The following is a 72,089-nucleotide window of genomic DNA, read 5'->3' as shown; positions in this document are numbered from 1 at the left end:
ATCCGAAAAAAATCATATCATAAAAATGAAAAGTTTAAGCCATGTTCAAAAAAGATCTTCAAAAATTTAAACCTTTTTATTTAATAATAATGTATTACCACGAAAAGTAACTGATATATTATTAATTAAAGATGCCAATTCAAAGTGAATATACATACATAAAGTATATGCAACTTTCGGCCGATTTTCGAATCGCCTCCGCCATCCGCTGTTTTCCTCACCTCACCGTCCCGCGCACAGACCAAATGCCGCTCGACCGTCGTGCGGCATTTGGACCGCGCGCGGGGCGGTGAGATTTTAACTTATTAAGATAAATGACCGTGATGCTTAAAGTAAAAGTCAAGTGTCTTTAATAAAGAAATAAAAAGAAAAACGCTTTTTTTTAAATTAATAAAATATACAATAAAAATGAAAAACTTGTCACGACATAACGATAACCCGCAAATTCTTTGACACCTCCTAAATACAATAAAAAATTTATCGTTGAATACAGATCAGAAAATACAAATTTTACAATTAAAAATAGTACTTTTATCCTTATGTTGATTTATCTCAATTATGTAAATTAATATTAACGTTATATATATAATTCTTAATACACTATTTAATTACGATTCTATTCGTTTTGCTAATTTTCAATTTTTAGGTCAAGGTATCAATCATTTCCTCAAATGATTATATTAATCGTTCCTTTAATTCGCAAAAGTATATTTCAATTTTTTGAATATAACATTCAGTTTTCTTCCATAGCGAAATAGCTAAATGCTTTCTTATTATAATTTACATATTCATTTACATTTAGTTATAAAAAGAAATAACATACTTTTATTCTTTTAGCCTATTAATTTAGCGACTGTTAAATTAAATATAATGTGTAAATGTATATTAAAAAATTCTAATTTCTATTAAAGTTTTATGTAATGTATATTCTTAATTACATTATATTTAAAATAATATTTAATCATATATTTTAATCATATATATAATTGTATCTTTCAACAGAAATAATTTATACATCTAACATGCATATACAATACATATCCAGAGGAATTTGTCATGGAATCATACACCGTTAATTTCAACTCTAATTAAATAACTGTTTTATATTTTTTTTTTAAATTTCGAGCGACACTCTTTTTTCATTGTTATTTTATTTATTATATATTGACATTGTACTTAATTTTAGCGTTACCGAACATTAATTTTTATTGTTTTAACGTTATCTTACATTGATAATGATCCGATAGGAATCGAAACGTTTGTTGTTTGTTTGCTAGAATTTAATATATTATAATGTTTATTTACTAACGTTTTTGAATTATCTATTAACCTTTGGCTCGTTGTCCTTTCCCCGTTTGATATTTTTTATTCTTTTGATAGTATTTATGGTAGCTATTATTATCATGTGATATAATCAAAGTATACTAATCACAATTATGTAATCAATTATGTGAAACGGCAAATTTAAATATAACGTATAAAAACGAAAGATCCTTGTTTATCAATTTGATAAACTGTTTGTAGGTGCCAGCTTGCCTTGAAATACTTCATGTGCAAGCAACTGGAGAAAACACCATAATAGTCGTTCATTGTCAATCGAACAAAGATCGACCGAAAACAATTAATACATCTCTCCCGCAGCTTGCATATATCAGAAAATGTTGTCCTCGTGACACAGTATTCGACAGTCGTAGGAAGGCTTGCGTGCCGCAGTTAAGCGAGTTAGACAATCTCGTAACATTTTTACTAAATAGATCGTCTAACGCAGAACTTGTGGTGGTAACTACCGATAGTCCACCTACGTGCAAAGGTCCTATCATCGATTATGAGATTGACATAAACGATGTCTTTGTGCGGAACAGTACATATTCGGTAAGTAAAGCAAAATTTAACTTTTTATAAGATATAAAAGATTCTATTTTGAATATATATACAGGGTGTCTCACAATTACCGCATTTTTTTTCTTAAGGACGTATTTTGAGATAATTTTATGACGAGAATCTTAATACAAAAATGTCGAGGTTGTAATAGTTTTTACATTAATCACAATTAAATTTCGCTAATCACATATATACTTTGTAATTCCGATATTAATTATGCACATGTGTGTATAATTAAAATAATTAAAAATGTACAAATGTTTTTCAAACAACTTTCTAAAAAATATTGCATTGTTTATGGAGCCCTCGTGATATATTCACCACTTGTCATACTGAGCGCGTGAAATGTCAACTCTGTTAGCGAAAATTTAATTCTACCGAAATTTAATTGCGATTAATTTAAAAATTATTATAGCCTTGACATTTTTGTATTAAAATTCTCGTTATAAAATAAACACAAAATATATTCTTGAGAAAAAATGCGGTAGTTGTGATATACCCTATATATAATATTGCAAATTTTTACTTCTTTATTTTAAATCCTTTTTGTCTTATCAATTATGGATTACGTTATATAAGCAAGGGTAAGATTAATTTCCGAATTTTGAAAGTTAACTATAAATACAATGTCTATTAAAGTATAATTTACTTAATTAATTAATTAATTGTTCTCTTCATACATTAGGTGTTGAACTTAATTCCTGCAGTTTTTTCGTCTCTAAAATTGATTTGTTTCGAAGGGAAGATGAACGAATACCTTAATCAAAGTAATTTTCTTCATTTTCTATTACTTTTTCCCATCTCTCCGGCAACAGGGCAATCCCACGACGGTAGAACGCGGTGTCTTTCGAGGCGATCCATTCATCCATCCATTTTTGGACTTCTTTGTAATAATCCGGGAGATGATGATACTAAAATGGTCATGATTTGTTACCGCTTGAAATCGTCATAATTCGTCATTTAATAGGTAAACATGAAGGATTTTTCATCAATGATTTTTCTATACGATGTTTTTCTGTTGGTTACTTCTGAAGAAGACTCAATCCACGAGTCGAAACATGTAAAGTTTTCTAGATTTTATTATTAAGCTTATTTTTATTTTTGTATTGATTTTGTTCTTGTTTTTCATATTTATGTACACACGTTTATATCTTCAATTTTAGTCATGTTTTTATGTGAATTTATATTACTTCTTTTTATCTTTTTACTACGTTATTAAAGAAAAATTTTTTAAAATTTTTAATTTTTTGACTCTTAATTTGTCTTTTTAGTTTCTTTTTATGTTTCCCATTCAAGTTGTAAAAGTGTTTGCTTCGCGCTTTTCGCAACATGCGGTCGAGCGTTATCATGCAACAAAATGACTTTGCGTCGATTGTTGGCTACGGATGATCTTTTTATTTGCATCAATTCGTCACTCAATTGGCATAATTGCTGTTGGTAGCGATCAGCTGTATTGGTTTCATTTGGACACAAGAGTTCGTAATACAGCACATCCTCTTGGTCCCACCAGATGCAGAGCAAGGTTCTTATGCCCGTGAATATTCCTCTTCGGCGTTGAAGCGGATGGTTGGCCGGGATCCACCCATGATTTTTTCAGCTTGGGATTATCAAAATAAATCCATTTTCCATCACCAATCACGATGCGCCACAAAAAAAACTCTTTTTTCTTTGTCTGGCAAGCAAAGAAGTTGCAATAGACAAATGATTCAAAATGGCATTTTCTGACAACTCATGTGGTAGCCATATCCCTTCCTTATGAATCTTTTCAATGGCATGCAAGCGTTTTGAGACGGCCTTTGGAGTAACATTTAACGCTTTCGACAACTCTAAAAGCGTTTGAGCTGAATTCTCATCAAGCAATTCTTGCAGCTCGACATCTTCAAATTTTTTCGACTGTCCTGGACGTTCTTTGTCTCTGACATCAAAATCACCGTTTCGGAAGCGTTCAAACCAAACTCTACATGTTCTTTCCGATGGTGTTTCATCACCATACACTTCGGATAATAAGCGATGCGCTTCAGCTGCGGTTTTCTTGAAGTCGAAGTAGTGAAGAAGCACATGTCGGAAAAACAGCTTATTGCGATTCATTTTCAATCGATTGGAAATTTGGCGTCGAAAAATCTAATCTGTGAGGATTGAATCACCTTCTGCGACGTCTAAACTACAAAAGACATACGACTTCATTGTCGAAACTCGCCAGCGTTGGAGTCAGTATTCTCTAGCAGCGAGAAATTAAGTTCAACACCTAATACTTGAAAGTAATCAGTTGAGATGAAGTATTAACAACATTTTAAAATATATCTATCGATTTGTGTATGCTCTCAAGAACACTTAATAATTTTTCAACAAATGTTACAAATCTTACATACGCAGATACAATGTAATCTTTTTTAGAATGAAAATTTTTTAAACGTCTCGTGTATCTTGTATATACAATATTTTATATCAACATTATCATAATTTGACAGGTGATGGTTCCAACGGTCACGGATATTGTCAAAGAGGAACTTTTGGTTACTGAGAGTAATGCCTGCCTCGAGATAACGTCGAATTCTGATCGAATATTGATAGTACGCGTTTGCAGAAATCCGGAATTCTGCCATAGGAATGTTTGCATTAGAAAGTGCTGCGCCGAAAATGAGTTCTTTTACGCCCAAGGATGCAATAAACTCGCTGTATCCGACGAACCGATCGAGTTTCACGAGGCCCTCGCAAACGCCGTAAATCAAACGAGATCGTCGTCTTTCGACACGACTAAAGGTTTTTCCAATAATATTTAAACATTCTTATTGCTTTCTAAAAAAAAAAATTTAACTGTTTATTTAGAAACAAATAAACAAACATAAATTAAAGGCTATAATTGTTTATTTAGAGTTTATATATGATAATCAATAATAATTGTGCAACAAGTTGTCGAAGAGAATCCTATGAATGGAGAAACGGAGTTAATAGATTTCTCTTTTTCTTTCTCTTTGATTGTTTAGACTACGGAATTTTGATTGGGAAGCCATGTAAATACGGTATGTATCCCATAGATCCAAGGGAAGAAGAATGGTTGCTGACATCAGAAGGACATGTTTCTGTCGAAAATTATGCCGTGTACGACCAAGACAATTATTGCATGGACGTCTTTTACAATAAATCGGAGTTTGATCACCACTTTCATTTGTTTATATGTTTTGAAAATCCGGCGACAAATGAGATTTCAACAAGGTATATATTATTTTTATTTTCTTCAATTATAAAAAGAGTATTCGACTAACTATATATAATAACTATATAATAACCACATTCGTGTATCTTATTATCGTTTAATCAGCGCTTTACTTTTAGCTACGTTATCTTGGTAGATATAGACCGAACAGAGAGATTGCATTGAATGTGAATATTGCTGAAATGCTTTGTAGTATTGGGAAAGTTATTTTAGAAAAGTATGAGTTTGTATCGAGTTTCTATAGAAATTAAAGTAACAAATGCATTGCGTTAGACTTCTGTTGACGATGGCGATGCGTTTATATGCATTCAGGCATTTCAAGCTTCGGTCTCTCCTACCGCAAATTCTGTCAATTTGGTGAAACTCGACAGGCTTGATTTGTTTAAACTTCACAAAGTCAAACAAACGTAGCATACCAGCGTTCTGCACAATAGATGATGCCCTATATATTCGAGAGCTATAAATGTTTTAGTTGTATACATGGCACAAAGAGAAACGTTAGTCAATATCTACGAAATTGATGACAATATAACGTAAAACGGGTTAATCTTATACTCTTCAAATAAATGCATGTATCCTGCCATAGTGAAATGCGAAATGTATTTTTTACTGACAGATACCGAATGAACACTGTCCTGGAAATTATCAGCTGCGCCTTTCTACTAATGACTTTGCTAGTGTATGTCTGTCTGCCGAGTCTGCAGAATCTTCATGGTAAAACGCTGATGTGCCACGTGAGCAGCCTTCTCTTAGCCTTCACCTGCTTGCCCATCATCACTTGGAACATGCCCGGTGACGTGATTGAACGACAATTTATGATAACATGCAAAGCTTTAGGTTTGTATACCGATGCACTAAGAAATATATACAAACGACATTGATGAAACGAAAAAACAATGTTTTTTTCAGCTTATACCATGCTTTTTGCCTTTCTATCGGCGTTTTCCTGGCTTAACGTCATGTGTTTTGACATATGGTGGACCTTCGGGTAAGTCATACGATGCCATCATGCGACTGGGTCGAGTAGAACAATCGAAGATAAAATTGGGTAAATGAGACGGAGTCATAATTTCTCGATAAAAAATCAATAACCATTTCTTTTTGATGACTAAATGAATGAATTAGTCGGTCTCTTTTAATAATTTTATGAAGTTTATCTCATCGCGCTAAATTTGCTCGTTTATCCGATGATTTCTTCGCTATTATCTCAATTGACCTTTCATAGAATGTCTTGCTGTTTTTATTATTAATTCTCACTGTGAGCGCCGCTATATGTGTCTCTTCACAATAAAATTTCATTGTGTTCTACGTACGTCAGGGTGGTTAAAAAAATATACACTACCAAACATTAAACACTGAAATGATTCAACGCGTTTAATATAGCGTCGACATTATATGCATAATATGTAGAAAAAGTTCACGGAGAGTTTAAATTAGAGAATTTGTAACTATCAGAAAAAGAAATAACTTTTTTAAATATATTTTTAATTTATGTTCGTTTAGAAGATTAATTATAATCGAGAATCCGACGTGATGTCTCGAGAAAAATAATTTCGTTGAAAATCAAATTTAGCAAATTTTGATGGGAAAGAGAAATAATTTCTAGACATTCTGTGTCTTATTTAAGAGCGACAATTGCTCAGAACTGGACATATCTTGTCTGTCGTTTTTAGATGGTTACGAACGTTTGTGTGTTTAAGACGCTATTCTAGCTGGAACATTTGTAAATATACAGAGAAAATAGATTCCCACACGTCACGGCGACGATGTTGGTTACAGCTTAATGTTAGCTGGCTGGCGCAACGCTCTCACGATCGGAAATTCCATGAGTCCGGTTCTTATTTTCTCACGACATTCATTTTCGAAAAGTAAATCATGTGATATTCATGCGGCATTCGCGGAATGTTACGACTGATTGTGAGTTCCAAATCGACTTCCTCGAATTAAGACTGACTTTGTCGTAACGAAGCAGATTGTACGCTTCAATCTTTTTTACGTGACATTTAAGAATTATCAGTATTTAATAAACTTCATCGGTTCTAGTTTTCCTCATCGTTTGATTAATATTAAAGCGTCATTAGAAACACTTGAAATAAATATTAGAGAGTTTTATAGATTAACATGTTCTACTTAGAATTACATCACTTTCAACAGGATCATGCGTTGCCTTTTAATTTTTTATTTTAACATAATGATAGTTTATCTTCTCCGTAGAGTTTTGCGCGGAAATACCATTACAAAGGCACGCGAGCATAGGAAAAGATTTCTATTATACTGTATCTATGCATGGGGCCTTTCCTTGCTGGTGTCAATCCTCGTTATCGTTGCTGACAGCACGGAAATCCTGCCAAACTATCTGCAACCCGGTATTGGTAATAGAGGCTGTTGGTTTACACGTGAGTCATTTACAACCGATAACTGTTGTAATATAACGTAAATTTGTCAATATTAATTATGGACTTCTTGGAAAGATAACTTTTCGTAAGAAAAGCCGACTTCGCACAACATTGGTTATTTCTCCACGTCTTCTTGCTATTATAATTTATATATTGGAAATAGATAAAGTTGGGAATTTTTGTATAAGATGAATTACAGTTAGAAGATTCATTTGGTATTCAAAGTTGAACCGTATTGAGAGGAAGGCAAACGTAAAGTTTTCTGTCTATCGTCGTTCCGCAATTATCCGATAATTAAAAACTTTCTCGAGCAATTAATAGCGCTATGTAGCAAATTCAGGCATCATTGGTCCTCTATATAAAATGTAATTAAATTAACTGCTCGCGTAATAAATATCATTTATATCGGCAAAGCAATTGCACAGTTGGAAAAAATATGTTAAATTTAACATAAATCGCGTGTCCATAAATGGTCCACTCAAATTTTTGTGTTAATTTCACATAATATGAGTATGTTGAATGGTAACACGGATACTATGTTTATATTTCAACAAAAATGGAATGTAATCTTGAATAAAACTTGAAGAGAATTGTGTGTACAATCAACATAATTATTATGACAAAATTAACATACCTATATAACAAATATTCTCTAAAAAGACGATTCGCCTAAAACAACACTGCCCATTCCTGTTATAGAGTAAAATCAACACTCTTAATCTGTAAATTTTAACATATTTACTAAATACGTGCAAATTGTGTTACTTTAACATATTTTTTTAATCATTTCAATTTACACTTCATATTCATTATATTCGTTTAACATAAGAGAAATATGTTAAATTTACATCTAAAAGTGTACCTTACTTAACACAAAAACTTTAACAGCAGATTTTTTTTCACAAAAATACACAAATTTTCCAACTGTATGCATTCAATCAAGTAAAGAAAATTCTCAATAGTTTTAACGACTTAAAGCAAAGGTAAAGTTACCGTAACAAACCGTTACTGAATTATATTTTTTAATCACGTCTCTTATTTGTATGATGGAGTAAAACTAATTTCTTCATCAGTAAAATATATTTAAATTGAAACAAAATGATTAAATAATACAAATTAGAGGAGAAACAGTATTTTCATATTTACGTTATAATAAACTATCTTTATATACTGTAAAAAAATTTTAATATTTTTATCTAATGATTTTTTAATACTTTAATTTAATGATACAGAAAACCGAGATTCGTACGGCGAATTAACTTTCTTTATCGGACCGGTGATGATTCTGCTGATATCTAACGTAATATTTTTCATTCTCACATCAACACATTGCAATAAAGTACAAGCAGAGATAAAAAGGGTAACAGACCACGCGGATCCCAGAAGCAAACAATTTCGTTCCGATAAGAAGAGGTAAGTGTTCGCCAGCTCAGTAGAATTTTCTTTTCGTTTTCCGAAGCAATGTAAACAAAAAAAGATAATTTGGCGATAAATTAGCGATTGGTACACGTAAATTTTGAGCGCGCGCGTCATTTTGGAACTTTAGAGTCGGTTTTATTATTTTGATTGAAGTGTCCTTTGAAATTGTTGTAGCGCAGCATATACACAAAAATGTGAGAATTGCTGTCTATTTAAAACTGTAAAACTAGAAACACGAAAATAAAATCGTATACTTCTGTACTCAAAAGAACATTTTATACACCATTAACTTCGATTATGAGTAATATTTGTTAGTTTTAGTTGGCTTTGGACTATACTTTTTTTTAAAACAATTATTAGAATTCACTCTGGTGCTATATTTATATAACAGTGTCTGTAGGCAGCCATGCCGAGAAAAATACGTCGGGCGCTCCACCGGTGCCTCCACTGGCTCCACTTGAACCGAGGCCTCGAGTCGCGTCCATATTACGAAGCAACTGTCTCGCGGAGCCACACAGTCCGACCTGATAGGAACTAGTTTTATATCATTTTATATCCTACAACACGACCATCCTGGGGTGCGTTCAGAATCGTCGTCCGGATGTACTCAAATGTTGTTTTATCCTTATTGTTCACGAATGATAAACAAGGATAACAACACGACACCTGGGTGCACTCAGATGATGATTCTGAACGCAGCTCTGGCATATCATTGGTCCCCGAATGATCTTGTTACGTGTGAACCAGTCTATTCCAAATCCTGCTGGGTCCACTGTCCGCCCTCGAATAAACCTCAATTTCTGAGGGAAAATTTCTTTTTGAAAAGTCAGGTTTCTTGACTGAGGGAAGTTGGTTGTATCCTACTTCTGAAGCTGTAAGAGCTGGGCCGAGAAAAAATGTCGGACGCTTGAACGCGATGGCGTTCGGGACTTGAACCGAGGCTTCGTAGTAATTTGTGTTAGCCACCGTCTTGCTGCGGAGCCACACAGCTCGACGGGGAGATCTTAGTTTATTTCTTACATTAATCTTTATAATTTTACCTATTATTTATTTTAGTAAAATTTGATTTTTATAAAAAAGTTATATGTATATTTTATTTTCCGATAGATTTATCATAAACATCAAACTGTTTGTCGTCATGGGAATGTCCTGGATCTGCGAGGTGGTGTCATTCCTTCTAGAAAAATATTTAAATTACGAGCATTGGCATCACGTACTTTTCTACACCAGCGACGTCTTCAATTGCCTTCAAGGTCTATTGATTTTTATTCTCTTTGTCTTGAAGAGTCGCGTGTATCAAGCTCTTCATAGACGATTGGGATTTGATACCAAGAAAAGAAAAACGCTTACAAACGATGCAACCGTGACTTTACACAACCCTTATAGAGTCAGGAAAAGCATAAGTGACAGCACATTAACGACATTCGCGGTTAGTTCAACACCATAAGGAAATAATTGAGACTGTCTAATATAATAATTTACATAATGCCTCCTTTTTTACTACATGATATATTCTTATGTCCTTCAGTCATGCTCTCTCTCTCTCTCTGTCCAATTTGTGATTATTTTAAAAATATATACTCTTATCAGCTAAAATAAGTAAAAATCTTCTTTCTATATCAATATTTTATTAAGTAGGATATATTTAATAGCGTATTTAAGTAATATATATGTAATTGTACATAATAATGACAACCTTTTATTCATCACTTTATAAATGAATTATATTTGAAATAAGATTAATTTACTCTAATCTGTAATTTTATTATTTTCTTGATAGCAGGAGGGTTAGTAACTGACAGAGAAATAATTACATATGATTCAACGAGATCTGGCGTCACGCAAATATTTACATAGTACAGATCTTCAAAGGATATTCTAATCTAAAGACTACAGAATGTTCTATGTCTCAAGACGGCCCTCGGATAAAGTGTGCTGTGTAGGTAGTGGCATGAATAGAGCTTAATGTACGATACGATTGTATAAAGTTTCCTTTTGTATTAGCCCGTATTTTGATAATGGATTTATTCGTAATGCTATTCTTGACTCAGAAATGTCTGCTATGAAGTTCTGAAAATGGTACAAGATTCTATATACATATATTACAAGTATTACTTTTTTAGTATTAGATTTACAATTCAGTGACGAATTATATAAGAAGTGCATGAGGCGCCTCAGGATCTGGTCGCTGCGAGCGACTCGGCCCTGCAGCTCGTGTACTCGTTGTCAGTCGTAATGTAGAATTCACACAAATACTCGACTGTCGAACCCCGAGCGGTAGTGGATAGAGAGTATAATAAGAGCTTAGAATATATATTACTGAAAGCGGAATTGTCTATGTCACCCATATACCAAACGTGAAGCCAACATCTGTGCGAAAGAGAAAGGTATAGAGATTCTCAAATGTTCGCAATGCGCATGTGCCATTCAACCTCCCTTTATCTCCGTCAAAGATACGTAACCTAAAGATACGTAACCAAGACGCAATGCGAGGGAATAGCGATAACAATAACATAATTTCAACTTATCATAAACTGTGGATTCCGGTGTAACTGTGGAATCCGATTTCTGATAAGTTGAAACTGTATTATTCATGTCGCTATCATTATTTCCTCGCATTATTGTGTCTTTAACTTAAAATCCGTGAAACTAACAATAACACTGCGTATATGAGAACTGTACAATTTACACAGTACTGTCGCATGCGTGTTACGAATATTTGTGAATCTATACTTTTCTCTCTCGCACAGATGTTGGCTTTACGTTCAGCGCCTTATTCCGCTTCCAGTAGTATATGTTCTAAGAATAAGAGAGTCACTAACTTATCACGTGATTCGATTGATCCGAATCATACTGATTGATTTGGGGCGCATGGCGCTCAGAAAAGCTTAGAATGACAGTGACACAAGCTGCTAAATCTTCTTGTTATCGCTCTAACCTTTTCGAGCCCACGCGCCCCGAGCCAATCAGAGCATTGCTTTTCGATGCGCGCTACTGTCTTAATGCCAGTAGAGTACCTATAATAAGAGTATAGACATAAGGGTCTGCGCACAATAGGAGAAATATTAGGAACAGATATTAAATATAAACCTATAATTATAGGTACTCTAAATGCCAGATCCGTACTCTCATATGCCACTACAAAACTTAAACCGGCTTTTCATTTTTTTCCTGAAAAAACTTCTTATATAAAAAAAACTATGATATCACGTGATATACTTTGACTTGCTTTGTAGTTGGCGATTCTAATACCAGATTCGCACTCCCGTGCAAGTCATATATCTTTCTGATATAAACGTACGTTTCAAATCATAAAATCTGTTATAATACCAACACCTATATAAATCAATCACTCATAGAGCTCTCAAAGTCATTTAGGATTATTAATATTAACGGCAAACTAATCACGTCTTACATAGGTATTTATTACAAAATATCTTCACGTGTTACACGGTAACCCATCATTCAACAAATGGTACTTCTTCAGCAAGAATTGACATAAATTATTAGTAAAAATTAATGAGTTGATTAACAAGTGAATCAGCAAAATTGTTATGTGTGTTATTGATAAAACTCGCTCTCTCTCTAGCTGATAAATATATCTCCTCAGTAGCACAGTCTCGTTTTTTTTTTGTTTAAAAGTATTATATTATCAATATCAGTATAAATGAATTCATTAAAACAACATAAGTGTAATGAAAGACTTCTCGCTAAAAAATTCTTGTGCTTAAAATATGGTGATCGAGGAAAGAAATATGTTGATATTATTATATTATAATTATGATCATAATAATGTACAGGATGTATAATTATAATTAAAAAATAAATATAATTATAAATTCGCCTACAAATTGCAAGCGAGCCCACATAGTATAATTAAATTCCAAGATCACGACATGAAACTCCATAATATTATTTACGGATTTTCAAATCCTATAAGATCATAAATTGTTTAAATAAATGCAACCTTTCAATTTAGTGTTACAAATATACAAAATATAATCAATTATTGATCGTCCTTTTATTTCACGCGAATAATTTTTGCATGGACTAGGATTATTGCTTAAATTCGATCGCTTCGTCACTTAAACTATAACGATATTGATCTAATGTCAGATTGAAAAAATCTTCTCTTCGCGTATAACTCAGGATAACAGTTTCAGATATGATATCACTGTGATATAATGAGTACTTTTTTCGACCATGAGTACCTAGATATAAATCGGCTGACATTAAACCACGATTAATATCTCATCGGTGATCATAGATATAAACTTTTAGTCATTAAGTCGTGTGTCAGATAATAATTAAAATAAAGTCACGTTCAGGCACTTTCAGAATACCAGAAAATAAGGACAAACTCCTATTAACTTGGCTTTGAATGCAAATTAAATACGTTTGTCAGGGCTTTCTCTCGTTCGCGGTCTCCTCTAGATCCGGATCCTCATTGATGATTGAAATGTCACGAATCGATGGTCTGCGCGTTTTCCAAGCTTCCAGCGGGCTAACCGGCGTAGTGGTCTTCGTCAGCAGCTTTGGTCCTAAGAGTGTTATCATAATGGCTCCTGCTGGTGCGGTTAGAAGTACCGAGAGTACGCACATCATCAGCACTATCTCGGCGTATCCGACTTGCTGTTGATCATCCTTGTTGACTTCATCGAGGGTAACGGGTCCCAGAGCGGCCTGCACGGTTGCCTTAGACATCAAAGCCAAAGCAATGAACACTTTCTCTTTGAGATTCAGCTTAGAACCGATCCCAAACAATATCGTTGCTCCGATACGTATGACAATACCGCAAACTAAACAACCTAGTCCGAGGTAGACGGTTTTTCCTTCGAGCTCATTAATCTTGATTTGTGTGCCGGTAATGCCAAATAAAATTGGTTCAAATATCATCCAGAAGATCTCGAAAGACGTAGCTACCGGATTCTGTAAAAAGAAAAGAAAAAGTACAGGGTCATGATTACATAAATTTAAATTTATGCACTGAGAAAAATGTTTCGGAAAAAACTATTATAATACAATATTATAGACTTAATTTTGTCAGTTAAGTAACTTTAAATTATAACATAATAGAAAATAGAAAATACACAGATCAGCTACAATTTTGTAGCAAATTTATTCTGTCACATGCAAACACAAAAATTGTGACTCGGTGAAACAAACGCACAAATAAATTTTTGTTAATAAAAAATAAAACATTTTTCTACAACGTTTTAAATAATTATAATACAAGTAACTTGTTAAACACTGATTATGAAATTACAGGGGAGAATGTCCTAAATCAGACCGTGTTCCAAATCGGACCTTTTTAATTTAAATAAATACGGTTAAGCAGATTTGCGTGCCATTTATAATGTAAAGTCCTTATAAGACACCGAATATGTGACAACAGTTTGGCAGTACTCTGTTATAACGTTCAGAATAGACGCAAATATGTATTTTCGGCTATCATGCAAAAATTTTTTTTAAATAGAAAATCCTTGTAAATCATTATTTAAAACATGTTAAAAACTTGAACGATAATTAATTTAAGATAATTAAAGAGTATAGAATTCAAAAATATCAAGAGTTTTGTGATTACTTTTGCGGTTTATTGGAAAATTTGTTCCAATTATTCGAAAGAACCCGTGTCCAAATCGGACCTATACAAAAACACTAAAGAGACGAGTATAAGCCAGCTAATTCATCGAAGAAAAAAGATTCGCCACAACCTGGTTGTAATACTGATGATCGACCGACCATATCTGATCCAAGGAATACTAAATCAATAAAATATCATATGTCATCAGACTCAGATTGATGGAATTTTTTATTGATTTTAATTCTAATAATATACTATATTTTTATCTTTGAGTCTTAAATTGCTCGTTTCTACTCAATACTAACAAAAATTAATTAAAATATTTTTAAATTCTATCTAAAAGTCCATAAAAATAGGAGAGGTCCGATTTTTGGAATTCATGGTACCAAATCGGACCGGAAAATGCATTTTTACATTTTCCATTATATTTCGACAGATAAGAGATACATCAAAATGGTCTCAAGCAATAATGAAGGAAATTAAATGATCTTTCGAACGGTACCATTGGTTTTATGATCGGACTTTATTTACGCATCATAGAGAACAAAAACTGCAAATATAATAAGTTCGATTTAGACCATTCTCCTCTACTAAAATAAAATTTAGTTAAAATTTATTGTGTAATTGTAGTGCTCTATAAATTAATATTCTTAATATTAAAAACAACTACTAGGTCAATCAGAAAGTTCCGTCCGTTTTTTTTTTTTGCAAAAAGTATGATTTTATTTAAGAAACAAATTAATAACATTATAATTTGTAATAATGTTTTGCTTCTTTTATTATATAGTTTACAGTCACTATAGATACAATTTGTTCACTTTACTTTAAAATAAAAAATAAACTGCTTTACAATAGATATGTTTTCTACAATTTGTCATAAAATATTCTGGCAAAATTATTTAAAACTCCTACACCTTTTAGATTTTGTTAATACTGCAATATTTTACAGCTTTAAGTAGTTTGTCAATTGATTTGAAACAAGTTTCTTAGAACACAATCTTTTAGACTAATTTATTACAAATTATCTCTGTCCCTATTTGTACTATATTATTTGTAGAAGAGCACTCTCCAATTGTATTATCTGGCGATATATTGTTTTCTGAGCGTGAACATATATTTTTTATTTAAATTTTATATTGGTTTTCTAAATTTCATTTGTTAAAATTTTCTATGAATAATGCAATTATTTTATTTATTTCTGTTTTCCTTAAATCTTGAAAAGTGATATTCAACGAATAGAAACAAAGAGCAATGATAGCAACAATTTAATTCTATTTGCTGAGATATGCGCATCGATAGATGTTTAAACGCCGCGAATACAATGACCCTTTCCACAAATTTCCCTCTAAAGAAGAGTCGATTCGGTATTCAATGATGATATCTCGTATCGCACATTGTGTCCATGCGCTCGATATCGGGGTGTGGAGATCTTTCGACGTTGCATGGAAATGCGGAATATCCAGAGTTCACGCGATGTGCAAGCTCGTATTTACCGCTATTGTTTACATGCGCTTGTGGTGAGTAGGAAATCTCATCGATATTGATTTATTTAATTTAATTCCATGCAATTTCCAGATAATGTATGTAACATGCTTTGCAGATACAAGAACATTATATGTAACACACATGCTTTTTCACAGATTTTCTTCTATTAATATTAAAACTAATAATGGATCATATTAATTTATTATTTCCAAAATAATAATAAGCCATAATTGAATTTCACAAATACCGTATTTAACTGTACAAGGTAGCAAAAAGTTCTTAAAGTTTGTGTGTTTAACAAATTATTGCTCAGATCGTCATTTTAACGTTAAAATAATAACAAATAAAATTAGCTTTCTATAATCTGAGAGTAATGTACCTATATTTTAGTTTATAATTAATATTATAATATTATAATATTAATAATGTACCTATTTAAAAAATAAAAACAAACTTTGAAAAGTTAGTTACATCTTATTAAGGGGTTACATCACTTTGAAATTGAAAAAAAATAAAAAAAATTTTTTTTGCTTAAATGATAATTTATATATTTTTTCGTTTATGATAATTTATGTGAAAATATAATCCTACTAGTTAGAATAAAAATTTTGACGTATTTACAATGATACAGCTGATTTTTTTTTAAGTGCGTTTCCATATTATCGGCGCACATCGTAAAACTTTAAACGCGTTTTTCTCAAAACGACATTTTTCAAATCGGCGTACATCATAATTTCTACAATTTTTATTCAATTCACTTGAAATTTGCAGAAAGTCTTCTTTTGTTAGTTATCTAAAGTATGTAGCGATTTTGTGATTAGTTAAAAACTATTATTGTTACTAATATTTCTGTTCAAAATTTTTTAGCCAAAAATGATACTTTTTTTTTCAAATGTTCATTTTCACAAAAAAAGCATATTTCTTAAAACCCTATATACTTCTTTAATAAATGTCATATAGAGAAATAATAAAAATTCTTGGTTTTTTATTCTAGGTCAAACCGTTTCATCATAATCGTGTACGCTGATTGAGCACTCGCTGAAAACTAGTTTATTTGAATCGATTGCAGTGCCGCCATTTTCCACGAAAAATTAAAAAAAATTATTTTCCTAGTGGTGTAACCCCTTAAATACCCCGAAAGACTGCATCAACAAATTTTCATTAGTTGAACTAAAAACCGCTCTACTGATTGTCCAAAAAAATTTATTAGTGAAAAGATACACGGCTATCATTGATGCATTTTGATCGAAGTTAAAGATGAGCATTTTGAGAGAGAGAGAGAGAGAATGTTGATTATTTTTAATATTTAATAAAATAAAATTAACTCTATACACAGAATTAGTTTTTTGTAAATATACATAAACTAATGATTTGATCATCTCATGAAACTTTATGACCAAATTTTTTTTGTCATCCCCTGTATAAATTAAAATTAAAATATAATTTCATACAGATAATCATGTTTGATTAAATTTAATTAGATAAACTTTGTGAAAAAATGATAAAATTATATTTAATTATATTTGATTTTATGTAATTACGTCTAATTATATATGATATTCAAAAAGATAAATATTTTACCGGGATGAATTATTTCAATTGAAACAAAAAGGCGTTTTACTGTCGCCGGCTTGTCGCGCGATTGTTCCGTAGTAATTAATCTAGCTGGGATAAATTATGCAGAGTGCGACATACGACGTGCATATCATATGACGGTAATATCGACAGATGCTAGTTACAGTCACGTCACGAAACGCGTGCAAAACAACGTGTCGCCGCCATCGCACCGCTATGGACAGCGAAGAATGCGACGCGATACGGAAAGCGGAAATAGGTACGAGCCAGTTGACTCCCAATCCGCATCCAGCTGAATAGTGGCGATACATCGATCTGAATATTTCACGAGATTCAACTTATTGGACTAGGGAAGTGAAGCTCCGCGATATATTTCTCCTTTCGTCACTGATACACTCTTTTCTGTCTTGCCGAGAGAGAGAGAGAGAAGTTAAATATTTATAATATCTCCTGTATTTATACTGGAATTGCGAAACTGCAATTCAAAATATCTTCAAACGTATTGCTTTTATCCATTAAATCGTCGAAATTTGTCACAGTTTTGTAAAAATAATTTAGAAATTTAGGGATGTATGTGTCACAATTCAAAGTATTACTAAAAATATAAAATTTTCACATAGATTGTTCTATTATATTACATCAAACTGTTTGTATAAAATTTGAACTTGAGAAATTTGATAATTTCCTTGTCAATTTAAAAATTATTTAATATTTTTGCTTGCCTTGATTTTTATGTAAAATCATGTTTGTAATACTTATTTGCAAATTTAATGAGAAAGCATTATGATTAAATCAAAATTTTTATATATTTTAATAAAAGTAAAAATAAGATTCTAATAAAACTATTCATGCAAAAATTCATTTAAATTTACTTATTTACTTAAAAATTAATTACCTAAAATTCCAGCGATATATAGTAATTATAATTGCAGAAGTCATTAAAAGCCACATTATTTGCTGTATTTTTGCAATTGATTTTAAGATGTATTTATTAAATTTTTTTAATAACATTAGTATGGATATTTTTAGCTGATATTGTACAGTCAAAACATTCTTAAGATTGTATCACTATTGTGGCTATTTAATAATGTATTAATGTGTTTTGCGAGAGGTGAAACTACTATATTTAATGTATAATAGTATAAGCGCGTGGAATTCGCTTGAGAATTTCTTATCCACAACTTATTTGCTGGATTAGTAAACTCGTGTATAAGTTTTATAACGTATACATTATAAATTTGTACTTACATCGTCCACGTCCCAACCTTCTTGTTGCCAAAAGTAGCAGCTGACGAAAGCTGCAGCCACGACCGCAAGCGGTCCGGCACCACCGAGCTCAATTGCCTCACTACCGAAAACCGCCAGCAGGCCACCCCCGAGTAACATCAGCACCCTTAGAGGCACCATGAAGGGCTACAACATTAGCACATAAACGAAGCGTTAGAACTTAATAGAAAGCACCGTTTCACGATTATAAAGTGATTTATTGATTCCATTACAAATGATAAGTTTCGAAATATGGGCTCCTTCGTGTATATCCTTCATACATACACGCTCGATGTAATGCATTATAATTAAGCAACAGCATCAAAGAAATGTATTAAGCTTTGATGTGATTTGACTGTTCAGATTGTATCAAGAACTTGTTGGTCGTAATTTTTATAAAAATATTCATTAAAATAAATATAATGGAAATTAATAATTTAAAAAAATTGATTGCTATTATTTCGTAATATTCTCAAAATTCCAAATTATAGAATGTTTGGCCTATAGGTTATTATACATATAAACTTAACAGGTATCTAATGTATAAACAGTGTTGAACGAAGAGGCAGATTTAAATGTATTTTTACAAAAACATTCTATTGATCTGATACACATTGTAACAAGTTAAGTATATCTGAAACTAAATAAATCAGTGAGCTAAAAATACTGCAACCATCGCCGCAATGTAACGACGCTAATCCTCACGTGAACGATACGTTAGATACGATGAGGTGGCGATGCAGTAACTGAGTCGACTTCTTCGCCAAATCCGCGCACCAACATTTAATTCACCTAAACCGACGTTTCCAAAACCTCTCCAAGTCTCTAGATAAATTCGATCCCTCAAAAAAACCTTTTTAAAAAAAATATATGTATACGTCAAATGCATATAAAAGGTATTGAATTCCTTAATCAAAAACGGATATGAAATAAATGTAATTAGCCAAATAGACGTCATTTGCGCAAAGTGTCAATCTTTTGCTTCAAATGGAAGAAAACTGCATCTGAAACTCATCGAATGCTTGTAGAAGTTTATGGTGATAGTGCTCCATCTGATAAAACATGCAGAGAATGGTTTCGACGATTTCAAAGTGGTAATTTTGATGTGGAGGACAAGGAGCGTTCTGAACGGCCAAGAGCATTTGAAGACAAAGAATTGCAGGCATTGGTGGATGAAGATCCATATCAAACGCAAAAACAATTTGCAGAAGCATTAAATTGTGCTCAATATGTTATTTCCGATCGTTTAAAAGCCTTAGGAAAGGTCTACAAGGAAGGAAAATGGGTCCTATATGAACTGGAGCCAAGAGACATTGAAAGGCGAAAAACCACCTGCGAAATTCTGTTTGCTAGGCAACAAAGAAAGAGGTTTTTGCATCGAATTGTGACTGGCGATGAAAAGTGGATCTATTTCGATAACCTCAAACGCCAAAATACCATTTGCGATCCAGGCCAACCATCGACATCGACGTCAAAACGCAATATTCATGGGAAGAAGAGGCCATGTTCTGTATTTGGTGGGACTAGAAGAGTGCAGTTTACACCATTAGCTGAAATCTGGTCAAACAGTCACAGGAGATCTCTACCGAGAACAAATAATCCGTTTGAGCCGAGCATTGCGCGAAAAATGACCAGAATATGAGACGAGACAGCATAAAGTGATTTTGCTTCATAACAACGACCTCACGTCACTGTAAAGGCTGTTAAGGAAACATTGGCAGCACTTCGCTGGGAAGTGCTACCCCATGCGGCTTATTCACCAGATTGTGCCTCTTCCGACTGCCACTTGTTTCGGTCGATGGCACACGCACTTGCTGAGAAACGCTTCAATTCTTATGAAGACGTCGAAAAATGGTCTCTGACTGGATAGTCTCTAAGGATGGGTCATTCTTTCGCTGCGGAATTTGCTTGCTGCCCGAAAGATGGGAAAAAGTCATTGCTAACGATGGACAATATTCTGATTGATGTACTTTTTTAGTTTGTTTCTTAAACAAAATCATACTTTTTGCAAAAAAACGGACGGAACTTTCCTGATTGACCTAATAGTTAATCACATTAAGACATTGGAAGAAAAAATCTATTTCTTTTTTTTCATTCTGATTTTCAAAACTACAAATAATTCGATGATCAAACAATTGCATTCTTTCAACAAGGATGGAATATATTAAAATCAAATGATGAGATCTTATATTAAGTAAGATCTCATATTAAGAATAAATAATGTATTATAAATATTTAAAAAAAAATTAATAGTGAACATACATCACAGGTATTTGTCTATTTCTTGTACATAGGATTTGTATACCTATAGCTTTGAAAAATCGTTAATAATTTCAAGGATAATTAAACCCTTTGAAGTACCGTGTGAATGTAGAGTAAACGCGTGTTTCCTGACAAAAGATACTCGACGGTTTGCAGATTTGGGAATCTCTGGTACATGATCTCCGGTATACAATTTATAAAGTGTTTTACAGGATTTTCACACGATCAGATGATAACCGCATAAGTGGATTTATCCGGCAATAGTAGATTTATTCGGATTTGCGCTCATGTGCTCTATCCCCGCGAGTGCTTTTGCGGTGTGCAGCGAAATCTAGTGCAAGCGAGAGAGATTCATCGCGAGGCGTGATGTGGGGTGAACGACTCCCCACTGGTTGACCCTATTTCCGCCGCAACCCTTCATTCTTATATCTCGCGCTGGAACAGTCAATTTGTGATCTCGTGCAATCAAACGACTTATGAGATTAAATATATAACGTAAAGTACGCTAATTTCTATGGCACAATGAAGCGATTAAGAGAACGTTTTTGTTTTCGGAGAAAGACTAATATTTTTATTATTTTTTTAATAATATCACCTGTATCTTTTATACGTATATTTTAAGAATCGAACAGTGGACAAATTTCAATATAAGTAAAAAATATACATATACATTGCTAGGTTATGTATATTGTAAACTTTAGTTCGTTTCCTAGAAGGCACGTTTTCCGTGTTCACCGCGACTGACATAACTTGCGCGAACAGCGGCTATAAGGTTGCAATTTAAGAAGAATGTTCAAAACGTATCTGCGGCATCGCGCAGAGACTCCACGGCCGTGCGGAGTTCATTATCTTCGGTGTCCGATACGCCCGAGAGTAATTTTTTTCCTCTTTCTCTCTTGTAAAGTGCATCCCGAATACGCTCGTGTTCGAACGGCCGCAGAAACGTGGCTTTACAGAATCGTAATTCTCATGATTAATGCAGTTTGCAACAGCTGTAAAGAAAGTACTTACATCACCCTTTTCCGGCACGTATTTGGCCAACCAGCCCCACATGATGCCGAATCCCAGACCACCAATAATCGCAATAGGTCCTTGAAGGATCTGGTACCACAACGCATCGTGAGAAAACATGACGCTCTTCACGATACCGTAAACTGCGACAGACGTTGCATCATCGATTCCTGCTATCGCGATGATCAGAGTTGGAATACCCTAGAAATTGATCGTAAACTCGTTAAGAAAATTATTCACACGTCAAAATTGTATTTGTGTTAACTTATACAAGGTAACTTATGCACACTACAATTATATTCGTTGTGACAGAATGATGTGTTACTGAATTATTACATATTTGACGTATATAATTACTTTGTGACATCAAAAATGTTTTATTTCTTCTGAATCAGGATTATTGATGACTTTAATCTTTGGTATGGATCTTTTTACTTTGAAAACGCAGAGAATAACAAGAAATTTTCCCACACGGTCATCCAATCGTTTGACGAGTGATTTAGTCTCTCTGATCATCTTCTCATCTCACTCTTTTAATAATTTTAATTTTTTTTCTCTTAACTTCTTTTACTCTTTTAACCATCATTGTCATATTCATAGAATTTTTGCGTCATAATTGTAAGTATCTGAGGAGGGCCGAAATACAAGGCCGAAACATGTAATATGAATTTTCGTGCGTTACTTTTAATCTGAAAATGTCCTAGCATTTTTTGCGTTTTTAATTTGTTATTTCTGAGGATATTAATATATGTGAGATTTTGTATTTGTGAAGTAACTCTCATATTAGCCTTTTTCTCCTTCTTAATATATTTCATATATCGAGAGTCTTTTAATTAATTTTTAATTATTTGAACTTATACATACATGTATATTATACACTGAAAAAAAATTACTAAATCTTATCACATATATTTCTTTGAATAATACTAACTAAGTAAACGTTTATTTCTATTAAATAAATATTTACTTAATAAGAAATTGATAATTAAATTATATTAATAATTTTTATATCAAATAAATGTATGTTTAGTAATTATTTATTCAGATACTATGTAACTATTCAAATACACAATATGTTTATTAAATTTTTTAGTGTGTATACTTAATATTTAATATATATAATATATCATCGAAATAGAGAATTGATAATGCGTATCACGATAATGACGATGCTATAAAAAGTAATGAGTAGTACTAATAACAATCATGCCTATAAACGGAAAACATGACAGGAAAAGTTTTGGATTCTGATATCGAGCGATTTTAATCATGACAAATTGCATTATGCATAATGTAAAGAAAATCATAAATATGCATCGACCATTTACCGATTTATTAGTAATGCAAATATATTTAAAACTTAATATTTAGCATCGCTGCGCTATATTATTCAACGTATCTTTATATAACATTAATAGCACTGTGGAGATATTTCCATAAAACAAAATTACGTAAAAAATAATAACAAAGAAAACATACCAAACGATTTTCAAAATGTTCATCTTAAGATACGAGAGATTCGGTTTACATGTAGTTTAATGAGAATTTTTTTATCGCCACACTTGTGGAACGAACAGATTTCGATCGACTTCAAAGTGATTAAGAAACGCCTGCACGAACGTACAGATAAACCAAAAAGAATCTTCTTCCGGAAGTAAGACGGGTGATAGAGCGATGCCGGAGGTTAATGAAAAAGAAAAGCTACAAAGTGGAAAGAAAAATCAGCTCTTTCTAACTTGGTGTTCATTAGAACGAATAAAACTTTTCTGTTCTCTTATTTGTAATGACACAGTTTCGGAGATTATTCGGTACACTGTCATTTCATTTTACAAACAACGTTTTGTGTTTGCGATTCTTTTACAGAATGAATAATAAACAGTTTTACAGAATGTGAATAATAAACGGTAAGGAAATAGAGAAGGAGAGAATCAGATTCTATTTATTATATGATACTCTTGATTTATTCAGTTGTATATATTCTATATATTCTTCATTTAATTATAACTTGAAAAGAATTCGTTTAAATTAATATGATACAAAATATCATGCATTGTATAATTTCAAATATAATAATTTGATCGCGAAACTTATATATCCCCCCCCTCCCATTCATTCTGTAAGTATAGTTTAAATCTCGAAAGCGATCTATCCGAAAACCTCTTAAAAATGAGATGTTGTCAGTCGACCTAGAAAAGTAATCCGCGGGAGAAAATCAAGATATCTAAGGTCTTGCGAAACAAAGACTTTAGGTCTGAAAGAGAATCGAAAGGAACAGAAAACCAGATGAGCGCTCGAGAATGGTCGACGACACTCGAGCACGATCCTGGCGTGAGTTCGGACAGTGCTATCGGTGTCACGATAGCTCGTTCAAGGATTTAAGTCCGCCGGCTATCGTGATTCTTAGAGTTGGACTACCTACACGAGGGTTAAGAGAAAGAAAAAAAGAAAGAGAGAGGAAGGGCAGTGAAGAGAAGAAAAGAGAGAAAGGGGAGAGATAGACAGAGGACGAGTACATTTGAAAGGCATCTACAATGAGATTTTTTAAGACGTAGAATTTAACTTTTCAAACTTTAAGCCATTAGAAATTAACTAATCACTATGATCGCCATCAGCGTTCTTCTTTCCCCGGATACCGTCCTCCTTTTTAAGGCACCCAGGAACGTCTGTGGGGATTTTTTGAAGACGTCCAAAATAATTATTTCTTAAAATTTTCGAAATATTTTTCTTTGACTCCTCTTATGCTTGTATTAATCCTGATCTTCAATATATTAAGTTATGTGGCTTTTATTAAATATTAAAATAATTTTTTGACTAATTTATGATGTGTGGAATTACAAAATAAAACCAGTAATGTAAACTATTTTTTATTAATGTAAACTCTTTAATATGCAATATATATTTTATATTTGTGGATTTATATATATATATATTTTATGAATATTTTATTTATTTTGATATTTCAGAAACATCAATAAAACATGTAAATACATTTTAATTCTGTAATAAAACTGTATATTCCAAATAAAAACATTCTACATTTATTTTCCAGTTTAAATTGTTCTTTTTCGCTGAATATTAATAAACATATGCAATAATTATTCATTGACTGTTCTGATCAACTTTACTAATTTTATATATGTATGTCCAGGGATGGAAAGTTACTTTGTAAAAGTAATTAATTACAAAATAAATGATTAAAATGGTCTAAATCGAACTAAATAGATATTACAAAATTACTTATTCATCTTAAAATTATTTACATTTTGTTGAAAAAATGTCAAATTTTGATTTACAATATGTTGAAAAAATGTCAAATTTCGTACGTTTTGGAACTCACAAGTCCTTCAACGATTCTAAATATCGAGTGATGTATTTGTTGGTTGGACAATATTAATTGAATCACTGAAGAAGAACCTGTGAGTCCCGAAACGTACGAAATTTTACATTTTTTCAACATAATGTAAATAATTTTAAGATGAATAAGTAATTTTGTAATGTCTATTTAGCTCGATTTATACCGTTTTAATCATTTATTTTGCATTGCAAAAAACGAGCGAAATTTATTAATTAATTATAGTTACATTTTTTCTCTTTCAAAAAGTAATTAATTACCGTTGCAAGTTATTGACTCTGAAAAGTAATTCGTTATAGTTACTGAAAAAGTAACTTTTAAGCAGGGGTGGGCAGTATTTAAAATACAATGTATTTAAATATGTATTTAAATACATTTTTGTATTTTGTATTTTATATTTAAATACTTTTTTGGAGAGTATTTTGTATTTTAAATTTGTTGTAAATACTAAATACATCAGATTCTTAGTGGTGTCCGGGAATCCGGGATCAAAAGCTAAAGAGCTTATAATGGGGGCGTTCCGATATTCACTGCCAATGCTGAACTACTATACAGTATATGTTACGTGCGCTATAGATTTTCAGCACTGGCAGTGAAATTGGAACGCATCCAAGAAGTCGCAACGTGATACGAATCTTTTGATTGGCTCGGGCTGCATGGACTCGAAAAGATTAAGCTGCATCAAGACTAATCCAAACACCTCCGTAAAGCTGGTCCCTCATTTTCAAAATTTTGTAAAAATAAGTAGAGTTCTGGTTGCCCTCCGAAAATTTCTAGAGCTCTATAACAAATTTAGGAAGAGTCCCGTTGATTTAAAGAAAGAAAGAAAGAATATAATAGTGAAAAGGGAAGCAACATCCAATGAAGCCAAAACATATTAAGAATCAAAATAAGTGCCACTTAATTTATCAATCAAGTGGAAATTGTTTTTGAAGTGGCTAGGAGCTGGTGGTAAGCCATCATTTATTACGTTGTGAATAAAAAGGAAAAAGTATAAGTATAATGAACTATTAATAGAAGATACAATCACTCTCGTCTTTTTCCCATTCACTTCCCATCTTTGTGTATGTCTGAGATTGTAAACAAAATGGAAATTTTAGCCTATAAGTTCTAATTTTGAAAATTGTAATGTAGCAACACTTTACCAATCATATACTATAGTCGTCAAGATTATTCTCCTCACATTCGACTGTGATCGATCAAAAAAATTGTTTTTATGACTTAAAACTTAAATTTTATTAACTTAAAATCATTGTAGACGTCGTTTAATATATTGCGGTGCGAGATTAGCGGAGGTCAGTTTCTTTTCGCTCACCGCGAGTCTGCGTCCCGTAGGTATCTCGCGAAAATAAGAATTCTTTCGTGAGCATGCATAACCACTATCGGTCAACGTTTCATCGTGAGGTTTTCTATTCGCGACGCGATAAGATCGAATCCCCGATCTCGCGGCCGGCAAGTATCAGGGGCACTGGTCTCGCGGATCGACATCACGTCGAGATCGTGTCTTCCTCCCCCGGCCGCGTTGCATTACGTTCCGCCAAATGAAGAAGTATCGTCTACATCTGGCTCATGAATATCACATTCGCCGCAATGGTCTTTGTGCTCTTCAAGCATCTTCCGCTCCATTTTCCAAACTGAATTATTTAAATTCGGCATACGTTTCCCTCCGTTTCATCTTCATCCCGCTGTACAAGCCTGTATAGGCCCTTTTATATCATGTCGAATCGTCCTTTACATCACTGCAGACGCGTCTCGAGTGTTTTGCAAATTCGCGTGATCCTCCGGGTGCTCTTCCGACACGCTCGGTAATTAGATCCGGGAGGAAAGTCACGTACGATTGCGTGCAGTGGAACACCCGCGGACCGGTCTAAATCTTGATTCGGCGATTCGGTGAAGCGCGCAGCATGCAAAATATCGTGCCACACGTATTTGCGAAATCAGTTTCGCAAGAACGATATTCCGCCTCGGCTGAAATATTTCACGGCTATCGCGCTGGCGCATAATAAAAGAAATTTAATTACTCTCGCGTTGCGTTCGCATTAACATGGAAACTCCTTTAATACGCTAATGTCGAGCGTGTCAAACATAGCGGCCGTACATGCGCTCTGCTATATAAATTCGGGATGTATTCGATTAATATAAAACATGAACCACGATGTAATCCAATTATTCGGGCAATTACGATTAAATATTAACTTAACTACATTTGCGATAACCATCCGTGTCATGTATGTACACACATTCCTACATTTACTTTTCTAAATACTTTTAGAGAGCCCCCCGTTCCTTTCAATTTCTCTTTCGCATAAATTTAATCGCAGACACCGGTAGAATTATAATCACGTTTGCAAACACACACGCAGATATGGTAAGAAAATCAATATATTGCTATATCGTAAGATCGTGGAAAAAGAAACCACTGATGGTCGGTGCATCGATAAACGTCTTCGGACGGTAGTAAATCTCAATTATTCTTAAGGGAAAATTATGTTAACTCGCGCCATTTATCATCCGTTTAAAATCTAGATCTAGTATAAATCTATTTTAGTACCTAATGTACGGAAGTCGGGTGAAATTAGTTCCAGAAGACTTATGATCCGTTCTTACGAATGAAAGATGAGAAGATCTTGCGACGGCTGAATATTCAAATATTCCAACAAAGGACCGAGAATAAGTGACCTTACCTTGGCAACTCCGTAGCCCTTTGCACGTAATCTGAAGAGGCAAGACACCACGACGGCTGGCGAGACTGCTGCTATGACGCTCCCTAGGAGGAAACCCCATACCCATGGCAAATCCAAGAGGTATTTCATTAACACGGCGACCACCACGGTTTCCACCACCCATGGTATTAAACCCAATTTCGGTACGGTGAGTCTTAACCTTTTTAGAGCGACCGGATCGAGGTCCAAGCCTGCTCTGACGAGTATAATAACTAGGGCGATTTTCCTGCAAAGAAAAAAACATTGAAGAAAATATATAATTTGCTTTGGCGTGTATGTACACAATATGGCAGGAAAGAATGGTTATGCTGACGTATTAAAAGTTTAACTAGATTCACACAAATAAAATCGAAAGATAAAGGACTCTTTATACAAAAATAATTAAACAATATTAAAAAGAGTCAATTTTAAGAGTCAAGTTCAAAAAAGATAATAAATATAATAATAAAACCAGTTATATGAACAAAATCATGTAATTAATTAGGTTTAAAAAACAATACGAGAATACTTATAATTACATTAAATCTACTTAAAATTTGGGGGGACTACGTATATTAGTATATAAATTCACGCGAAATTATATATAAGCAATTAAAGATCCAATTTAGACTGTTATATAGGCTTCGTATTTGTATTAGTTATCTTCTTACATTAACGATCTTTAGTATTTTAAATATTGTTTATTTACGCACCTAAAAGAAAGCGTTTATCATTTTACATATACCAGTTATTGCGAGGAATATTACTAAGGCCTCGGTAGTCTAATTGGCTAGGACACTTGCGCGTAAAGTAAGATATCCGGGCTCGACTCCCGGCCGAGGTAATATTAGGAGTAGAAATAAGTTTCCGCCGTTTGACAAAAGATGGCGCCACCAGTATGTTATGGTTAAAATTGTCTGTTGTGTGCCTTAAACTAATGAGTAAGGAAAATATAAAGCTTTGGTAACGCTTAGCTTAGTACGCGCGTTAAAAAAAACCCGCAAAGATCGTATTTTGCCTCCCTCCAACAAAAATCCCGATATAATATTAGGAGCATAAATAAGTTTCCGCCGTTTGACAAAAGATGGCGCCACCAGTATGTTATGGTTAAAATTGTCTGCTGTAAAACGCCATATCGTAAGGTTGAACATCTAGCAACAACATAACCTTGAAATATTAGCGATTTTGTATCTTTTTTCGTGCGAAAATGTCGAGTTTTTTGAGCCGAATAAGCGTCATTTGCGGGAGCTTTTGATTTACTTCTTTAATTTGAAGAAATCTGCAGCTGAGGCGCATCGATTGCTTGTAGAAGCATATAGTGAATTTCACATCGCTTAAAATCATTGGGAATGATTCAAAAGCAAAGAAATTGGGTTTCATATGAACTGAAGCCGAGAAACGTTGAACGCCGATTTTTCACATGTAAAATGCTGCTTGCCAGGCATAAACGAAAGGGTTTTTTTGCATCGTATAGTCACTGGTGATGAAAAATGGATTCACTACGATAACCCAAAGAAGAAGAAATCATGGAGCACGTTTCAACATTGACAGCCAAGCCGAACATTCATGGAAAAAAGCTCATGTTGTGTATTTGGTGGGATCAGCTTGGTATCGTGTATTATGAGTTGCTCAAACCGAACGAAACCATTACTGGGGCCCTCTACCGACGAACACAATTGATGAGATTGAGCCGAGTACTCAAGGAAAAACGCGCCTACTACTACTCCAGACACGACAAAATTATTCTTCTGCATGATAATGCTCGTCCACATGTTGTGGCGCCGGTCAAAATCTACTTGGAAACACTCAATTGGGAAGGTTATCCCACCCGCCGTATTCACCAGACATTGTTCCTTCTGATTACTACTTGTTTCGATCGATGGCGCATGGCCTGTCTGAGCAACACTTCACTTCATATGAAAATACCAAAAATTGGGTCGATTCGTGGATAGCTTCAAAAGATGACCAGTTTTTTCGACGTGGAATCCATGGTCGAAATGGCGGAATTCAGTCCTGCGCAGAACCGGACGAATATTTGTCATGGATACGAGCAGACCTTGTTACTTCGACCATGGTGGAATCCACCAATTACCAGAAAGATGGGAAAAAGTAGTGGCTAATGATAGACAATACTTCGAATAAAACATTAGGTACTGTTCTTTCACAATAAATGCCCAATTTTTTTATAAAAAAACGGCGGAAACTTATTTATACTCCTAATATATATACATACAATTTAATTCTCTAAACTAAAAATATTTATAAATTTTATTAAATTAACCTATTATTTGAAACGTCATTTTTTGCTTCATTTTTTGCTATATTTTTGCGATTACATGTGACGGCAGGCTATGCGCGATTTTTGCTGCGTTTTTGCCATCAATAGCTATTTAGGCAGATCGCGTTCTATATCTGCCGCGTTTTTGCAGTCACGACGTGATGGCAGACTCAATTTTTGCTGTGTTTTTGCTGTCAGTACTGGTTATGTCAGGTTATGCTGTATTTTTACGCGTTTCGCTGTCACGATGTGATAGGAAATAATGATTGATTTTTGTTGTATTTTTATTGTTGTGTTACGTTGGCAGGCTAAGCTGTTAAAAACTAAGCTAATGAGGAAGCAGCAGCTTGATATCTGCTGTAACATCAAGTTTGCTGGCATACTGCTAGTATTCTGTTATCTGGGTATATAACATTTTGTAAAAATATTTATTACAAAAAAGCTCCAAGGAGGTATAACTCTCATGATCTCTTCCGTGGATCCATCAATGGATCCACTATTTATTTATAAATTATTTCCATAAAATCGTTCTTCTTGTGTAATTATTGGCATTAAGGGAATCCTAAAATCGTCCTGTTTTATCACGATTATATTTGAGGAGAAATATTCGTATTAGCTTTACGGATTGCAAAATCCTTTCACAGAATACGCACGAAAAGATATCCTGGTAAACATGATTTAACCAGAAAATCGGAAAAAAATTAAAAAATTCACTTTTTCTGACACGTACAGCTGTCACTTGAGGTTAACATTCACTTACAAGGGAAAACCTCTCGAGGTGTCACTCACCGATTTTAATGAAACATGGTTAATTTGTAGCTTACATAAAGAGATGAATTTAGAGAATATCAGTTGCGACCCAAAAAGGGCTTTTTTGAGGTTTACAAAAATTTTCTTATCAAATTTTGGCATTACACATGTCATTTTGATGTCACTTTCATCGTGTGAAAAAATTTCATGATCTATAAAGCCAATTCGAAGAAAATGGTTCACTGTAATTGTCGGTCATTCCCGTTGCTTTAGGATCCTCTTAACCAGAGTGAAATTCCCGAACAGAAACGGATATCCACTATTGCATCACTAATAAACGACTGTAGCGTCGTTGAACACTTAGTCAGCAAATTTTCCAATCTTAATAAGGCATGTTGAATGCTATCATATTGCCTTAGGTTTTGCCATCACTCACATTCCAGACCTCTAAGGACCAATGTATCTCCTGATGAAATTTCAAATTCCCTGCGCGTCATATGCAGAGTTGTTCAAGTTCAGTCCTTCTCAAGCGATTATAAGGCATTGAGTAAACAAGTCAGCATTAATGGATCTAGCGAGTTGGCTTCCTTATTTCCGTTCATGGGAAGCGACAGATTAATAAGAGTTGACGGAAGACTAAAAAATTTAGCTCTCTCATTCGACATGTACCATCAAATCCCTTTGCCTCGAAATCACGTACTAACTAAACGAATAATTGAATCAGAGCACTTCCGCAATTTGCATTCCGGTTTACAGGCCACTATGGCGGCTATTAGACAGCGATTCTGGCCCCTCTCGTTGCGATCAACTACACGAAAGATAATTAATAATTGCATAATTTGTTTTAAGGCCAAGCCGATTCATTCTGAAGTTTTAATGGGCTCTTTACCCTCGCCTAGAGTTAATGTTAACGTTCATTCTCGCACTGTAGCGTTGACTACGCTGGCCCCATCATTGCGAGAGGGCAAACGCCGCAACTCCCGTATTCGCAAGGTTTATGTAGCCATTTTTGTATATTTCGCCACCAAGGCGGTTCATATAGAACTTGTAAGCAACCTTACTTCCGATGCATTCATTGCGGCCCTTAAGAGACTTATCTTGCGCCGCGGAAGGCCACAACGAATGTACTCGGACAATGCTATCACCTTCGTTGAAGCACAACGACAAATTAAAGAATTTTATGATTTCCTCAAACACGAAAAAACGCAAGATTTTGTAAGTAATTCCTTACGCGAACAACAAACCTCTTGGTTTTTTTTTGGACATGCATTCCGCTAAACGTCCCTCATTTCGGCGGACTTTGGGAGGCCGCTGTTAAGTCTACTAAATTCCATCTCGCTCGTGTCTTAGGAACAACAAACTTAACGTTCGAAGAACTCCAAACCATTCTTTAAGCGATATTAAATTGTAGACCACTCGTTCCATTCAGTTCTGACGCTAACGATTTAGCTTATCTATGTCCTGGACATTTTTTAGTCGGCTCACTATTATATGGCCTTCCTAACCAAGATATATATAACTAATGTAAATACCAATGTACTCCTGCGCTGGCAACTAATCGAGCAAAAGCGTCAACAATTCTAGCAAAGATGAAGCAGCGAATATCTCAACACAAAAAAGACACAAATGGAAAACTTCCAAGGATCAGCTATTGCAACCCGGTCAACTAGTTCTGATTAAGCAGCAAGGATCTGTTCTCTCTCAATGGACAACTGGCCGAGTCGAGGAAGTGCATTTAGGATCCGATGACGTGCACGCTCAACCACAGTCAAAACAATAAAGGGTTCCTACGTCAGACCGCGAGCTTACAAAACTTGCGATATTATAACCATTACAAACTTGTAACAGCATCATTCATCTAGGCGCCACTTAGTTAGCCTCACCAAAGCATTTCACTTACTTGTCACCTTATTGAAATTCATTCTAATAATTATAGGTTAAGCTTTGTACTTATAGTTTAAGATATTTTAGTCACGACTCAAATTTTCTGCGATTTAGATTATCACTAAATTAAATAAGATTTTGTTTTTGTTTTTGAAGGACAGTTCAAGGCGGGCGGCTTTGTTAAGATTACAAAAATGATTTGCCTTTGGGCTTCTCGTTCGCATATTGCGTCCCTACGACCTCCATGTTAGGATTGTATACGCAACGCTGTGTTCGCGACTGCGCGCAGCGCGTTCATTACAACACAACGCTTTTTCGTCTCAACGTGTTCGATCGTACACGATCGTCCGACATTTTTATACATTATATTATTTTACATTGTTAAGCGCAGCTATTTGGGAAGGCGACATATTAAGATCCTGTTACATTGTGTGTTTATTGAATAAAGTAATTAAACTAAAGGACCAGTGTCTTGATCACGCCGCTACCAAGATTTACGTCGGCAAGCACTGCGTGAAGGATGATTTCGCCTGCATCCCATCTTACCATCAGAAGCTTGAGAACTACGTAACAATGTCAAAACGCGTTTGTTTACGAGATATTAATTATTTACGATTTTCCGTGCATGTCATGTATTCTATTCGTAGCCGAGATCTCCAAGAACTCAGCGTAGTCTCTAGCGTAAGATATGGGATTAGTAAGCTGTATAGATCCGCCACCTTTCAGGACATATAACGTTTGATTCAAAATTTTTTATATTTTAGTAGTTATGCCCCTCCCCCCCCCAAAATGGACTTTGGTGGCTCGGGATAAGAGACTTGTAGTGCCTTTCAGTTTTCGAACATGGTATTAGTTTTCTATCCATTTGATGCATACTGTACACGTATCGAATCATTATTTTTCCTATAATTGTTGGTTTGAAAATACACGAATGACTTTAATAATTATATATTTTGCTGTGTAACAATCAAGTAACAGTATGTGTCAGAAAGAGTGAATTTTTTAATTTTTTTCCGATTTTTTCTGGTTAATGATGTTTACCAAAATATCTTTTCGTGCGTACTTTTATTCTGTGAAAGGATTTTGCAATCCCTAAAGCAAATTTCGGATATTTCTCCTCAAACATAATTGCGATAAGACTTTAGGATCCCCTTAATAATTCAATTGTCGCGGAAATAATATCTGCCAAAAAAAGGGGAAACTTTCTCTTAACACTTGACAACTTCTTTTTCTTTGCGAAGTAGTTAGAAATAAAATACGTTTCATGTGCACACAGTGTCTTTTGACCGATGCATATTTTAAGTTCGACACAACGTTGAAGAAAAGGAGTTAACCAACTTTGCGAGCGAAGAGGGGGAAAGGGAAAGGACGCGTGCAATTCCCTTTCTGCAATTCGTATATCTTCCTAGGCCTCTCGCATCCGTGAATCTGGGATGCGTCGCGACAAAAGTTCGTGCGGCGCGGACACGCTGTGCCGCGAGCTTACGATGAAAATTCAGGTACGAGCGATCGTTGAAGCTCTGGTTGTCTTGAACTTTCGAAAACCCGTTTAGGAAAGGCACACTCTCGGAAACTTATCCTATTACGAGTTTCTCCGGACAAGAGAAAGGTTTAAGAAGTCGCTGCACGGGTGAACCGTGCATTTTGCACGGCATGATGTCGCGCGGGTCTCATCGCCTTTCGATCGCAGGAAAAAACGTCGAATTTACACTTACATACAATGTAGTGCATCTCTCTTTCTTCTTTCCTTTCTTTCTTTCTCACGATATTCTATTATATTAATTATTTTTAGCGTAATATTTCGCATGGATATAATATATTCTCCATACTGAAAAACGATATGTATTATTGCGCGTGAGTTCTTCATTTAATTATAATTATTTAAAACGAAAATGCTCGCGCGCGCGCGTAAAAGAATATTAGCATCGTTATTATACATATACACTATGTTGTTACAATATTATACGCTGAAATAAAATGGCGCAGTCTTTCAGCTGTGTGTTTTAATTTGGAATGGATAATTCTCTTTTCACATACACCACGAGGGTAAGTCAATAAGTTTTTAGAAAAACATAGTAAAACACTTTTTTTTTTGATCGGTTCATTTTTATTTCTTAACATAGATCGGTATTCATAGTTAGTTCTTATTTGAAGACTGTCTTAAGACGCGAATGCAGCCCTTTGATTGGTTCGTGACATCTTAAGACTGTACTTAAGACGATTTTGAATATAAGAATTGACTATGAATACCGGCCATAGTCTCCTTTTAGCTCGATACACTTGATCCAACGGTTCTTCAACTTTTTCAAGCTGTCCGAATAATATGATTTCAGTCCTTCAAAATAAGCCTCTGTTTCGACGATGAGCTGCTCTCTGGTGATGAATCTTTCTCCTCCTATAACCATTTCTTCAGGTTTGGAAACAGGAAATAAACGCAGGGGGCTAAAATCTGGCGAATATGCTGGATAGGGAAGCAATTCGTTTGCTTTGACGGAATATAATCGATATGAATTATACCTCGTGCATCCCAAAAAACTATGGCCATCACCTTTCGCCTTCTTCGGAGCTGGTTCACCTGGTGAAGTCCATTGTTTTAACTGTTCCTTCGTCTCGGTAAAGTAATGGATCCGTGTTTCGTCCACAGTAATGAATCGACGCAGAAATGCATCTGGATTACGTTTAAACATCTCCAAACGTTGTCTTGAAATCGTCACACGGTCGCGCGCTTATCATCCACACAGTGAGCAAACGCGGCACTCATCTTGCCGATAGCTTTTTCATACCCAATTGTTCGTGCAAAATTGAAATCACTGTGTAGTGTGTCATGTGCCTGTGGCCTCAACAAGCTCGCGCAATTTCACTCGTCGATCAGTCAAAACAATATCGTGGACTTTATCGAGGATTTCTGGCGTAGCAGCCTTAATTGGATTTCCAGAAGGAGGTGCGCATGTGGATGTACGACCACGTTTAAATTCATTCACCCAATTGTATACAATCGCAAACGCTGGTTGCAGATGTGCTATGAACGTTATCCAACTCGGCTTTGATTTCTTTCGGCGTTAAACCTTTCATATGTAGATGTTTGAACTCGTGTGAAGCTATAGCTCCCCAATATTAAAAAATCGATTCTTTTCTTCATGCATTCGTTTGCTCATCGTTTGCCCCACGAATGCTCAGTTGGAATTTTCGTTTGCTCGCCCTTAGTTCAAACGATACAAGAAAATTAAGTTTTGGTATCAAATTAAAAAATTGATTTTTTCCTTCATGCATTCAAAAAGTAATGTGACATGGCACTGCGAGTGCAGACAGATTTTCTGACTCTGACAGATTTTCTAAGAACTTATTGACTTGCCCTCGTACAATACGGTAACAAAAAATGTTTTCAGTTATTAATTGAAGTATGATTGTTGAGAAAAATTGTTTTGTGTGTTAATTTAATTATTTTTCTGATATAGCAGAAGGATTAATTCCCGGCCGCGGCGGTTTATCTCGCTTTAACCGAGTAGGAAGACCGCGAGTAAATATAATGTTTGCTTAATTGTCGCATGTATTATTATAATATAACGTGACCATGCGGCAAACGTACGGAACATATGGGCGATCCGTATGACTTCATGATTATGTAAACGAAAATGAATATTTGATTATACAGACATAATTCAGTAGGGCGCGGATGTTCCCTCACTGGTGTTGCATTTAAATTGCAAAGCGTAGTTGTTTTGGCACGTTAGATGTCGAATTAACACGTGGAAATTATAATCTTTAGTCTTTACGCTTTCGACATATCGTTACACCTAATTTTCAAGTAGAGTTTCCTCCTGGCAAGTTCTATTATTCTCCATTATGCAAATAATTATTGCCGTCGCGGTAATCTCCCGATCGATGAATCTTTCCGCATCGTTGATCAAATGTTTGATCATCAAAAAATTAATAAATTCTAAGTGAACGTGGTGATTCGCAATCTACCATCATACGTTCATTACTCTGGTTTTTCTTGCAGATTAAAAGTGATCTTATACCTCGAAGGCCACTCGATAATCACGTGCCGTATAATTTACGATCGACATCAGCGTAAGAAAACGAGCGTGCAGTTAACGAAATAGTCGCGCTACATCATGTTTGTCTCAGAAGGATGTTATAGAAGATAAAAATAATAAAAGTTTCACGATTTTTCATTACACCGTTAGGAAGAGTAATAGCGTAATAAAATGTACTTATGCGTTATGTATAATAATTTGAATATATAAAACTAAGTTTTAAGATATTATAATACAGAGATCGCTATCTGTATATTTATGAATATAAACAAGGACTATTTTTTGATTTGTAAAATAATTTTCTCTGAAAGAATGTTTAAAATGAAAAATCTTTCGTCGTCGCCGTTGTACTGAATGGAAAAAGCGGAACGCTGAATAATTGTATCTGTAACAAATATCGCACTTCAACGTCGCGAGATCAAAGGAATTTTTTTTGGTACAAAACTGGAATATACCTGGGAGGACACTTTTTAGCGAGTCTCGTGTAAATTGTGTCCGGAAAATGCTGTACGCGTGTGTGTCGCGAGGACATTTACGGGAAACTCGCGCTCGTACGTCTTATCGACGTGGAAGCGTGAGTCTCTTGAGAGAGAGAGAGAAAAAAAAACGGGAGCGCGAAGAAACGACGTGACTTGCATTACTGAGCTATTGCAGCGGAAAAGTTTTTAACTAAATGAAAGAGAGGACTGTGAGAACAAATTTTTTTACAATCAATTGGGAAATGTTTAGTTGAAGTGTAATAAAAAGAAAAGTTAATATTTTTATTGTAGAATAGAGCAGAGGCTGTTTCTCGCGATGATGTTTCTGAACAGCACATGTTGATTATTTAAAAATTGTGTTTATACTCTCCGAGAGCAATCATGATTGTGTAATATAATTATAAGCGCATGTCATTACAAAGAAATATTGTTTACTATAGTAAATTTTCGTATTACTTTAAAGTTGAAACTCTAACGGAATAACTCCGCTCTACTCTACAAAAGTTATCGCGCTACTTTTTGCCATAAAGTTTAGGACACTCTTATTAAAGAAATCCTATAAACTCGCGCAGCAGCGTTTTTAATGATTGGAAAATTGAATTGTGTGCAAGTCTCGATATTATTACGAATTGTACCGAAAAACAAATCGATTATACGTAACAGTTTACGCTCGTCCTAATTCGCAGCTATTCCATTTCGGTCATTTCCCATTGCACATGTCAATAAGCGCCTGACTGCAGTTTGATCACTTTATTAGTCTTGCAGTCGATGTGGACCGCGACTTCTGGGGGTTGTTTACGCGGGCATACAGAGGGTGGCTTCGCCTAAGCGAACGTGTACGCAAATCGCTTACAACGCGCGGCCTATGTTTGCTCGTATTTAGCTGCATTTAGCTTAGGCGTACATGACTTCCTAACAACAGTAACGACGCGCGTAAACGCCCGCTAAAACTAGCGTTACGTTTAACCCTTGCGTGTAATACAGTCCTCTGTTAGCGATCCCATTAAAAACGTAATCACCTTTCGTTAGTTCAGTATATTCGCATGTGCACACACAATCTGCAAAGTGCGAAAGTTCAAGAGACAATGATTAAGATGGCTTATAAAAAGCCTGACAACGTCGCTTTGCTGTGTCAATTGTTTAATACCTTCGTGCAACTTTGGCATTATCTTCCACCTATAATGAATAATGAACGAAAAGTTGGCATGCGAAGTCACGTGGAACAAACGTGACAGATGGGCTACTCAAGACATCGTTAACAGGATATACTTATAATCGATGTCGCATGATCTTATTGTTTTTAACATATAAACGTCCAATCTTTGATGAGGGGTCACTAAATGCTATTTTTTGTGCTATATAATGCCAACGTTTAAATTACTTTTTTTTTTAAGTTATTGTTAAACAAATTAATAAATTGCATAACTTTATTAATAAGCATTTAAATGGACTCTTTGTATAAAAATAAATAAGAAAACGGCAATGTAAGAGTCAAACAATCAAATTAATGTAACGTCTAGTTAAAACAGATTTTTACAAACATATAATTAATCCATAAATATAAAAACACAACTACTTAACTAAACTATATACAATAACGTTACAAATTTCGGCTCCTGGATTGAGCCTTCTTCAGACAACAGTTTTACGCAAAAATCAGTATACAAATATTACATTATCTTTTCATAATCGTGAGTCTCCATGTAGAAAACGACATGAGAAATGACAATGGAATCGAATTGATGTCGATTCGACGTCGAAATCATCAAATCGACGTCGAAAAAATTGACATCATTTATAGTCTATCAATAGTTAGACAATTTAAACTCGTGATATTACTGCGGTAGTTTATTAGTGTTGCGTTTCAAGTCTAAAAAAATTTCGGCGCGCGCAATCGAAGAATTACATTCGTAGTATACATACAATTATTTAGAAGCACCCGTGATCCAGCTTAGACAGCTCTGTGGCATTGTCTGATAAATAAACTTAAATATAAAAAATTAACGAGGTATATAAATTAATTCTTATAAGAGTAAAAACTTATTAAAGTTTTCACAACTGAGAATTTTTTTTAGTTTCTTGATACTGTCCGTGCGAAACATACAACGTAAAAATCTATATTGAAGTTTAAAGGCCCAGATTGCAGAACAAAGAGAAAATTTCACATTACCGAAGAATTAACGTATCCGTTGATACGACTTACAACATGTGTGTAACAAACGTAATTCATAATTTTTATTATGAGAACTGTGAAGTATATTGGCTGATTTTAAAAAAGTTCAACCAGCTGTTATTTAAAATTTTGGTAAAATTTCCAAAAAAGTTTGCAACAAAGTGAGCAATTATAAACTGAATGTAAAAGAGAATTTCATGTTTTTTTTTTTTTAATGAAAGAGCAATATTTCGTGATTGCCAATAACCGATAAAGTTGTTGCGTTGATTAAATTCCTAGCAAAACCAGGTATAGTGTTTCAGTAATCCATGGCACACCAGCATTAATAATTCTAGCTGTGCTTCTCTGTCATTAGTAAGCTATTCAAGTCATAAAGCGAATTTGACCAATCGAAAGGATGATGATTGAGCAAATTCTGACACAATTGCGAGAAATCTATTTCGAAACGGAAGGAATAGAAATCTTAGCGCCATAATCAACGATAATCGACGTAATAGTGATAATTACTGTCATTCCGTATTAATGGAATTGTTTAATTTCGTCCTTTAACTTCGCGTTATTACGTGAAAAGTTTCACAGACCGTTTAGTAAAGGATATTTCAAACTCGAAATATTTCAAACATATTCTTCGAGTATTAATTCGTGATATATGTTCGTAGTAACTTAGTATCGTACGACGGGAATCTAATGTTACTTGCAAAGTAATATATATCAAATATGCATGGATTAAGAAGTTATAATCCTGTGGCAAACTAGTTCTAAAGATTGCCGAAGGAGACAAAGTTGACGGTTTCATCAATTTCGATAATGACACCGTGATGACATCGATCAGTGCAGGAAAGTGAGTCAAGTACACGCGCGGAAAGTAAAGGGTTAATTTGCATAATATTTTTCGTATCTAAACGCGCACCTCATTGTGTTTTCAACTCGATATTAATGCAAACAAATTATACTGGAGCAAGCTCGGATGCGCTTTATCGGTTTTTCTTTTTACGAAGAACGCACAGCAAACTGCTGAGGTCAAAGACTGACGCAGCCTGCGTAAGATTATGAATAAATTCTTCCATTATAAAATATGTGGGAAAACCTTGAAGAGTCACCGCGCGCGAGGGAAAGACAACTGATTGTGAGAAACTAGGTGCATCTTATCTGACCTTTTTGTAAGCAACATTCGTTAGCGAGGATGCAGCTTGAATTTGATTACTGAGCTAAAGCCACACTTGTTATGCTGTACATAGAACCGTCGTCGTGCGTGTTTATGGCGAATCACCGTTGTTAGACCTCGATCTTAAAAAGCGGCCACCTTGCGATTATGATGAATTGATCGTTATCTCGGAAACTTTCGAGAGACCTTCAAGTAATCGTCATCGTTGTCGTTGTCAATAATGACATGTTTTTTCAATAATGACACGCAAGTGTGCAATAAAACGCATAGTTTGCAATAAAAAGAAGCGATTTAACCTCGAGATTACGTAAGAAATTGGTCCAACAAAAGTCCTATATGCTAGTCTTCGCTTATTAAATAAAATTTGATGCGCGTTTTTAAATATAGAGATTGATTCTATTCAAAATTATGTAGAACATAATTGTTAGTAAAATTTCTATCTTTTATTAAAAATAAGGGGGTTTTCATAAAACATTCATTTTCTATTGATTTATGTATCTCAGATGAAAGACGTCGCGATCAAATTTCATTATTTTATTCATTCGAAAGAGATTTATGTTAATATTTTTAAAAACAGTATATCGAATAGAAAAACTCAGTGGATTAAAACTCAAATAAAACAAAAGACTATAAGCTAAATTTTAATGTATGATGATATAACGATATATAAAACTACCATATATTACATAAAGTACATAAACGATCATGATAATAATATACAAATGATTATGACAGACGTCTTTATTAAATCATCGTCAATGTTAAAATAGTGAAATAATAAGATTATAAAAAGTATTTATACTAATTACATAGTATATTATACTAATAACAAATGATTGTTATAGATATAATATTGCTTGTAGATAAAAAAGATAAAAACCTTACATGACTAATAGTTTTTTATTTTAATGTTTAAGTTACAATTTTACTTTGAAAAACATTATCTTTCAGATAATTGCCACATTTCACCTTCAACATTTTTCTTTTCCATCTTTCAAGTCTGAAACTCATAAATTATATTACTATCAGGGATGGGCAGCATTTAAAATACAATGTATTTAACTAATACGAAGCCTATAACAGTCTAGCTTGGATCTTTTTAAATACTTATATATAATTTCGAATTTATATACTAATATATATAGTCCCTCCAAACTGCGCGTCAAACGATTGTCGGTATTTAAATACGTATTTAGATATATTTTTGTATTTTGTATTTAAATACTTTTTTTGAGTATTTTGTATTTTAAATTTGTTGTAAATATTAAATACATCAGATTCTCGATGATGTCCGGGAATCCGGGATAAAAAACAAGAGAACCTATAATTGGGGCGTTCCGATATTCACTGCCAATGCTGAAACTATACAGTATACGCTACGTGCGCTATACAGGTGCGTCACCAAAATCCGGACAATACAAACAATTTCTTTAAACAAAATGTTTTTAATGAAAAATTAAATATTACAAAAAATCCTTTTACGTGGCACTTGGGGTCCCTATAGAGCATAATTATTCGATACATCCCCCATTAGCTTGAATGACGGCCTCTATTCTCGGTCTGAAGCGTTCGCACGCACGCTGTAATGTAGCGCTGTTCATGCCGACGAATGCTGCCCCAATAGCGGTCCTCAATGACGTCACATTAGGATGCCGAGGCTTGTTAGTGACCCTTTCAACTACGCTCCGTACGTTAGTAGTCCAAAGGATTTAAATCTGGGCTGTTGGGAGGCCAGAATTCCTTGGACCAAAACATCGACATTGTCTGAGAGCTAATTTTGAATCAAATGACTCGTATGAGCCAGTGCACCGTCTTGTTGAAAAACATATGGTCTTCCGAAGCCACATTTTCCATCCACGGCTTCACTACATCCATTAGAACGCGCAAGTACACTTTTCTTTTAGGACAGTTTCCCCCTTTTTTAAGAAATGTGGTGGCATGACATCTCACCCTCACTGGACACGACACCTAGCACGTGAACATTGACTGGAAATTTCGTTCTAGCAACAACAGGGACATCCTCGGGGTTGTAGGCGGGATTGTAGCCATCGGTCATTCGTCCGGTTGATTTTGGCATTTTGATGAGAGCCCAACGCAAAGGCCATCGATGATCGCGGCTCTTTCGATTATAGTCCGCACTTGGTTTCAACTAGAACTTTACTAGAAGCATCAGACTTTCTCGGAAAATCAACAACATCCTCTGGCGGAGACACAATATAGCGGAAAATTGAAATTGAAATTTGTCCAGATTTTGGTGACGCACCCTATAAATTTTCAGCACTGGTAGTGAATCGGAACGTTCCTAAGAAGAGAGTCGCCACGTGATCCGAATCTTTTGGTTGGCTCGGGCTGCATGGATTCGAAAAGATTAGAGTGACAGGAAGATAAAAGACGCAGCTCTTGTCACTGTTATACCGGTTGCAGACCGGTACTAACGCGATGTTCGTAGTGAGCGACACGCGGTATCCAAGCTTTAGAATGAGAACATCGGTAAAGCTGTACGTTTATTTTTCTTTAAATATATGTTTTAAAAGGTATTTTATATTTAAATACGATTTTAATATATTTTTCCCACCCCTGCATTAAATAAGTTTTTGAATCAAATTGGAAAAAAGTGTTTCATATTTAAAAAAGAATAAAAAATCATGTATTTAAATACATTTTTTTGAGTGTTTTGTATTTAAATATAATTTTTTTAGTATTTTGCCCACCCCTGATTACTATAATCTTTCATCGAGATGACCTCTTTCACTCTTTAATTAAATAAATTTTTTAAAATAACTTTTTATACAATAATTATTGATTAATTATTTAAAATTTAATAAATTAATTTTTTGATCAATTAGAATAAAATAAATAATTTTACAAATATAATAAAATCCAAATTAAATTTTAATATATAATACTACAATAATATACAATCTTATAAATTAATATCTCCCTTTTTGTCCAATCACCATTACTGAAATATTTTTTATCAATTTTTAAATTAAATTAAGAAATTGTAACTGACATCTAATAATTTTATATAATATATTGAAAACTTCTTTTATTTAAATTATAAAATGATCAGATATTCGGCAAAAATCTCACATCGATTTAAAAACTTCACAGAAACAAACTCACCGTAGATTAGCGATCACCACTGTATATTGTCCTTCGATTTTGACGAGCCCGACATTTTGCAATATTAAACCAGTAATCAGCATACCAATCAAGGCCGGAAGGGTGGTCAAAGAGAACAACCAACCTCCAAAATGCGCGGCGATACACACAGCGGCCAATCCGAACAGCTGGCCACCTGGGGCGGCGTCATTGCCGATTATCGAATAGACTACACCCCAGAGCAACAAACCCAGAAGAAAGAGGCACACAACTCGAGCGAATTTTCTGTACGTTGGACAGAACGGCTGTGGGCATGCTTTTCTCCATCCTGGTGGCTCCCACGATGGAGTGTCGTCGCGACCATGACATCGCGCGCAGAATAGATACAGCCACGATCTGGAATAGACATAAATGAGGAGATGAGCATACAGAACATAGAAATATGACGGAACTGCATTGAAACTGGCTAATAATATTCTTTTTGTCTTTCCTTGAGGCGCTTTCTAATTTCTAATGCGGATATCGACTGCATTCATTTTCTGTTTCAAACAGATTATCGAAAATGTTAAGAAAAACTGTCGTAACTAGTTTCTATATTCACTTCAAATAGACGTTTTAGTTTTAAACAATACAATGTTTATTTTAATGACTTAAATATAATATCTTTGAACAATCGAATTAATGCTAAAATAGGCGATATGTATCACACATATTTTGCATACAACTCTGAATAAGAATATAGAATATGTAACAATATCTGATATCACACATTTACAATAATAATCAATCTGTTACCTCAATCATCCGTATATCGCTCAAGATCTTACATATTATAATTAGTTAAATGTTACGAATATCGTTCAGCGATGATGAGCTCACCATGGTCGCAGGAAAAAGTGTAAGGTCGAAACAAAAACTCATGCGGATATAAACATTCTACTGTTTCAATATCGAGTATCTCTTTAATCCTGTTTCATCACCAACTCATTAATGCTCAATTTCTTCACCTCTAGATAACCTTTATCTAGAAGATATCTCCCAGAATACAATGGAATATCTTCTGGATAAAGTTATCCGTAACTTATCTAGAAGTGAAGAAATTGGGCATAAATCAAATAACTCTAAATCTAGTCATTTAAATTCTAGTTTTATTGAAAAACTCTAGTCATTTAGAATAAATCTAGTCACTTTAAGTGAAGTTGAATAAACTTGAATGCAATTATTATTTTTAACAGAAAACGATTAATGTTTAAGCAAAATATTCAGTACTTTCTTTAAAATTATCTATATTCTATAAGTAACAGAATTACGTAATAAAAAAATGAATTATCTGAAATGCGTACGATAGAAATCACGTATCGTATAAAAAAACGCTCGTCTATATTTTGATAAGAATAAAGATAAGAATAAGTGTAAAACAAATGACAAAAATCTAATTTATTCTATAAACTATCAGTTCTGTGGAATAAATGCAATAGAAATATTTATTTAAAGAATGTATAAAAATATTTGTCTTTATTTTAAAAATCTATAAAAATATTAATACTACACTTTTTCTTTGAACTAATTATATGCATATATATATATAAAAATATATATTTTTTTTTTCCATAACATTACTCATTATGTTGTTTGCAGCAACAAATTCAAATCTTTTGTATAAAATTGTATTTTTCAGGGCACGTACCAACAGTATCTTAAATTTTATAATTTTGCAAAGAAAATTTTTTTTATCACAGTTTTATGAAATACACACACTTTGTACACTTTTTAGAGAACAAATTAATTGTTTCTAACTTAAAATAATATGCTGGTATGCATTGAAATTTAAAATAATAATACTAATTTGTCACAATAACTGAATGACATATAAAATAAATATTAATAACATTTTATCAGAAATGTATCAATTAAAACCGAAATATCCTTTAGATATATAAATATTTAGCACGTTACATTGTTGAATAAAATCGCGTTAAAAAGCTATCGTGTATAATGTAATCTCCATTTAACATATATCGTATTATATTCGCTCAGAACAAGTTTGCTTGGATTAATGCCTTCAAGTACGAGCGTCAATAGCTTCAATCTACTTTGCAGTATCTACTGGTTTATCCACAGAGATAATTTGTAACTGTTAAACTAACTTAGATTTCAACGTGATACTCTCTCTCTAACAATTATTATAGTTATATTTGATTATTACAGTAATATTTGACTATATGCCTTTATTGAACAATGTAATGGCTAATTTGATGTGCAGCTTTACATGACAGTGATTAAAGTCTATTACATTGTATTACGCTGAGTATGATAATAATTACAGGTTAACGAATCCATTATACAATAGAAAGTGTATACATTATAATTTATGTCATATTCATAAGTCATAAAGAATTAATAATTCATAAACTAATCAATAATTTATTGGTCGCGCATTTCGAGGAAAATACTCTTTTATATTCATAATTATGTAATTGGACTCCCAATTGATTTCTTGTTATCAGTTTAAATAAATTTTATACAAAGAAGAAATCATTTTGAAAAAAGAACATAAAAATTCTGAGAGAAATATATTATATAATACTGTTTTATGACAAACCGAAAAGTATTTTATAAATATTAATATTAGAATATAATTTATTTTTTTCTTATTATATAATTTAATTAAACTTTCTAAATATTTTTTCGCAAAAGCATGACGACTTATGACTAACGTTTTAATATAAAGCTTGAATTAGTCAAACAATGACGTAACATTACAGATAAATATAATAGAATTGTCAATTTATGTCACTATCTGAATAATGCAATCTTTATAGTAAAATAATTACATATACATATATATATATATATATATGTATATATAATCTTTATATTAGAAAAATCTGCTTTTACGAGAAAATATCTTGTTTGAAAATCTACATAACTTGTTCAAAATGACTGCCCTCGGGAAGTAGACGACAAAAGAGTTTTAAATTTTTGTGCGCAGATAACTATCAAGAAAATAAAAATGAATCATGAACGAATCATAGGATAATTCATGATGTTGGATGTTGTATTAGTACAAATAGTTTTGTCGATCTCGTCGATTTGAGATACCTAAAAACCAACTAGCAAATAAATCAACACGTTTCCTTTGATCTTTGAATTTTCGCATGACGCAAAAAGCGGTGAAGTGAAAACGACGACGACGATTAAAAGAAATCTGATTTATATGACATATTTGATTTATATGATATTTAAAATTATTAAAAATATTATAAAAGCTTAAAAATTCTCCCTCAATAAATTACGTATACTTCTAATAAATATTATTTACAAGTTGTCGACATTAAATGCTTTTATCGTAGAGAGAAACGTTACGAAACAAGAATGATAACGAATAAAATTTGAGAAGAATTCATTTTATCGATCTCTTGGATTCGATAAGCAACAAAGTGCTTCGCGTCAATCGAAATACGTCCACTATTATTTGCAATCTAAATTAGAAGCTAAATTCCGAAGCTAAAATTTCACGCTAAATTGAATCTAACGCGAAAAAGTCACACTTAATTTGCAACGATATAATAAAAAGAAACTATATAATAAATATTACTTATTGTCATTCATTATCGAGGAGGTGTTTACTTTGTTGCAACGTGACTTATTATCACCAACCGTGCGAGTGTATTTTTGAAGGACGTACGCTGGCACTTTTGTTTGCATTTCGTTGTTTTGCCGAATGGAACGATTACAGATTTATCGCTCTCATTCGATCAGCGCAGAAATATTAAGAGACGTCCAATCTAAGTCAATCTGAATTAAAAAAAAAAAAATAATAATCCAGACGCGTGCTTATCTCCTCGGAAGTATCGACAAATAGACTTTGCGGAGCTTACCGACCGATAATCGGATCTCACCTCTTGAGTTCTTCGGAATACTCGATTTTGTCTCTGATCGAGCTGGATAGGCTGTACGCCGATTTCTTTCTGTTGCCGTTGATCCTGCCGTTCTCCAGATCGAGCTTGTATTGCGGAATATTCTCCATGCTCTCGCAGTGACTACCGTGATGCAAGATTGATTTCCGCCTACCCTGATCTGAATTATGCTCCGAACTAGCGCTGATGCGCCGGTGGTGCTCGAAGGCAGGATTGTCGATTCCGATTACTTGATCGCTGATCGACACTCGTCTCTTCGCCAGTTCCTCGCTGGGTTTACTCGTCGTTCTGCCACCCATCTCGATGTCCATTTTTCACGGTCAGTTATCGTTAAAAAATTCTCCGACGGGACGTTCGTCGACCGAGCGAATCGAGAGACTTCGTTTATTCTCCTTTACGTGTGCTGGATATATCCTCTATTTTAATTTTCTTCGATTTCAAAATGCGATACGCACACGCAAATCGAGGGATCAATCGATCTCTTTTATATCTACTCGATTAGACGATGACAAATCTCGTGAACAGATTCGCCTTCTCGTGTCAGATCCGCGCCGAACCGCGTTATATACCTCTCGATATGGATTCACTCGCGCTATTGATTGTAATCGAGAAAGGTGGGTAGTCGTGCGCGGTCGCTGAACGTACTGTGACTATCACAGATCACGCGTTTGCCACGTTTACGACAATCGTTAGTGAATGAGTCTCGTGACGAGGGATTTCGCTGTGACGGGGACGGGGGGGGCGGTAATCAGTGGTCGCTAATGTGTTATGACGATTGACGTCTTTGACACCTTGGCCCGCTTTTACCAGACAGTTCCTTTCTGCGTGAGCGTTTTACTCAATTATTACATCCAAGTCGGAGCTTTGCTTTCCTCGTTAACGTTTAACATTAAACAAGCGTCGAGCTCGTTAACAAGCGCCACTCTTAGGACGGATCGCCATTTGTCCACAAGACTGCAGAACTTTTCCGTTGACGTTTTTCCACGAGTCACCGAATCGAAGGTATATTACATCAAAAGTGACAAATCGAGTCAAACCGGGATCGGATATACGATCAGTTCGCGCGTCCGGCTGTTCCACGTCGCGACATGGAAATGTGACGCGAGCGGTCCGCGCCGAGATCTCGGTCGCGCTCGGCGCAATTGGCGCGACCGGTGCATCTCGCTTGCGTTTTATATGCTTTAGCGTAATTTAGACTTTTAACGAAGTCCCCCTTCGACCGGACAGAAAGACGAGCGCCGGGGTATAAGGTCGTGTCGCGATGGCGCGAGTACGATGGCATACGGATAACCGACGACTAAAAGCGCGGCAATGCGACCGCGAGCGATAGTGTTTGCGAATGGGTATAGTGGGGCTCGTAAAAAGCTATACGATGATCATTGTCGCGCAATGCACACAGGATGGGCACAGTTGGCCATCTCCATTGACAAAGCGGCAACGGTCCGCTGCGCTTCTGTCGCAACTCGCGCCCATGTCCTCACACGGATCTCACGGTCACGCCGGATCCGGCATTGATCGACTGCCTCAGGGTCTTATTCTCGAAAAAAATATCACGTACAAAGACACACTACACTCTCTTAAAATCTTTGGAGTGGAATCTAATTTCGGAGGAGTGAAGAAGTGCGACAATTTTGAATCGACGTTGAAAAAAGAGCGTGGCTCAGTTGTCAATTTCTAAAGGTGAGGATTTTCATTCTTTAGAGAGTTAGATTCCACCTATATGTATTAATAATATTTTCATACATTATGCGGATAGTTTCTTCGGGAATAAGATCTCAAGTCTCGGAATTTCTGCCGTTCGCATTGTGCGCCCTCTCTCTCTCTGCCTCGCGCGTTTCTCCTTGCGAATTCCGCGGGGTCGACGCGATCGAAAACACGAGGGATATAAACCCTCTATGGAAAGTTTCGGGCTCTCGAGATATTAACGATGGATATTGCTCGAGTATCATCTAGTTAGCGTACTAATTTTCATTTGCTCGCGATACTCCATTTTAAACGCATCTGTCGGCAACTTTCGTAGTTTTCCTTCTCCGTTTCAGAGGAGTCGGGTTGCTTGGTACGAGCCGCGCATGAGGCATGGAAAAAGAGGGTGAGAAATTGCCATCAATTAACCGCGGGGGGGTGTTACTTAATAATTTACTTTGCTACATCGCCGTGTAACACACGTTGTAAGCGTCACCGTCTAATACGTATCAAAGTATTATGGAATTAGAATGGAATTTTTGATCCCGGACTTATCCCTCGTCAGGACACGTGACAGCTCGAGACGGTCTTTCGTGACAATGTTAACAACGGTCGCTCATTTTGGGCATTCCTCTGAAATAGTGCAGAACGACGAAAAACGTCACGTCGACTTGCTGCATCCAAGCATTTACCTAAATCATCATGGAGCACATAAACGATAATATTGCATTAATTTAAATTTTTGTTTTAATTTAACACAAAATGTTTAAAAAATAATTAATACAAACAGGGCTACGAGCCAACATTCGTTGAAATATAAAGGTCTTAGTAAATATAAAATGTCATTAGTTAAAAATAAATATAAAGTTTAATAAAATTTAAAAACAGACGTTTCGACCTTAATTAGGTCATTATCAATGTTAAGTCGCAATATCGTTAACGATGTACAAACAAAGAAATTATAAAAATTCACGAATACATAAGTAAAAATATTAATAAAAAACGAAAAATAAGAATATACATTCTGTGATGTGGGTATTATTAATCTCACTCGCTATTGAAGAACATATCGTATCGGAGTAAAATGGCAAGAGTCCATCGACAACGCAAGACATCAAATATTGTAAATTGTGAAACTCCACATTTCTAAATCAAATAGTAACATAATAAAAACAATGTCAGTAATAGATAAAAATAATAAAAAAAGAATATAACAAAAAGAATATAATATAAGAGTCAATTGATCAGTAAAAGAGTCAAATCACAAGGCAATAAATTGAAATGGATATAATGTAAGACTACAAAATAACGTAAGTAACTCATATCCATTTTGTTAATTTAGTAACAATTAAATTAAAAGATAATTAATTACTTTGTAAAATTGTATCAAAATACAATTATGATTAAAATAAGTTAGAAAAATGCGAAGAGAGACTATTTTAAGATGTTGACAAAATGTATATTTTAGGAAATAATACAAATATTATGTAAAAAATTAACACAAGAAGTGAAACACTAACACAACTTGTAAGCAACCATATTTTTTCATTAAAATTAATATTATGTGTTAAATTAACACATTTTATTCAATTATCTTAAAATTTACATTAAGAAAAAAAAACATTATTTTTATGTAATTTTTTCACTTAAGTTATTTTAACTAAAAGAATATCAATTTAACACGAAATATTCAAATAACACAATCACATTATGTTAAATTAACATTCGAATATACTAACAATTCGGCATAAAATGTTAACAAGGACTTGAGTAGATCGGTTTTAACACCAATATAGAAAGTTTTTTTATTGTATTACGTTGCGCTAGATCATCTAATTCGAAATCATCATCACGATCACATAGCCCGCAATTTCAGCCCATACAGTCTCAGTGCTCGCGATCTTGGATCTCTTCCGGGATGACCGACATATCATGTTAAAACTTGAGATCCGAATTAATAGTTTTAATCGAGACTCTCATTTTTTATTAATCTTCTTAATTTCCCATAAGCGATGTCCATCTGATTTAATTTTGTGTGGTGTGTGTGTGTATGTGTGAGAGAGAGAAAGAAATGGAGAAGGGAAAGGAAAGGAAAGAACGTGAATAGTATATAATGTATAGTGTAGAATTGTCACAAAATTGAAAATTAGAAAAATATCAAAGAAACTGAAATCAATCATGGAAATCAAAGAAAAGTCAAGAAATTTTATAAAATTAACTAAACAATTAGAATTCTTGATTATCAAGAAATTTAATATTCGTAAGTCACACTTACATAGTTTTGGACTATCGACTTCAATGAAAGCGGTATCAATAACATTAATATAATAGTGATTTATATTGCCATGTTAAACTGCTCTCGCAATAAAATATTTGACGGTCCACATCAGGAGGAAAAGTATAAAAAATTTTGAAATATTATTGAAAGTATATATCAGAGAAAATTAAATTTTTTTCATGAAATTTTATGAAAATCAAAAATGTTATGGATGTGAAATTTGTAATAATTTCGTATGGGAACAAACGCCATACAGTCCTTCGATCATAATCGCTTACAAATGATCTGGTTATCAGTGTTCGTCCGATCGACACGATTACCACGCGATTACTTCTTCCCTTGGCCTTTATATCAATTCGGTCTTCTTCGTTGATTCATATTATTATATCATCTATTGCTCGAAGTGTGTACATACAGTCTGTCTTTCTCCTTATCTCTCTCTCTCTTTCTTGTCAATCAGGAGACACGGTAGTGTCTCCGGCCATGTTCAAAAACTACTAGTTAATATATGAAAAATTAATAATAGCTAGTAGACACTACAAATCTCTTATCTCGAATTACCAAAGTCCAATTTTGTGGGGTGCATAACTTCTAAAATATAAAAAATTTTGAATCGAACATTATATGTCCTGAAAGGCAGCATCGCCACAAGTAATTTGAGCTGAAAAAATTTAAAATCGGTCAAGCTGTTCCGGAGATACAAGCGGTCGAAATGTGAGAAGGCCGCCATGTTCTTTTTCGAGTCATTAACAAATTGACATTACAGGGAATTATTTTTCATTGTACGATCTAGTATATAAATTTCAAATCAAATCTCAATAACCGACTTTTATTATTTTGTGCACTAAGAATAACGTATTGCAGTTATTTTCTAGAAAACTGTAATCTGCAAATTGTAATCTGTTTTACTTATATGTATATATGTTCATTTTGAATTTGCACCTTGAATAATCTATCAGTTACTTTTCGTGGTAATATATTATTAAACTTAGAAAATATACTTTATGTATGTTCACTTTGAACTGGTACATTTAATAATATATCAGTTACTTTTCGTGGTAATATATTATATTAGATAATATCATTTAAAGTATTAAAGGTTTAAATTTTTGAGGTATTATTATTACATAATCATTTAATTTTTAAAGATTTAAATATTATTATTAGATAATCATTTAAAGTTTTAAAGATTTAAATTTTTTGGAATCTTTTTTTTTAATTAGATAATCATTTAAAGATTTAAAGGTCTAAATTTTTTAGAGGATACTTTTTTGATATTATCGCTTTTCGTTGTCGCTTGTTTGGTTGTACGATTGTATGTTCCAATATTAATTCCATTTAGAACTGCATCCATCGAAATTTAATTTATGAATGTCTTCTATTCAGACCAATAAAATGAACTTCCGGACTACGCTGACGTTATATGAAACTTTAACCTCCAAGAATGCAAAGATTGAAATAACGAAGCCGTTGACGTCGGGGGGCGTATTTCATAAAACAAAGTTGTTTAAGAGTATATTAAATATATCATATTAATATATCATATAATATGAATTAATTATATAAATAGCAAGTATATATATTAATATATCATATAGTATGAATTAATTGTATAAATAGCAAGTATAATCTACTTTGAGATACGCAAACGCTATTATTTCGCTTTACTTTTACTCATTAAGCACTCTGTAAGTTTATGAAGTTTATAATTTTACATTAAAAACTGGCGAATTGAATCAGCGAAAATCGAGTGAATAGAATTGAAGTCTTAAAGCGTAGGAAATTACAAATTTCTATTTTAATTTATTTCTCTTCTGATAGGACGGAAAAATACAGAAGGAAGGAGGAGCTTCGTGCATAGACGGAGGAGGAAATAAAATATGCTGAAAAGAGATGGGTTGACCGTGGAGTACGCGTGCAGAAAACAGGAAGAATTTATAGCGGCTCTCCCGTGCTTATATTTATCGACCAAGTTCCGTCGTTAACAAGACATTACAATCAAGTTTAATGAACGAAAAGAATGAACACAGACAAGGGATCGTAAAATTATTTATAGGAATGAAAAATTTGTGAATACTTAACTTTAAAAATAACAAAAGATATAAATTGTAAATATTATATATATAAAGAGAGAGAGAATCTGAAATCCAATGAGGGTTTTACGTTCTTTTTTTATCATTTCATTCATTTCATATGTCATTATAATGTAACACGTAATATAATGTTTTATACAAAATATTATTATATATATTTTATACAGAGAATCGAAGTAACTCGTTACAGTTACAAGTTACTTTTTTGGTAACTTTACTGGTAACTGCGTTACTTTCTTTTTTTGATAACTGTAACGTAGTTCCATTTTTTAGATAACGTTATTAGCGAAATTTACAGTTACTTTATCGTTACTTTGCATACGATTGGACATGTTATTCCGTTATATAATAATTATACATATTATTAATTACGACAACTATAAATGTGGTTGTACATCTTCAGACTGATCTTTAAAAAGTAACGGAAAAGTTATCTTTTGAGTAACGGTAACTGTAACGAGTTACTTTTAAAAAGCGATAACTAATAATGGTAACTCATTCCTTTTTTTACTCATGTCAGTAATTATAATAGTAACTGTAACTTGTTACTTTTAAAAAGTAACTCTTCTCATTCCCTGATTTTGTATTTCTATACATATCACATATATCTTTCTGCCAGTCATACTCTTGAAAAATGTACGCGAGAAAGGGGATGGCATAATATCCACGCGTACATTGTGTTGACTTGTTCGGCGAAAGCATATCTTTTTATAATAAATGAACAAAATAAATTCACCTTCCTCCAAGCTCCGTTGACACGTCATGAATCAAATTTCTACTAATGATGAAATCGTACGCTTCTCGAACACGCTTGCGGAAGTCGAGCATTGTCGTCCCTCGTTAAAGCAGCTAACGTTCTTATACGGCTCCATGCGTCGTGTGTAGATAATGCTCTCGTCTCGTAATCTGCAATACTATTTAACCGATTATGAGTAAATGGGGGGGGGTGAGAGGTATATAAATATAATATTAGTCTTTCCAGAGAGAGTCCGGAAGTAATACTTTCTTATGACAAATTATTATATTAAACTTTAAAAAAATCGTCAATATAACAACACAACTATAATACGAAGCCTATAACAAGTCTATCTGGATCTTAGTTGCTTAAATATAATTTTAGCGTGAATTTATATACTGATATATGTATAGTATTTCTAAACTGCGCGCCGAACAATTGTCGGTCTTGAAACGCAACTCTAATAAACTACCGCAGTACAGTAAGTTTTCATGGTAATATATTATTATTAGATAAAAAGATTTAAATTTTTGAGGAACTTTTTTTTGAACATGGCTTGACCTTTTCATTTTTATGATATAATTTTTTTTACAATATTTACTTTTTAGAGTATAAATATATCAAAAATATATAAAAAAAATTAATTTTAAGAAATTGGTGAAAGAGAAGAGTGGTGGGGAAAGGGGGAGGGGTATGGTAGGTCGAAGTTGGTGGAGGTGTGAATGAAAGGTGAGAGAAGAGAGAGGTATGATATACATATGACTGCGGACAGAGAAGGAGATGTTACTTCATTTTTCATTAAAACTTGTGTTATTAATTAAGTGTGGAAAAATATTAAGAAATTGCGTATTTATATCCGTAATACTGTTGAAAGCCAGTAAAAATCAGTATATTAAAAAATTTAGATTCTCGATTAAATAACTCTCCCAGATGTCTAAAGTAGGCTTCCACTACAATGCCTTCTTGATGAGTCCAGTAGTAGAAGCTGGGACGAAACGCCACATTTAAGTAATATTCTTCGCAATATATTAAATTAATTTAAGGGGGAACACCAGGGTGACGAGTTTAAAAAAATCGATTTTTTTTTATTGCATTTTTTGTAATGCTTGGAGTCTTTAAAATATGTCCCTATAATATTATGTTGAAATTCCTAACGGAACAATAGTAAATATGTGATAGAGTAGAACGTGGTCAGATGTCGCTAGGACATTCAGCAGTCCCCTTGATCTGCTTGTAGGCAGTTTTACCGGTATTCTTTTGTTTCTTGTGTGCTTCAGACGTGAACACTTCACATGCACCCGGATTGGACGCACTTTGATTCGTTACGAAATTATATCGTTGTATATAAACTAATCGGTTGTAAAACTTTAAACGTGTTTTTCTCGAAACCACGTTTTCGTAACTGGGCGCTCACATATCTCGGCCAATTTTTATCCAAATGACTTGAATTTTGGACAGAATGTTTACAACGAAATTGTCTTCAGTTGCACGTACGAACTTTTCAATCGGATTATTAGTTTTTGAGAAACAATTAAAAAGATAACGATTTTTTGTCGCAAAATTGTGACCTTTTGTTTTAAAACAGCGCCATTTTGTCTAAAATTATTTTATCAAAAATTCCGTACGTGCAACTGAAACTACACTCATATACTTTAAAATAAAATTTAAAAAAATTATTTCAGAGCTCCCATTCGGATGCAGCACGAGCGCCCGTGCACTCATGTTTTTTCAGACGAGGTGCACATCGCAATGAGTACTGAAGCTACAAATATTAATATTATTCAATGATTTTTTTTAATAATTTCGTAAATGTATGTACTTCGCATATATAAAAACAATAATTCATACAAGCTATCAACAAGTTTTCACAAAAAAATTCACAAAAAGAGCCTTCTTTTTCGGCCGTCACCTTGGTGTTCCCCCTTAATAGGATTTTTAATGTATAATTTATTGGCTCATTGCCCTCTTTCTCTATATATTATTTATATTAAAAAATCTTCTTCGGAGTCCTTATATTCTTCATAGTTATGAGTTATAAGTCTTTTAATAATTATTAGCATCCGATATGCTAATAGGTACCTAACTTATAAACATAACCTATCAATGCGTACGAGCCGCAAGATTATGGATCTAAGCACATGATTGTCGTAACATATTAAGACAGATTTAAATTGTAGACGTAAGATAACGTATCAAGCTTGACGTATGACGTTGGAATTAATGGACACCATTATATCTCTTGATAGAGTGCTACCACGTGCTATATAAGCTAAAGTAAGTAATCTAATCGTTTATAAGCAAGTCAAAAATAATCTTATTAATTGTCCTGAAAGTCTTAATGTGTTACGGCAATCCTGTACTCAGATCCTATATGGCAGCTCGCGTCACTTGCGAAAATCTTATCAGTACAATCTAAAGACTATAGCGACAAGTACGATTTACTCAACTCCCTCTATTTTTACAAATTTGCCAATAGCAACATAACTTACAAATATTTTGCTAATTTGATGCTATACTCGAAAAGAGTTTAAATATCAATTATATATACACCCACCTTGTACTGATAACACCTTAGGTAAATTATACCAAAACTTAGATCAGTTACCGAACAAAATCAACTTTAAATGTCACTTGTAAACAGACGACTCGAAGATAAAACAAAAATGATTGTTCTTAACTCATTCCTAGCATCACATTAGTGTCATTATCTTTAAAAAAAAAAATTTCGTTTAGAAAATATAATTAAGGTACGATTTAACTGTCGGTACGACTTAGTCAACTCCACCCTACATAATAAAAATACTAAAAATTATAGTTTTCTAATGGCAACTTGTATACAAAATTCATATTTATTATATCTAGAGATATATCTAGAGATATACTATATTCATATTAAGACTATGCCACATTTGTATTCCGTAGATAATATTGTAGAATGTAGATAATCCGTGGAAAAAAATGTTCATTTAAAATATTAGGTTTACAAATTAGTTCGGTCCGTTTTTTGTGTTCAAAAATACATTTATTTCAAAACAAAATGAATGAACAGGTTAATTAAAGTATTGTCCATCGCTTGCTACTATACTTTTTCCCATCTCTCAGGTAATTTTCGTATTCCATCTCGAAAAAATGACTTCTTTGGAGGCGATCATCTTTTGGAAAATGGACCGAACTAATTTGTACTCCCAATTTGTACTTTAGAAACATTTAAATAATCAATTGTGCATTTTTTTGCTCAAGCTAATGCAACGCCATTTTTTCGTGCCATTTGTCCGTGCTGTGGCTACTTAAAATGAAGAGATATATCCAATGCTTCAATTACCCTACGCAACTATGAAAAATTTGAGGACGGAAAATTAAAAGCGTTCATGCTTCACGTAGCTTTTTCATTTGGCCGCGCGGAGAAAATCGCGAAAAATTCAGCAAATGTGTTTTGTCCGGTGCAAGCGGCGTATCACGATCCAATGTCGCTTTTGCGTCCATTCGTTGTCGGACATTCCGCGGCCAACAAAGTTACGCGAGAAACGTCTACGTCCCTCAGAACAAGAGGTAGGGGGGGGGGGATGGAAGTGGAGGTTGCGCGAGAGACGAGGTCGAAGATGGGTTTGGAATTGCAAATATCCCTCTTCTCCATCTCTCCGGTCTCTTCTGTCTCACCGATCTATCTCTCCACTTCTCTATCGACTATTCGCCCGCTCTGACCCCGGAACGTGTACGAGGTACATATCGCCGAGCGGTTTTAAAGAATCTTCGCTAGACGACAAATCGTCAGATTTCCCAGGATTTAAATTTGTTACAACTAAACTGTGACGCGAGTGTGTCGCTCGAATTTATCAATACTCTCAAAAGAATTTTTTAAGACCCATTTTTATCGTTGTAAATTATATAACTTTAATCTCTATTTAATTTACTCTCTTTTTTAATTCTCAGAACTGAAAAGAAGATAAAAAGTAAATTTAATTGAGATTAAATTCAATCTATATATGTATATTGGTAAAAACAAAACATAAAACGGATAAAAATCTCATATTGCTTTTGAATTATATAATTATAGAACTTTTCTAATAACTTTCTAATAATATATTTTTTAAATGATCCAAAGTTTATAACGTTGAATAGTCTGAGTTTTGTTTAATACACGTTAAATCCCTCTCCTCTAAACATTAAAACATTCGTTTACATTACGTGCATTTAAACTTTGTACTTTTTTTATTTGTCGACCTCTGTTTCGCATGAAGAAGACAGGGAAAGTAATGACGGGGCACGAATCAAATGTGAGGACACGACGAAGACGAGTTATTCGCGGAAAATGACCGCACGGTACGCGCTACGTCAAATTAGATTAAAAGCCCCAGGGCAACACGGGGTACTACAACGCATTCTGCGACATAGCCTGGCACACAATGTTCAAACGCGCGCCGAGAGAAGCCCTATTCGCCCTCATATATCACCGGGAGATAAAAGGCTGCCAGACGACGACGGAAAGTATAGTGGTTTCGGCGACACGCCGGATAGGCGGTTCATTGCGCAGCTGCACGCTGTGCCCCGTAATAATTTGGCGGCAGAAACGAAGAGAAATTGTATGTCACGCCGCTATCTATTTACTCCTTCCCGCTAAACAATGAAAATATGTCCTCCGAAATGCTTCCGTTCCGATTACAGTTCCACAAAGACGGAACTTTTAATCCCGAGCGAGATAATTTTTCTAATCTTTACACGCGTATCCTGTACAAAACGAGATCCTTTTCTTACGATAATTATTATAGGAGTATAAATAAGTTTCCGCCGTTTTGTTCATCAAAAATCGGGCATTTATTGTGAAAGAACGGTACCTAATGTTTTATTCGAAGTATTGTCCATCGCTAGCCACTATTTTTTCCCATCTTTCCGGTAATTGTTGGATTCCACGTCGAAAAAATAAAAAACGTCGAAGCTACGTTCTTTGTCTTCGACGTCAAACCGTTCTTAAACTTTTGAAATCACTCACGGCAACTTCTCTCACTTAAGGCCTCACCATATGCTTTTACAAGCAATCGATGCGCCTCAGCTGCAGATTTCTTCAAATTAAAGAAGCTCCCGCAAATGACGCTTATTCGACTCAAAACTGGACATTTTCATATGAAAAAAGATATATGATGCTGATACAAAATCGCTAATATTTCAAGGTTATGTTGTTGCCAGATGTCCAACCTTACGATATGACGTTCTACAGCAGACAATTTTACATAGATAGATAATGTAGTTTATTGGCCAACAGAGGAATTACAGCCATTTTACATTCAATCGCAATTTAGTCACTGTATCTAAATGCAGACGATTTTAACCATGACATACTGGTGGCGCCATCTTTTGTCCAACGGCGGAAACTTATTTATACACCTTTACTTTGATAAGAGCGTGACAAAATATTTTCTTTTTTCGCAAACTGTTGTTATTTCTTCAGCAAGTTAAGATAAATGAGAAAATCGTTACGCTTTCGGTAGCAGTTATTCCAATTCGTAATACATAATCGAGAGGTGATTTATTTTGAATTTATACATATAGAACGACGGAAAGAGAGAAAGACAGCCGGAAGAGGGGAAAGAGTCATAGAAATATTATGCAATTGGCGCAGCCGCTTCCTCTTTCCGATACATCAAAATATATTTTTACACAGCTTCAGCCCATCTTTCTTACATTGCAGGGAGTTTTTATCAAGCGCTGATTATCGCTCGTCCCACTTTCGTGGAGCTTTTTACATTCTCAGCAACGCTGATATGACGGTCAAATGTCGTAGTTTTTGCAGTGATAATATTGGCAACTTGTAAGAGCGGACAAAAAAACTCTCCTCTGTTCTCGTTTTTGAATGGACATCAATGCAGTTCCATTTTCTTGCCGGCGGAGTTCGAGCACCGCACTATATCGCTGCATCGACGTTAAACATCTTCTGCGAAAGCGTGTCTTTCGGATACAATAAAGCCTCGAGCGGATTCCGCTATCCCGTAGTGAATTGCGAATACATGCCCGTGATGAAAATTGCCATAACTGAAATGGAAATTATAATGGCTGTGCGGTTAGTTTGCATCGATTACGCGCGACATTTCAGCGTTTATCGTGTCCAAAGTGATGTTGCGAGGTTTCTCCGTCCCAGTTGTTATTGCTAAATGCATTCATTGGTGCGCACAAACGGGGAAGTTACGTTTTTCCTTCGTTTTCTTCATTCATAAGCTTCGGCACGTACATACATCCGGCATAAATTCACCTACTGAATTTATACCCTTTGATTCTCGCTTTCATACGCTATCTTGACGTTGCGCAAACACGCAAGCCAAATATTGCGTTTACGATTGAAGGCGTTTGCGAAAGTTTGTATAAAATTTACTTAATTAAAATCATTGCTAACCGTATGTTAAATATGCATCGGGAATATGAATAATCGTCGATTGTATTATTCATATACGCGGCAGATTGTCCGCAGTCACAGTTTTAATGTATTTATAGACAAAGGGAATTTTTAAGAAAGCTACATTACACGGTAAAAAGAATACGATGCAATTTCGATAACACGACCAGAATCTAGGTAAGTAATTCAAGATGCAGCTGCTGCACTGTTGTACCCATACATAAACATCTTGGCGATAGAGACGGATGTCGGATGGAAGGCAGAAAAGAATTGCGCGTACCTTCGTCGAATGCCGGTTGGTTTGCATCTGCACGTTTAAATATTAAGCTGGCATCGTGAAATACGATTTGTAATGAAAATAATAAGAAGGTAAAATTTTAATGAAACAAATATCTGTAAATGCATAATGAATTTTCCAACCGATTTTTTCTAACCGTCATCAAAATACGAAAATAAAAAGCAATAGTCATAAATGAAGCTAGAAAGTAGCAGAAACGTTCTTTTATTATATTATATGATCAGATATCAAACATTAGTTTTATAAAATATATAAACTTTATTTTTTTAAATATTCAGAGCACTAATTACAGCGTCGATTTCTAGCAATCCCAATTTTCATCTTTCCATTGTCGTTGGAAGATAATAAATATAACGCTTTTTTAATTATTAAATTTGTTTTAAGTTAAATACGTATAATAATCATTAGCCTCTTTCATTGCGTTAATCAAAATTACAACTCTTGTTGAAGTAATTAGAAAGTCGCGTTCCTTTCTAGACTATTTTTGTATTTATGATGAAAAGAAATTAGAATTTTCATAATGTGAGGGACTGCAACTAGTATCGGATATATTTATAGTACTTTCACGAAATCATGTCACATTACAGCACCGTGGATTCGTAATGCATTTTAATGCATTTCAATTTTCTACATTTCAATCTGCTGCTATATGTATAAGAGAAACAGGACGAACTGAAATGTTCTTTTTTCATATTGCCTCCTACAAAGCATGACACGAAAAATTGCGCTCATCTGACGTAAGGTGAAAGTATAAATAAAAAAAATATGTATATATATTGTATGCGTAATCCAAGATTCTCGAGAAGTCTTACGAAAAGATTTTCTGTAGTCACAGCTGAACTCTTAAACATATGCTTTAAAAAAAATGCTTTAAAAAAATACTTAAAAAAAAAAACAGATGAAATTTAAAATACAATTACTTAACTTGGACTTAAGGAGTTATGTTGGAGTTACCGACGGAACACTCATTTCGTATTTCTCGTGCCATTTCGTTTTCCTTGTACAGAATAAAAAATCCTTTTCCAGAATAAAAGGGAAAACACAAACAAGTCCGGGAAAGTCCAAACCGGTATGAGAATCTCCCAAAAATTACCATGTAGGTTCTATCTTCACATATATATAAATGAATGCAATTATATATATCCAAACAAAAAAGACTTTTCCGGATTCGACTAATTTATAAGATTGAGACCTTCAAATTATGATTTTGAAGCTTACAAAAGAAATGGCACGAGAAATACGATTTGAGTGTACATAACCTCATATTCAAGCGATATATAAGATATGGCAGAACAAGAAATATACGTAGCGTTTTACTTAATGGCTTATTTAATGTACGTAATGTTTTACGTAATGTAATATGTAAATATTTTCTTGATGTATGTAATATTTTAATTGTAATTAAAAATCTGTTTTATCGACATCGATTAAGTTCGGCCGTCTCTCCAGCATCGCCTTAATCAGAAGAGTGAAGATACAACAAAATTTAAAAAAAATTAAATCAGATAGTTAAATATATTATTTTAACATTTCCTCTGCACTGTACTTCTCGAATAAACTTATTTGTGTTTTTCGAACTGAACAAACGTAAGTCTCGAGCGCGTAATACGATAAATTAATTAGTATATCGTATTTTGTAGCGAATATGTGATCTCGACGTACTGATAATCGCCAGAGCGGATTACGTTCCCCAGGATCGTACTGTGACGAATTTCCGCTAATGATTACCGTCGATTATTAGCTCTTATTATGGCAGTTGCGAAAATTGTCATGGGTAGTAGTTCTGTTTCCCGCTCGCATAAATTTCGTACAACCTATGTATACCTCGCGTGCAAATACCGCGCCTCGTACAGGATCATGCAAAAACGAAGAGAAGAGAAGATTCGAGGAGTTAAGTTATTACTACTCTTTCAATCGGAGAGCGGATGTTCCTTCTTTTAAAGCTTAAACCTAATCATTTTTAAAAGCTTTGAAGGTAACTCACTTTTTCTCGCGCAATATGCAATCTTGAGAAATTAAGAAATTTCTCCAGGCAAAATTAATTCGTCTTAGCTAATTATATTCTTTTTTTACTTCAGTAAAACCGGTACGAAAAATAAAACGGACGGATGATGCGAGCGAAATTAATTTTTGAACGGTTTTCCTAATCGTGACTTCGAACGAATTTTTACAATTAAAAGATATAAACGTTGAATCCGGATAACATATTCTCTCGCGTGACGATCAAATCGTTTTGTGTTGCCCATCGCTGGTAAGTCCACGCGATCTCCGCCTCGTTCAATTAGCTCTCGTTATCACGATTTCTGACTCGCGGCGCGAAGGCCACGATTGTGTCGCATCGGTACGCGGAGGAGGAGGGGATAACATTGACTTAAATGCGGCTGAGATTTTATTCGACGGCCGCGGGACACCCGGTGCTCTCGTCTTCTCGTGCGGTCTTACGACGCGGCGGCGCATATTGAGATGCGTAATTGTGCCTGATACCATTTGCGGCCACCGGGGGATTGCCGAGAGCGAATCCTAGAGCGCACCCGAAATATTCCAATCTTCGGAGGACGTCCCGCGCGCACGGTGAAATTCAGATAATTGAATAATCGAAACGCTAATCTGGATGAAACGGATCGTCGGAGTCTACTTCGGAGTATCAGCGTCTCGCAACTGGGTCCCAGCGCGAGTTACATGTACACGATCTATTTAATTACAGGATCTATGTATAGCTCGTATTTTCAAATCTGATCCTCACAAAGGCATAAACAACTGAAGCATTCTTCGCGGCTTTTTTTTTTACAAGAATACTTTCAGTCCACCTACCTCATTTCATATTTATCTCGGCGCGAAGCCGAGTTTTTCTACGCGTGACATTCTGCATTATATGGCTTTATTATAACCGAACATGTGACATATGGACGTTAGAGAGCTGTAATATATTTAAAAATATATATAAATCGATTAAAAAAAGAACCTTTGAAACCCTAGTTGACCGACACGCTCACACTCAACAAAACTTAATTAGGTAGAATTATATTATATGTGCAGACGTAGTTGGCAAACCGCTAGTCCATACCTTTGCAGATCGATATGAATGGATGCAATTACGTCTCGGAATAGAATTAGCGTTCAATTGATCTAATAAATAATACAGAATCTCTCTACAGAATTTAGCAGAATTTAGCATTTAACATGTCGTATATTCTGTAATACGTCATGTATTCTGTAATATTGGATGTAATATTATTCTAAAATATTTTAATCATAACTTTTGTGCGTAAAATTGAGATAGAATATTCCTTTTATGTATTCACTGCCGAAAAAAGTTAGAACAGAATTTAACTAAAAATATTTATTTAACAAATTTTATCACTTTATTTACTCGTAGTTTCTAATCACTTTACAATAAAGTAAAAAATAATACAAAATGTTGAAAAGTTCTACAAAAAATATTTTCAATAAACTTTTTTACATAAAAAATGTTAAATATTTAAGTACCGATGAGATTTACGGTCAAGCTGGATACTGAATACTTTTAATATAATTTTCGTGTGAATTTATATACTACGTAAGTAAATCTCTAAATAACGCCGAAACTTTTTCAGACTTACAACGCGAACTGATAAACTACCGCAGTACTATCACGAGTTAAATTGACTAACGATCTAACAATTTTTGATGCTCCATTGCATCTTGGATCTTAATAATACGTTGAACATATTAAAATCTATGAATAACATATTAAAAATCTGTAAATAATTTAATTATATTGCAAAAAATATTACCTCGGCCGGGAGTCGAACCTGGATCGCTTACTTTACGCGCAAGTGTCCTAGTAGTCTAATTGGTTAGGACACTTACGTGTAAAGCAAGTTCAACTCCCGGTAATATTTTTCGCAACATAATTAAATTAAAAAAAACATCAAAATTAAAACAAGTATAAAAGGCTATACAGAGTCATACGCTGTTAACCGAGCGCGGAAATTACAAAAAAATCTTACTCATTTAGATTAAATTCAAAGTCGAACGTTTCGGTCCTTTAATCTGGACCATCATCAGCGACAATACAAAAATATCTTAGAGATGGTGAAGTTGTTGAAACGCAGAGCATTCTTCACCAACAGAGGTAAAGCCAACACTTGGTGGAGTGAAGGAGTTAGTTAACCAGATTTGAAATTTGAAAAAATGTCTGTGAAGTTTAATGTAAAGTTTTAATTCACGATAACAATAGTTTTTTTAGTTAATAACAATGTAAAACGGGCTTACCTCTGTTAGTAGACAAAAACACAATTCCATCATTCAACAAAAATTATAGAAAATGGTCTGACAATTTCGTTTTAAAAGTGTCAGAATCCAACGACACGTAACAATGTAATGAAGACGGAATTAAAATAATTCGATATATAGTAGATAGTCCTTAGGTCAAATTATTGTTTATCAATTTGTCTAATATATCCGCGTATGACTGATCTAGACCTTCGGTGTCTGTTTTTAAATTAAGACCATTTCTTTGTGTTTTAATACAAATCATTTTAGAGATTAAACACTTATGATAAAAATTCTCATAATCCAGAATATCCACATTGTTCGAATCGAATTCGTGATTGTGTTCCAATCTATGTTCAGTAATAACAGATCTCGAGGAAGTATTCCAACGTATGTGACTACGGTGTTCAATTACTCTGGTTTTTAATTTTCTCCGAGTCTGACCAACATAGGTTGCATCACACATAATTAAATTATTTACAGATTTTTGGTAAAGCAAGCGATCCGGGTTCGATTCTCAGCCAAGGCAATATAATTAAATTATTTACAGATCTTTAACATATCATTCACAGATTTTAAAATGTCATTCAACATATATTATTGTATTAAGATCCAATATGCAATGAGCATCAAAATTGTACATTGAATCAAATTATACATAAAAGTTAGTTCATACAATACATTACTTTTTGTTTATTTTATTTAATTTACGAAATATATTTTAAGAAATGTAAAAAGTTACTATTTTAAAATTATTTCGAGGATGATAATAAATAAAAATAACGATAAAACTAATTGATATTTACAAAAACACTTGAAATAAAATTTAAGATTTATGTTTGTCTTTGGCAAAGCACCAATATAAATAATTTCTCTCATTTGGAAAAAGGGAAAAGCGAAGGTATCCGGCATGGAATTCAATCACTTGGCAACGATAGAGTTTTTACGATTCTATAAAGTAAACAGTTCAACATTTTATGTCATCCCAACGGAATGTCAAACTTTTATTTTCACTGACTTGTATCATACTATTCCGCCCAGTGCAAACGACGGTCATACACGATCTATAAAATATTAAAATTTCTTTGACCTGCGAAATATCGCAGTTCAACGTGGCCACACTACTCGAGATACAAATAATAAATGACTTTATTATGCACTTTCGTAAGATATGGATTAAGCAGTCAGAGCCACCAGTCAAGATGATCACTTGTGCGATTTTGTTGTTAATGCAGCTCTTTGTATTTGTCGTTCCAAAAAAAAAAAAAAAACTTTAACTTACGATTAGATATCCAATTGGCAAGTAGACTGCGTTTCGTAGTAAGCGTTTCGAGTATCCCGCATGTCTAGTAATCCTCTGTCATTGAAATTACAAGGCCGGTTAAACTTTGTACACTTTGATAAGATAGTTGAGAGCTCGAGTCTACCTGGCACCATCGCAAGTGAACGACTGACACACCGTAACATGAATTACGGTTTATATAACAGCGAATGTTAAGGACAAGCTTATAGTTCCTATCGATTTCTTAAAGAATGGAAAATGGTTACTGACGTTGACAACCGGTTGGGTGTCAAGGTGCAAACAAAGGCGACTTCCGAGGCAACATATATATATATATATATATCTATACAGAGTTGCTTAAAGCATGGCGAGAATAAAGCTAGGTTCACAGTAAAAGGGCACGTCTCCGCAGTGAAGCATCGTGTCAGCGCCCATTTATCGCGTAACACTGTATTTCATCTGCGAAACGTGCCCTCTCCATCGGCCCTCGCAAGTCAATTGACCCACACCGGGTAGCATTTCTAAACAGCAAGAAGACAGCAAGAGACAGCAGAGTGAGACTGTATTAATGTACAAAGAATCGAAAAAGAGGCAAACGAAAAGGCGGTAGAATACCCGTGTGTGAAATATCACGAAGATAAATTGTATTACAAGGAAATAGTAATTAGGATATTAAATTCACACCCTAGGTAACTGTGTGTGAAAATAGTTCGAAAAAAGAAGGAAAGAAAGGCAGAAAAAAGAATATCTATATGCACAATAAAATTTCATAGGTCGAGACGTCTACGTTTCGTTTTATATTTTGAATAAATTGTATAAAAGTATACCCTGAGAACTAAAACGTTGGCTCATATCGGCAGTGTTTTGTTTCTTTTGATTTATTCAACTGAGGGTTGATTTATACTGGCCGTAATCTGTTAACTTATTCGGTAATCTGTAAAAATTGACCAATCACAGTCGAATGAGAGGGGAATAATCGATTATAATTGGTCAATTTTTACAGATTACGGTCAGTATAATCCAACCATAAATCTTTTGATTACCTATTTTTTCAAAATCCAGTTCAAAATCCAAGAAAGATCGCAATAACGGAGCTTTTCATTTCTGACATACATTGACTTTATTCTACATTATTGTTTCATTTTCTCTCTCGACGGAAGAGTCGGTTCAATTCAATGTGATTTGTTGGAAAGTCAATCGTTACGTATCACGTCCATTACGTCCTGCTCCCGCGTTAGTTTTGTGTTTGACTTTTGTTATTAAAGGTATAAGTTCGGCCGAGATCGCCGGCTTCTCCCGTCGACAATTTCGTCGGCGCTTCTCGCTGTGGAGGAAAGTAAACGGATATCTCATTTTAACGCCTCTGTTTACTTAAACCCGCATCGCTTTTACGCGCAACATTACGGCCACATTATGACCTTATCGATTTTCTTTCAACCGGGACTAACTCGCGGCTGCCATTTAATCGCAACAGCTGCGTAAAAATAGCAACGCATTATTAATTACGTCTATAAACCGCGATAACCCACATTCGCCCGCGGGAAACGAGAATCTACCATCCCGCTATTCTTTCCGCTCTAATACTGTATTTGCTCTTCTTTCACACGTTCCGATTATTTTGTTCTCTTAACGATCTTCGGCCCTTTGGCCGGAATGATTTAATCGTATTATCCACGCGATCCCATTGAATGCCGAATCGACGAGATAACGCCACGCTCGTTATATAAAACGAAAGATCACGTTACATTGCCGCTTCATAAGAGACGGGACGTGTTTATTCCTTCGTTTTAAACGCGAGCGAAGAGAACGATCTGCGCACCGAAAATGTAACAAGCTTACGCTATCTCTGCCGAAACGGCATGGAAAAAGGAATTCTCTTGGATCATCGCGTTTGGCAAAAAAAAAAAAAAAATGTAAACGGTCGCGCATGCAGGCATGTGTCAGCTGTACCGATCAAATAGCTAAATCGATTGAAACGATCTGTTTGATGTATCCATATCCAGTTCGAATTGATGATAAAAACGTTCGCTTTTCCACGCACAAAAAATTGCTCTAGCTGGTTAAATCTCGTTTCAAAACATTTTTCTTTAACGAAGGGTATAATTTCTAACATATCAATATAAAGGAAAGAAAGAATAATTTTTCAATTCACAATCGTGTATCAAAAAATCACTATTTTTAATGCTAAAGAGCACATTCAGAGTGCGATTCACTGAATTTTTCGGAGCATCCATTTTGGAGATTGAGATCTTTATTGATAAATGATTGAAATGTGAATTTCAGTGTCATGTGCAGGTGCCAATATCAATATCAATATCAATACCAATATCAAGCTGCCACTTGGTGTAACGGTAAAAGTTATACAGATCCACAGCGTGCACTTGATCCATTTTTCACCAAAATTGCATTTAACATGAGTGCGCACCGTTAAATCCTTGACGCGTCGGTATATAAAACCGTGATAAAATAAATGCGATCGCTTTTTTTACGAATTTCCTTCATCAAAAGAAAATTAAATTGCTCTTCATTGCTTGTAAATGGGAACGCATATTTAATGAAATTTAGAAGTTTCGAAGTTTTTCTCCGCCGTGCTTCTTAAGATTGATTTGAGATATTCCTCACGTCTCACCGTATCGCGAAGAATGATTCTTTTACCCATATATCCCAGCAATTACCAAACATCCCCCGTACCCGCTCTTAAACGGCGACACCGGTTGTGCTTGCACATAGGGTAAACCCGGTATATAAGCCGCGTCAGGAAATACGCCGTAGAGGTCAGAAAAAATAGAAGGAGTGGGGATAATTTTCCGTCAATTACTTTGTTACATGCCTTTATGGTATATCAGTATTTTGTTATGATTTCAGTTTTTTACTGTTAATATTAATGAAATTATTGCGAGTTAAATCGATTTTTTACTGTAATAAGTAGTGCCATCATAATTTATAATCTACATAAAATGATTATTATAGAGCGTGTAAAAGACTTAGTGGTTATTTTGCAATACATATGTGTAGAGGAATAGTAAAGCATGTTGTATAGCAAAATACAAGTGCTTTGCTCCTGTGTTGTTTGTTTAATTAGTTGTCATATATATCTCATCTATTTGGGATATACGGCATTTTTAGTGAGCGGGATGCTGTGCCGCAACACAGACGCTGTATTTAAGAAGTTTTTGTTAATTCTAACAATTATATTTTGCATTAATGCATAAATGTTGATAAATCTTAAACGTTTGAAGATTATTTTCAAAGATTTGAAGTTATTTTAAAAAATTATATTAAGACCTATTTGTATTCCAATTTTCATTCTGAACAATAAAAATTGTCATATATTAATAAACAAATGCAAGTTACGTCGTCATTTTACATCTTATTTATAGATTATTTGTGATTTTCTTATGAATTATATATGAGTGGCCATATTATCCCCCCCCTATGGGATAAATGGCAAAAATGCAGGGGTTTGAAAAAGTTACTTTTTAATATGGAAAATAAATTATTTTGGATTTCTAATATTTTTTTTATAGTAGTAGATGATATAAAGTTTCTATTTGTATAATTAATTTGCTTTAAATATAGTAAATAATAATTGATAAATTAAGTTTTTGATAGGTGCGGCGTATATACCGGGTTTACCCTACATAGTGCGCGGTAAATATATATATACGTATATTGAACAACGTATTACGAGCTTCAATTCGAGTCTAATACATTATTGATTTCGGAATAACAGAGGGGTGGGTCGAAGTTGATGGAGGTATGAGTGAAAGGTGAGAGAGGATGTTACAAAGTTATAATTCATTTTTATAATATGATTTTTTTAGGATATCACTTATTTTTTAGAATATAAATATATCACAATATATAAAAAATATGATTTAATAATATTATATAAAACGAAAGAGAGTGAAATACGACAAAAGAGAGGGGTGGTGGGGGTGGGTGGAGAAGGAGGGGAGGGGGAGGAGGTGCGGTGGGTCGGAGTTGGTGGAGGTGTGAGTGAAAGGTGAGAGAGGATGTTAAAAAGTTATAATAACGAAAGAGAGTTAAATACGTCAAAAGAGAGGGGTGATGGGGGTGGATGCTGGGGGGAAGGGAAGGGGAAGGGGTGCGGTGGGTCAAATATGGTGGAGGTGTGAGTGAAAGGTGAGAGGGGATGTTAAAAAGTTATAATTTCGGACGGACGGACGGACGGACGGAGAAGGAGACGTTTCTTAATTTTTCATTAAAATCACCACTTTTCGACCGCTTGTATCTCCAGAACGGCTTGACCGATTTACAATTTTTTTTTAGCTCAAATTACTTTCATGACATATTAAGTGCGATTCAAAATTTTTTATATTTTAGAAATTATGCACCCCCGAAAAATGGACTTTAGTGGCTCGGGATAAGAGACTTGTAGTGTCTATTATTAATCTTTTAAACTTAAATTAACTAGTAGTTTTTTGAACATGGCCGGAGACACTACCGCGTCTCCTGATATACACAAATATATAGTTATGCACTCGATCTATGTCACTGGTATTGTATAGCATGACTAATTATACTTCAGCCGGCGGCGGATCTCGTTGCGCGGCTTCACAAGTGGCGGAAAGCACCCTATTAAATCTCAAGCCTCGGCCACCCTCTCGCGCGTAAGGAAGAAATGTATGGAAGTGATGTTACTTTCGGCTTCAGTTTATAATTGCGTTTTATGTTCTGTAAAACAAATCAGCGCGTTATTTATAAAACTAAAAATGTATTTACAATAAATCTATAGATTTATTGCAAATATAAATATTATAAAAACACTAAGATTTATTTTGACTAAAATTGGATTCTTTTTCTTACTTGATTTATTTTGATCGGTCTTAAGTTCCATTTATAATTATTCACAAAAGGTTTCTAAAGATACAATGTTGTAAGTGCATTCTTATTCTTCGATCAGTTTAGATTATCCTGCATGAAGAACGGAACTTTGAATTAATCATTGCGATTGTTGTTTGTATTGTAATCACTACAATAATTAATTAAATTATATATATAATTTAATTAATAAAAATTATAAATGCAATTTCGATTAGCTTATAAGACTAAAGAGGCGATAGGAAAGGCATAGGATACACGAAAAATTAGAACGCCATCAGGGAGTTACGTTTTGAATCT

General features: G+C 34.2%; 2 protein-coding genes across 2 annotated transcripts in view; one reads left to right on the top strand and one right to left on the bottom strand.

Annotated features, from left to right (window-relative positions):
* LOC108771875 (G-protein coupled receptor Mth2) overlaps positions 1 to 10,411 on the top strand; it is an 11,795-nt gene extending 1,384 nt beyond the window's left edge. The window contains exons 2-10 of the mRNA XM_018537277.1: positions 1,525 to 1,872; positions 4,350 to 4,641; positions 4,866 to 5,094; positions 5,712 to 5,932; positions 6,005 to 6,083; positions 7,310 to 7,491; positions 8,724 to 8,886; positions 8,928 to 8,954; positions 10,018 to 10,411. Coding sequence (XP_018392779.1) covers positions 1,525 to 1,872; positions 4,350 to 4,641; positions 4,866 to 5,094; positions 5,712 to 5,932; positions 6,005 to 6,083; positions 7,310 to 7,491; positions 8,724 to 8,886; positions 8,928 to 8,954; positions 10,018 to 10,357 — 1,881 coding nt within the window. The 3' untranslated portion in view covers positions 10,358 to 10,411. The remainder of the gene's footprint in view (positions 1 to 1,524; positions 1,873 to 4,349; positions 4,642 to 4,865; positions 5,095 to 5,711; positions 5,933 to 6,004; positions 6,084 to 7,309; positions 7,492 to 8,723; positions 8,887 to 8,927; positions 8,955 to 10,017) is intronic.
* Positions 10,412 to 13,155: 2,744 nt separating this feature from the next.
* Positions 13,156 to 48,438, bottom strand: Nha1 (Na[+]/H[+] hydrogen antiporter 1). Its single transcript, XM_018537278.1, has 6 exons — positions 47,921 to 48,438; positions 44,040 to 44,414; positions 28,130 to 28,394; positions 22,094 to 22,294; positions 18,803 to 18,967; positions 13,156 to 13,839 (listed from the first exon to the last, which is right to left on the bottom strand). The coding sequence occupies exons 1-6, from the start codon at positions 48,247 to 48,249 to the stop codon at positions 13,312 to 13,314; spliced, it is 1,863 nt and encodes a 620-aa protein (XP_018392780.1). The 5' UTR covers positions 48,250 to 48,438; the 3' UTR covers positions 13,156 to 13,311.
* Between the last annotated feature and the right edge of the window lie 23,651 nt (positions 48,439 to 72,089).

Source organism: Cyphomyrmex costatus, unplaced genomic scaffold (assembly GCF_001594065.2).
Source record: "Cyphomyrmex costatus isolate MS0001 unplaced genomic scaffold, Ccosl1.0 scaffold169, whole genome shotgun sequence".
In the NCBI taxonomy this organism is placed as follows: Eukaryota; Metazoa; Arthropoda; class Insecta; order Hymenoptera; family Formicidae; genus Cyphomyrmex; species Cyphomyrmex costatus.
The sequence above is the reverse complement of the archived record's forward strand: the minus strand, read 5'-3'. Positions and strand labels throughout refer to the sequence as shown.

Excerpts from the sequence above, each read along its gene's own strand:
- Nha1 (XM_018537278.1), bottom strand. The coding sequence starts at position 48,249 with ATGGACATCGAGATGGGTGGCAGAACGACGAGTAAACCCAGCGAGGAA. Across the intron at positions 28,395-44,039 it reads GTGGTGATCGCTAATCTACG|GAAAATCGCCCTAGTTATTA; the intron begins GTGAGTTTGTTT and ends TTTTCTTTGCAG. Across the intron at positions 18,968-22,093 it reads ACGTGCCGGAAAAGGGTGAT|CCCTTCATGGTGCCTCTAAG; the intron begins GTAAGTACTTTC and ends CTAATGTTGTAG.